The following is a 72,089-nucleotide window of genomic DNA, read 5'->3' as shown; positions in this document are numbered from 1 at the left end:
ACTTCATTTCATTAATATCAAATACTGAAATATGCTTACAAACATAATGGAAATAAGACTAGCTCGGGCGATGGTAGCTTATCTCTGAGAAGAGATGTGGCGGCTACATGCCTCAGAACTCTGTTACAATGAAGCTCAAAGACCAATTTAGTATTGAGAAATAGTGGAAAACCCTAAACATCCAAAAACCTAACCCTAGGAGATGAAGTACCAAAACTGTGGGCCCCGTTTAGGTAAATTGGTACATCAACTTCCCGAGGTCATAACTTTGGCATACGATCTCCATTTGGCTATCATAATACCTTGTTTCGAAGATCTCGAAGAGAGGAGCAAAAGAAAATGAGCAAGCCAATTTGGTACATTCCCAGTCTCTCCGTTTTTCCTAAAAATGCCATTTAGAGCCTCAACGTGGCTTTGGAAGTTCAAGTACCAAAAAACTGCCAAAAACAGTAAACTGTGCTACAATTAAGGAAACCGAAAAACTAAAAGAGATAGTGTTGGGGGTCCAGGTGGAATAGGCAGGTGGCCACCAATATCCACCTGCATCACTCCTCCCCCCTTAGGAAGTAATGGTCCCCATTGCGTTGAGTTCCTCCATGGGATGAGGATACTTCTGCTGAACTTGGTAACTGGTGAGCCACTTGCCCTAGTGAAGGAGTTGGCCTGCTTTGACAACTCGATATAGTTGGATCCTTTGTTGTCAGGTGTTCTTGGTTTGCGTGTCCATGATCCAATCAGTTGTGGCTTGTTCCATGCAATCTGGATTTAACTCTGTAGGTGTGAGTTGTTCTGCAATGTCTAATGTGTCTAGAAATGGTGGGAAGTATGGTCGAAGGCAGTCCACATTAAAAACTCGGTGCAGGCCAAGGAATGGGGCAATGCTGAGCTCAAATGCATTGTCTCCCACCGCCTTGGTAATGGTGTAAGGACCATATCGAAGTGGCCTGGGTTTATGATAAGCTCCAGTAAGGCGTTCCTTTGACTTTGTCGCCCACCTGAAACTTGTGTGGCACTCGATGTTGATCATGTCGCTGCTTGTACTTGGCATTTGATTTCTCCAGAATGTCGTGGACCTGTTGGCGGATATGTTGGATGTTCTCAATGAATTTGTTTGTGTTATCTGTTTCGGACTGGACATGAGTCGAATCTGCATGAGTAGTTGCAAATGGCATGGCCACGTCAATGGGACACAGTGGCTGGAATCCCAAGCCTACCTGAAAAGGGTTGTGGCTAGTCGAGCTGTGGAGAGCTCGATTATAGCTGTGTTGGACATAGGAGAGGCTCTCATCCCATGTGCATGGATGCTTTGAGTTGTACATCTGCATAATGTGTACGCTCATCCTATTGATAACCTCTGTCTGGCCATCAATTTGGGGATGGAAATTTGTGCACTTAGTGAGATTGGTGTCCAACATCAACCAGAGACTGGACCAAAATGTACTAAGGAACCTGCTATCTTGATCTAAGATGATAGATTGTGGGATCCCAAAGTGTAACCACACTCATTCAAAGAAGAGTTTAGCAATGCCTTCCGCAGTGATATTCTTCTTGCAGGCCGGCATAATCGCCATCTTTGAGAATCTATCGATGACTACAAAAACATAGTCGTTTCCATGCTTAGTAGAAGGAAGGCCCGAAATGTAATCCATGGAGATGAATTCACAAGGTCGACTAGGGGTAGGCAACATAATATAGAGGCATTTCTTCTTGATGGTCGGTTTGGCAATGGCGCAGGCAGTGCAGGGTATGATGTACTTCTCGACATCCTGTCGAAGATTTGGCCAATAGAAATACTTTTGTAGTACTGCCACCGTTTTCTCGACCCGAAATGTCCAGCAGCCTGACTATAGTGTGCTTCCCAAATCATCTTGGAATGCTCTCTTGAAGGAACATAAAGGTGTCCTAGGTGGCATAATAGGGCATCCTGGAGGTCAAAATCTGGAATTTGCTGACCCTTTAAGAGCATCTCGTATGTGTGGCTGAATTTTGGGTCGCTTTTGTAGGGAAGTAGCCAATCAGAAGTCTAGTGCCCACAATAGCTGAGCACGGTGGTTAACATCATGATCGGTGGTCGGCTAAGTCAGTCTGCAATATTATTGGTGTTTCCCTCCTTATACTTGATATTAAAATGGAACTGTTGTAGGTATGTGGACCACTTTTGATGGCGATCATTCTGCAACTGCCCTTGTGTCTGTATGAACTGCAGGGGCCAGTGGTCTGTGTGGATGACCGTTTCCTTCCCCAAAATGTAATGCTTCTATTGTCGGCAGGCCTGCACAATGGAATACATCTATTTGTCATAAGTTGGATACTTTCGGACTGTGTCTGAAAGTGTCTCACTATGATATGCCACTGGATGCCCCTGTTGAGTAAGGACTGCCCCAATAGCATAGTCAGAGGCATCTGTCTCGATCTCAAATGGCTGTTGCAAGTCTAATGATGTGAGCACTGGTGCAAAGCAGAGGTAATGTTTCAACTTTGTGAATGCCTTCTATTGAGATTCAGACCAAAAGAATTTTTCTTTTGCTCCTCCCTTGGTGACTTGAATCAAGGGCCACGTGATATGAGAGAATCCCAACACGAACTTGCAGTAGAAATTGGCAAGACCCATAAAGTTGCGGAGCTCTGTCAAAGTGGTTGGAGCTGGCCAATCCCAGATGACTTGGATCTTCGCTGGATCCACATGCACCCCCCGTTCATCAATAATGTAGCCTAGATACTTAACATGGGTCATGCCAAAAGTGCATTTCTCCAAATTGGCACATAGCTTATGTTGCCGTAGTGTTTGGAGAACCTTTCGGATGTGGTGGAGGTGCTCTTCCCAACTCTGGCTGAAGATCAGGATGTCATCCAAGTATACCACTACAAATGAGTTGGTGAATGGCCGCAAGATGTCATCCATCAGCCTCATGAAGGTTGCAGGAGCATTCGTCAACCCGAAAGGAATAACCAACCATTCAAAAAGGCCCTCCTTGGCTTTGAAGGTAGTCTTCCACACATCAGAGGGTTCGATTGATACCTGGTGATATCCTGACTTCAAGTCGATCTTGCTGAAATATTGTGCCCCCTTAAGTTGGTCCAAAGGTCATCAATCCATGGGATTGGGTACCTATTCCAGACAATGATCTTGTTCAGCGCCCGATAGTCAATACAGAGTCTCCGAGTCCCATCCTTCTTCTGTACCAACACGATCGGGCTCCCACAGGGTGATGAACTTGGTTGGATGTGACATTTCTGCAGCAACTCATGAATCTACCTCTTGATTTTGTCGTTCTCCATAATGGAGTGCCGATAGATTGGTCCATTGGGCAGCGACACACCTGGGGTTAGATCGATGGTGTGCTTGACATGACAGTTCAGAGGCACCCCTGTGGGGAGGTGAAGATGGCCTCATACTCCTCCATGACCTTCCCCATCTGTTGTTGTCGTGCATAGGGGCCCTGTCTGGAGCTCATGGCCACCATCTTCTTCTTTCCCTGAGGGCGTATCATTAGGAAAACAAATTTCCTGGTTTTGAAAATGAGCTTACTACATTGTTTTGAAGTAACCAAAGATATGGCGGTAGGTGGTGCTACCTCCAATATCTTGTACAACTTATTTCCCAAAGTAACAATAACAACATGAGGCCTTGACTCATACACAACATGTCACTTCCATAAGTATGGTTGGCCTAATAATACATCACAAACATCAAGGGGAGTAATGTCACATAATACCTCATCCGTGAAGGGCTTGATGTTGTATGGAAGGCGGCACTACTGACTCACACAAAGATCCCATCCTTGGTGAAGCCACCCGATGGTGTACGGTTGTGGATGTGTTGTGGTTGGTAAGCCCAATCACTTCACGACCTCTGCCGAAATGAGGTTCTTTTGGTGCCCGCTGTCGACAATGAACTGTAGTAGGGAACCCTTTACCCACATATAGGAGTGGAAGAGGTGCTCCTCCTCCTCTAGATCTTCGTGGTGGCAATAGTGGCATTGGGATCTGCATCAATCTGCTTCTCTTTGTCATTCCCCTTGCCAAGCTTTGACTCAGAGTCGGAACATGCATCTGATTCCAAAGCCTTTAGCTCGGCCACCAGTGACTGCTTGGCATGACACTCACTTGTGTTGTGAGTGGAGCTCTTATGGAACTCACACCACTTTCCCATGTCCTTCTTCGACTTTGCGGTGTTTTTCTTTGATTGCGGCTTTGGCAGGTTTTCTTGGGCTGCCTCGCCTTGGATTTGTCCTTTGTTCTGCGGTTTGGGGGTACCTTTCCCTTGCTTTGGATTGGCAGATCCAAATTCTCGCTTCTTCTATTTAAACTTTTGCTAAATCTTGATGGCATATCAGTATGTTGTGCCAAGCGAGGAGATGTTCAGGAACTTCATCTCGTCCTGGATATACCTGTGTAGGCAGCTGCAGTATTTGAGAACCAAATGGTTCTCAAAATCCTTGATACCCAACTTCGTGCAAAGGCTATGAAAAACATTGGTAAACTCTGGTACATCTTGATCACTTCCCTGTCACAACGTTGTCCACCTTATGTATTTATCCTCATAGCTCTCGAAAGGGTAGTACTGCTCCTTGATGGCATCCCAGAACGAGTTCCAAGTGGGTGTGGCTGAAAACAATGAGTTTGTACTTTCATCCTTCTGCTCACAGTAGGTTTCCCACTAGTCCTTGACGTGGGGGGCTGCTTTGAGAAGTGAAAAAGTGATATTTTCCCAACTGGAAAAATCATGAACGGAAAAATATCCTTCTAGCAGATTTAACCATTTATCTACAATGTCTGCATCTATTTGACCCTCAAATATGGGAATGTCAAAGTTAACTTGTACCTTAAAGGGTGTCGTGCTTCCAGAGTATTTGTCGGAAGTAGATGCATCTCCCTTGTAGTCATTGATCTAGGTGGATATTGGTGGCCACCCACCAAGTCCACTTGGACCCGCACCATTGTTTCTTTCAGCTTTTCAGTTTCCTTAATTGTAGCACATTTTACTATTTTTAGCAATGTTTCGGGTCTTGAACTTTCGAAGCCATTTTGAGGCCATAAACAACGTTTTTTGGGAAAACTGGGAGCAACATGGGTCCATGGACCAATGTTTCTTGTCCCAAAGTTGTAGTTCTCGGATAGATCTTTCTAACGAGATATTGTGCATCAAACAGAGATCATATGCCAAAGTTACAACCCCAGGAAGTTGATGTACCAATTTATCCAAACGGGGCCCACAGTTTGGCGTTTCATTTTCTATGGTTAGGTTTTTGGATGTTTATGGTTTTCCATTGTTTATCAACAATAAATAGGCTTTCGAGCCTCATTGTAACATAGTTTAGAGGCATGTAGCCACCAAATCTCTTCTCAGAGATAAGCTACCATTTCCCTAGCTCGTTTATTTCCATTTCTATCTGTAAGCATATTTCAGTATTTTACATTAATGAAATGAAGTATTATCTCTGTTCCATATCTGTGTTTATGGTTATCTCTGTAATTTTTTGCATTCCTGTTTAAATCTGGATCAGTGGTTTTAGAGCGGTCTGCTTTTTCTCTATTTTTCTTTGCATGTCCCCAACGAGGTCAGGATATAAGGAGTTAGGGCTTGAACTGGTCGAACCTTTGCAAGACCAGCCTCGTAAATCCTGACGGCCTCCCATGGTAGATGAAAATAAGACAAGGGGACAGGAGATCCTATCAAAATCTTGCTCGAAAAATCCCTCGAGCGACAAAGGAACGCGATGATGGACAACTTTGCCTAGATCCTTCAGCGGCTACCCAGGGGTGACGCATCGGCTTCCAACAGCTACTCTGGAAACACCACACCATTTAAGGTACAAGTTAATTTTGAAATCCCCATATTTGAGGGTTAGATAGATATAGATGTCATTGATAAATGGTTAAATCTGCTAGAGGGTTATTTTTTTGTTCATGATTTTTCCACTCGAGAAAAGATTATTTTCGCTCTTCTCAAAGCAGCCCCTGACATCAAGGACTGGTGGGAAACCTATTTCGAGCAGACGGATGAAAGTACAGGCTCACTATTTTCAGCCACACCCACTTGGAGTTCATTTCAGGATGCCATCAAGGAGCAGTACTACCCTATCGAAAGCTATGAGGATCAATACATAAAGTGGACCACGCTGCGGCAGGGAAGGGACCAAGACGTGCCGGAGTTTACCAATGTTTTCCATACCCTTCACACAAAGTTGGGTATCAAGGATTCATAGCAACATTTGATACTCAAATACCACGACTGCCTGCACAAGTACATCCAAGAAGAAATAGAATTCTTGAATATCTCCTCGCTCGGTACGGCATACCGATATGCCATCAAGGTTGAGCAAAAGTTTAAACAGAAGAAGCGAGAATTTGGATATGTGAATCCGAAGCAAGGGAAGGGTGCCCCCAAACCGCAGAACAAAGGACAAAGCCAAGGCAGGGTGGCCCAAGACAACCTGCCAAATATGCAAGCAAAGAATAGCACTGCGAAGCCGAAAAAGGACACGGGAAAGTGGTGTGAGTTCCATAAGAGCTCCACTCACAACACAAGTGAGTGTAGGCCCAAGCAGTCATTGGTGGCCAAGCTAAAGGTTGTAGAATCAGATGCATGTTCCGACTCTGAGTCAGAACCCGACAAGGGGAATGACAAAGGGAAGTAGATTATCAATGCGATCCCAACGCCACCGTTGCCACCATGAAGATCTAGAAGGAGGAACCCAAAGATCCAAAGGAGGAGGAGCGTCTCTTCCACTCCAAAATGTGGGTAAAAGGCTCCCTGCTACAGTTCATTGTCGATAGAGAGAGAAAAAATAACATCATTTCGGCAAAGGTTATGAAGTGGCTGGGCTTCCCGACCCAACACATCCACAACCGTACACCATCTGGTGGCTTCACCAAGGACAGGATCTTCGCGTGAACCAGTAGTGTTGCCTTCCATACAAAATCAAGCCCTTCACGGATGAGGTATTGTGTGACATTGCTCCCCTTGAAGTTTGTGATGTATTATTACCACTGTTGATAATATCGGCGATATATCGGCGATATTCGGAAATATCGCGATATTTTCGGCAAAACGATATATCGCCGAGAAAATATCGCGATATTTTCTGTTTTGAAAATATCGGCAAATATCGGAAAATATCGGCAAAATATCGCGATATTTTGAAAATATCGGCAAAATATCGGCTATATTTAAAAATTTGAAAAAATTATTTTTTATGCTTGCCAATATTTGCCGATATTTTGCCGATATTTTTGCCGATATTGCCGATAAGATATTTTCTGGACCCTCGCCGATATTTTCCCGATACCGATATTATCAACACTGATTATTACGACAACCATACTTGTGGAAGTGGCATGTTGTGTATGAATCAAGGCCCCGTGCTGTTATTGTTACTTTGGGAAATAAGTTGTACAAGATACCGGAGGTAGCACTGCCTACCGCCATTTCTTTGGTTACTGCAAAAAAATGCAGTAAGCTCATTTCCAAAACTAGGAAATTTGTTTTCCTGATGATACGCCCTCAAGGAAAGAAGAAGATGGTGGCCACGACCTCCAAACAAGGCCCCTTCGCACGACAACTACAGATGGACAAGGTCATGGAGGAGTACAAGGACATCTTGACCTCCCCCGCAGGGGTTCCTCTGCACTGTCAGGTCAAGCACTCCATTGATCTGACCCCAGGTGTGCCATTGCCCAATGGACCAATCTATTGACACTATGTTCTAGAGAATGATGAAATCAAGAGGCAGATTCAGGAGCTACTGCAAAAAGGTCACATCCGTCTGAGCTCATCGCCTTGTGGGAGCCCGAATGTGTTGGTACATAAGAAGGATGGGACTTGGAGACTCTGTATTGACTATCGGGCGCCGAACAAGATCACTGTTCGTAATAGGTACCCAATCCCACAGATTAATGACCTCCTGGACCAACTAAAGGGGGAAAAATATTTTAGTAAGATCGATTTGGAGTTAGGATATCACGAGGTACCAATTGAACCCTCTGATGTGTGGAAGACTGCCTTCAAAGCCAAGGAGGGTCATTTCGAATGGTTGGTTATGCCTTTCGGATTGACAAATGCTCCTGCGACCTTCATGAGGCTAATGGATGACATATTGTGGCCATTCACCAACTCATTTGTAGTGATATACTTGGATGACATCCTAATCTTCAGCCAGAGTTGGGAAGAGAACCTCCACCACATCCGATAGGTTCTCCAAACACTGCGGCAACACAAGTTATGTGCCAATTTGGAGAAATGCACTTTTGGCATGACCCAGGTTCAGTATCTGGGATACATTATTGATGAACAGGGGGTGCATGTGGACCCAGCCAAGATCCAAGTCATTCGGGATTGGCCATCTCCTACCACTCTGACTGGGCTTCACAACTTTCTAGGTCTTGCCAACTTCTACCGTAGGTTCGTATTGGGATTTTATCATATCACTTGGCTCTTGATTCAAGTCACCAAGGCAGGAGTGAAAGCAAAGTTCTTTTGGTTTGAATCTCAACAAAAGGCATTCACAGAGTTGAAAGATCGCCTATGCTCAGCACCAGTGCTGGCATTACCAGACTTGCAACAACCATTTGAGGTCGAGGCAGATGCCTCTGAATATGCTATTGGGGCAGTCCTTACTCAACACAGGCATCCAGTGGCATATCACAGTGAGACACTTTTAGACACAGTCTGGAAGTATCCCACTTATGACAAAGAGATGTATTCCATTGTGCAGGCCTGCCAACAATGGAAGCATTAGATTTTGGGGAAGGAAAAGGTCATCCACACAAACCACCGACCCCTGCAGTTCATACAGACCCAAGGGAAATTGCAGAATGATCGCCATCAAAAGTGGTCCACATACCTGCAACAGTTCCATTTCAATATCAAGTATTATAAGCAGGGCAACACCAATAATGTTGCAGATTGCCTTAGTCGACTGCCGATCATGGCGTTAACCACCATGCTCAACTCTTGTGGGCACGAGACTTCTAACTGGCCACTTCTCTATAAAAGTGACCCAGAATTCGGCCACACATAACAGACACTCTTGGAGGGTCAGCATGTTCCAGATTTTCACCTCCAGGATGCCCTGTTATGCCACTTGGGTCACGTTTGTGTTCCTTAAAGTGAGTGTGCCAAGATGATTTGGGAAGCACACTATAGTCGTGTTGTTGGGATTTTCGGGGTTAAGAAAACGGTGGCAGTACTACATAAGTATTTCTATTGGCCAAATCTTCGACAAGATGTCGGGAAGTACATTAGATCATGCACTGCCTGAGCCATTTCCAAACTGACCATCAAGAAGCAAGGCCTCTATACCCTGCTGCCTACCCCTAGTTGACCTTGGGAATCCATCTCCATGGATTACATTTCAAGCCTTCCTTCCACTAAGCATGGAAACGACCGTGTTTTTGTGCTCGTCGACAAGTTCTCGAAGATGGCCATTATGGCAGCCCAAAAGAAGAATATCACAGCAGAAGCCACTGCTAAACTCTTCTTTGAACGAGTGCAGGTACACTTTGGGATCCCACAGGCTATCATCTCAGATCAGGACAACAGGTTCCTCAGTACATTTTGGTCCAGTCTCTAGTCGATGCTGGACACCAAACTCACTAAGTCCACAACCTTCTATCCTCAAACTAATGGCCAAACAGAGGTTGTCAATAGGATGATCGTACACATTCTACGCATGTACAACTCAAAGCATCCACACACATGGGATGAGAGCCTCCCTTATGTTTAGCACAGCTGCAACCGAGCTTTCCATAGGTCGACTGGCCATAGCCATTTTCAGGTGGGCTTGGGATTCTAGCCATTATGTCCCATTGATGTGGCCATGCCATTTGCAGCTACTCACACAAATTCGGCTCATGTCCAGTGCGAAACAGATAAGGCAAACAACTTCATTGAGCACATCCAACATATTCGCTAGCAGGTCCATTACATTATGGAGAAATGAAATGCCAAGTACAAGCAGTGACATGATCAACATAGGGTGCCACACAAGTTTCAGGTGGGTGACAAAGTTTGGCTGCATTTGCAAAAGGAACGCCTTACCGAAGCCTATCGGAAACTCATACCACTCTGATATGGTCCTTACACCATTACCAAGGCTGTGGGAGATAGTGCATTTGAGCTCAGCATTCCCCCATTCCTTGGTCTGCACCTAATGTTCAATGTGGACCGCCTTCGGCCATACTTTCCACCATCACTAGACACATCCGACATTGCAGATCAACTCACACCCACAGAGTTAAATCCATATTGCATGGAACAAGCTGCAACTGATCGAATCATGGACACATAGATCAAGCACAATTACCAGCAGAATATCCAATTGTATTGAGTTGTCAAAGCAGGCCAACTCCTTCACCAAGGCAAGTGGCTCACCAGGGACCAAGTTCAACAAAAGTTTCCTCATCTCATGGAGGAACTCAACGCAATGGGAACCATTGCTTCCTAAGGCGGGAGGAATGATCCAGGTGGATATTGGTGGCCACCCGCAAAGTCCACTTGGACCCCCACCATTGTTTCTTTTAGCTTTTCAGTTTCCTTAATTGTAGCACAATTTATTATTTTTAGCAGGTTTTTGGGTCCTGAACTTCCGGAGCTGTTTTGAGGTCCTAAATGATGTTTTTTGGGAAAACTAGGAGCAACATGGGTCAACCCATGGACCCGTGTTACTCTTCCCAAAGTTGAAGTTCTCGGATAGATCTTTCTAACGAGATATTGTGCGCGTCAAACAGAGATCGTATGCCAAAGTTACGACCTCGGGAAGTTGATGTACTAATTTACCTAAACGGGGCCCACAGTTTGGCGTTTCATCTTCTAAGGCTAGGTTTTTGGATGTTTAGGGTTTTCCAATTTTTTTCAACAATAAATAGGCCTTCGAGCCTCATTGTAACACAGTTTAGAGGCATGTAGCCACCACATCTCTTCTCAGAGATAAGCTACCATTGCCCTAGCTAGTTTATTTCCATTTCTGTTTGTAAGCATATTTCAGTATTTTACATTAATGAAATGAAGTATTATTTCCGTTGCATCTCTATGTTTATGGTTATCTCTATAATTTGTTGCGTTCCTATTTAAATCCGGATCAGTGGTTGAAAGATCTGGACAAAGTTGTCCATCGTCGCGTTCCTTTGTCGCTCGAGGGCTTCTTCGAACAAGATTTTGATAGGATCTCCTACCCCCTCATCTTTATTTTCATCAGCTATGGGAGACCATCTGGATTTGCGAGGCTGATATTGCAAAGGTTCAACTAGTTCAAGCCCTAACTCCTTATATCCCGACCTCGTTGGGGACATGCAAAGAAAAACAGAGAAAGAGCAGACCGCTCTGATACCACTGATCTGGATTTAAACAGGAACGCAACAAATTATAGATATAACCATAAATACAAATATGCAGTAGAAATAAAACTTCATTTCATTAATATCAAATACTGAAATATGCTTACAAACAGAATGGAAATAAGACTAGCTCGGGGGATGGTAGCTTATCTCTGAGAAGAGATGTGGCAACTACATGCCTCAGAACTACGTTACAATGAGGCTCAAGGGCCTATTTATTATTGAGAAACAATGGAAAACCCTAAACATTAAAAAACCTAACCCTAGGCGATGAAGCACCAAAACTGTGGGCGCCCTTTGGGTAAATTGGTACATCAACTTCTTGGGGTCGTAACTTTGGCATATGATCTCCGTTTGGCTATCATATTACCTAGTTTCGAAGATCTCAAAGAGAAGGTTAAAAGAAAATATGCAAACCAATTTGGGATGTTTCCAATCTCTCCGTTTTCCCTAAAAATTTCGTTTAGGGCCTCAAAATGACTCTGGAAGTCCAGGACCCGAAAAATGCCAAAAATAGTAAACTGTGCTACAATTAAGGAAACCGAAAAACTGAAAGACACAGTGTTGGGGGTCCAAGTGGAATAGGTAGGTGGCCACTAATATCCACCTGGATCATTAAAAGGCATAACAATGAACTTGTTGCTTATACCTCTTTTGTACCTTTGAACCAAGTGAAATTTTTTACAAGTATCCATCCAATGAAAGTGCATGGATCACTGCAAGTTAATCTTTACACCATGGAAATCTTGTGAATGAAATAAGATGGTGAAGTTTCTGGCATAAACTTGAAACTCAAATGAACCTTTCAAGTTTGAAAGAGCATAAAAAATAATGAACTGATCTTTTGGTTTGAAGCAACACATGCCTCTTGCTATTTTCCTCTCCACTGGAAGACTTCGCACACACATGACAATGCATGCCAAGGAGCTTCGAAAGAAGAAATGTCAACAACAAATTTCCTCCAACATTGGGATGCTCCCAACAAACCTCTTATCAAAATGAGGATCTTGGGCATTGACCAATCAACAATGGCATACGACTTGGAGAGGCTTGCCTTCAACTTACCTCCTCCAACAACATGGCCCAAATGCATCAAAGAATTGAAACCCAACTTGTACTTTGATATCTTCAAAACATCAAACAATTTTCCTTCATAGATGACATGTGCATAAGAAAACTTTCTAAACATGTTTTTCAACCAAGTGGACAATTTTTTCAAGAAAGGACTCTTTTTTTCCATAATTCAAATACATGTATGTAGTAGAAGTGCTACAAAGAACATACAACATTAAAATCCATACAAACCATTCTTGTTCGATGTTATGTATATTCTTGCACTGACCTCTTCTTACAACTTTGCTTTGCGAAAACTACTCCTTTTGTCCTCTTTCTTGAAATCCTTACCATTCCTCTTTGGAACCATAACCATCGGTGCACAACATGGCGTAAGGGATGATTGAGTGAGCCCATTGTTCAACAAACTTTTGCATTGCATTGGTGTCTCTACACTTTTCAATTTTTTCAACCCTTGCATGCTAACATCACAAAGAGAAACCTCTTGCTGCCAAGATATTTCATGCGAAGTTTCTTTCTCCTTAAAGGATGATTCTTTCACAATCTGAAATACTTCATCACTCTAATGAACTGAACCAACCAAATCAGAATTGAAACTTGCATTACATGCAACAAAATTTTCATAAATAATATCATCATTTGGATTGAACATGAGAAGTATTAAAATTTTACTTGAATTCACTAGTCTTTTTTCCTCCCCTGCATTAACAACTGATATGTTTAACTTTTTGCGATGGGCTCTCACTATATACTCCAAACCATCCTTAAACAAGCGATACTTGTTTTCGTGGTGATAAAAGACTGCTTTATGGTCATACAAATATGGACTACCCAACACCACACCTAAAATATCAAGCGGTACCACATCTAACTCTACTTCGTCAACAAAAATTGCAGTGATTGCAAACTTAAACAAACATTTTCTTGTAACCTGTAAACTAGTGTCTCTTGTTATCCATCCCAAAGGGTATGGTTTATGGTGAGGTACAATTTCAAGATTCAATCTGTTGACTAAGTCTTCAGAGATTAGATTCGCTTGCAACCCACTATCGAAGAGTGTGTCAATATTGGCATGTTTAGATATGACCCTAACATTAAATAACTCAATTCGTCTCTTTTCATTTGGAGTAGTAGTAGTGTTACAGTGTTGTGAACTAGTGCTTGCAATATCTTGTTTTCCTTTGATTCCCATGACGGTGATTTTGTTTTCATCACCTGATTCAGAACCTAAATCTTCTTTAGTGATAGTAGTGGTTTTCTATTTCCCTTTATTGTTGAACTTATTTGGTCTCATTTCTGGATGGAGTTTCCAACAATGATCCTCATTATGTCCCTCTTTTGAACAGTGTTTACAGATAACTTTCTCCCCTTCTTTCTTCACACTTGCATTTTTATTCCCTTTCCATTTTCCACCCTTTTCTTTCTCCTTACCCTTAGGTGGTTTTTTATTACTACTCTCTTCATAAGTGTTCTTTCCTCTAGATTCAAGATGCGTGGCTTTCACACATACTTCATCTAAATTGTTTGGATTGAACACAAGAATAGTGTGTTTAAGATAGGAATGTAAACCCCCAATATATTTCAGCAGTGTATCTTGAGAATTCAAATTCACTCCTAATAACAAATCCCTTCTCCTAAACTCTTGTGTATAATCTTGGACTGTTTAAGCTGCCTAAAATTCTGCCAACTCATAATGGATTTTTGCATATAGGCTAAATGATAAAATTGTATTTTAGTTGCAGAAACAAATTCAACCCAAGTAATGGATATCTTACCATGGATTCACATTTCCTCTTCAGTCTTTGCTTCCCACCAAACTAGTGCAACTCCTTCTAGCCTCAGTGAAGCCAAATAGATCTTTATGTCATCTTCTTGAAGGTTCTGAATTCTGTAGTATACCTCCAACTTTCGAATGCAATTTCCCAACTTTTCTGCATTCACTTCTCCATTGTACATGGGAAGTTTGAATTTTAAGTCCAATTTCAATAATGGAGTTTTTTCTTTTGGGGTTTTGGAATGAGTAGGGGCAGTTTCAGTGGTGGTAGTGGAAGATGATGCTCTGTGAGATGATGGAGATGATGAGGAAGATGATGAGTATGGTGGAGATGGAGGTGGCTTTCCACCATTCCCTTTGGAATCCTTCTTCTCATCTTTTTTGTTCTCTGAGCTTCCTTCTCCATGTGGAGGTTTAGAAGTCTCTCCAACCATTCTGGTGTTACTCTCTTCATAGAGGACTTTAACCATCTCAGTCAAAGTGTAGAAATATTTCTTGAATTCTTCCTCTTTTGAAGAGGGACCTTCAGGCTCTCTTTCTCCAGACATAATGGCTATGGATTTAGGCTCAAAATTTGTACTGATTGTACCTCTTCAATCTCAGTTGAAGACAAAAGATGAGGAGTTTCAAGTGCAGCTGGAATTGGAACTTTGGGTGGTTGAGATTGTGGCCTTGCAGTTCTCCTTCTTCTAGGAATTACCTCAAGAGTCGCAACCAATAGCTTCTCATCTCCTTTCTTCAAATTTAACCTTGTAAGCATCACAATTTTGTAACAATTAAAACCCAACTAATTGCACAAACTCAAGCAATCAAGCAATTCGACCTTGGGCACTGATATCAACTTAATATTTTTTTGTATGATTAGTTTTGTTGCACTAATAACAATTACAGATTTATAAACATGTGTTTTTTTTGTGTGTGTGTGTGTATGCTGAGGTTTCCTTAGTTGTTGGTGCTTACAAATAGATAATTTTCCTTAAGTTAAAAAAACACATTCATGCGAAAAATAGCTTCAGAAAGAAATACTGAGCAGAAAACATGTACAATGCAACAAACCATCAAGGAGACACATTGACACAATGTTTTGATGAAGGAGTTCACCCCTCCTAGGCTACATCTCCTTGGTCTAGCTTCCATGGCTTAGGGCTCTGTTTAGCTCAATGTGGAAACAATTATGTTTAAAAAGCTCTATGGCTCCTAATACCTGTACCATTGTGTTCAAAATGTCCAAATTAATAAAAAATGACTATTGGATATCTAAAAATTGACTCTAGCTACTGTGGGTATGACCCCCTTCTCTGGTGGCTCTAGGCTTCCCTGAACTTCCTTGTGGAAAAATCACCTATAGATGTATTCTCCTGCCTTTGAAATCTATACCAATGTCTTTAGAAGGGCGAAATCATCCAAAATTGACTATTAATTTTCAAAAAATGGTCAAAAATTGAGCAAATTATGGCTCAAATAGTGTTTCTTAGAAAAGCTCCTCTAATTCTGGAATAACTCCAGTTAGCCCTGCCATTTTTGGAGTTCCCGCCGAATTGGGAGGTCCACCAAACTAACCGCCACTCTTAATTGCACAATTAATTAGATTAACCACAGATTAATTACATGTTAATATTGTTTTAGCGCACTAAGTGCGTTTTATAGGCGCGGTTAGGTTGCTGACTGCTGGCGGTCTTCATATGCGTTTAAATATAAAAACGCAGCAATGGTAATCAAGGTTTCCATTGGTGGTCCAATGGTAAGGCATAGGTTTTGGGTGGGGGAGGTCACGGGTTCAAACTTGCCTCTGCCCATCCCATAAACTTTTACCATGTAATATATGTGCCATATAAATTTCAGACTTTGACCATGCTATACGAGTGTTTAAAATGCACCATAATATATATATATATATATATATATATATATATATATATATATATATATGCGGATTTGAATAGTTTAGAATTCAATATTAAATATACAGGCACACACACATATATATAGTTAAAAACCATATAATATAAAATAAAATTATATATATAATAATATTTAAATAACTAAAAAAATTCAAATTCCACCTTAGGATAATTAGGCAATTTCACCTTCACATAACCAAACTGGAAAATCCGGAGGTGACACTTGTCACAACTCCATTGGGTGAAAATTGAAGAAGATGACTGGACTACTGACTGGACTGCCATGTCATCATTCTGTCCTATTTTGCAATTTTTCGCTGTTTATGAAAACGAACAATAGGCCGTTTCTCCTTCATCTGGACTCTATTTTTAGTAAAACAAATTGCGTTGCAATCCTCTTGATGAGACAGATGCAACCATATAGTTTTCGATCCAATTTGAGAGCTTTTATTTTTGAGCTAAATATCGACCACCTGATCAGTAACAGTGAACATGAACATACATTACAGGTTCAGGGGGAGTTGTGGCTATAAAACATCATAAATTTACTTTATGTATGTGGATCCCATGAAGGACCGTCGTGTGTATACACAAGTTTTGATCTAGATAGTCGCCTATGTTTCTTAGAGATGAATAAACAATGACACAGATTCAGGGGGATATTTTGATATGCTTCCATCAATTCATTATTGACATTTTGGTTCTAATTTTTATTTATTGCAAACTGTTGGTGATTCTCTTATGCTACTTAGGGTATTGGGTTAAGATGAGTTTATAAGTAGTTGTTGCAAATCTTATATTGTTGCTGATGAAATGGTTCTTTGGTGAATTTGCTGATTGATGAGATGCATATAATGTGATCATATTTGATGATAAGAGATTGGCACATGTTTAGGGGGAGCATCTACTATGCTTATAATAAGTTAATTGTTGGCATTATGGTTTCTTGAGCACTTCTTGATGCATGATCATGTTTATGATGAGTACATATCATTACTGATATATGGTTGTTACTTCTATTACTACTAAAGATACATATGTTATTGTCATGGGTTATCAATGATGCATAAGTTATAAATTATGCCTATATGTTGCTTGAGTTGCATTTGGAAAAGTTGTTAATGAAGTCCTATCCTTGCTAAAATCTTGAATATGTGTATATGATGTTGGTTAATGATGTTGTTGATCAGATTTATGATGAATGAAGATTCTCTCTATTTGCACATATGTTATTGATGCATGTACATGCTATCTATGGTGTTTTATATTGCTGCTTATGTGGAGAGAGTGTGTTGACATTGATGACATAAGGTCAAAGGGATAGGTTGGTGATAGAGCTTTATTGCAATATATTATACCACAATTGCTCGATGATGCTCGGAAGCATTGCATATTTGGTCACATGTTGATGATATTAGAAAGTTTGAAGCTATATTCAATTACCTTACCGTACATGTTGATGATGAGGATGTTCTATATGACATCTATGCTACTGCTATCAAATGATTATGTTGCATACTCCCATATGGTGCATGGTGGTTGCTCATAGCTATCATGGTCTTGCTACCTCACTATTGTAATCCCTATTTTTGATTATAAGTTTCATATATGTATCTTGATGTAAAGGTCATGAAAATACCCATGTTGTAATCATTGTAAAATTCATTCATACATGGGCTACTGGGATAAAGTCATGTCATGTATGTAACCCCATTAGTTTGGGACATTGATGCAAATTTTGGGTCCAAAAAATGTCAACCCAATATGTTGGGTGATTGATGTAATCATAGAGTCATTGGTGATAGGAAAGGTCATTTTTTTTTAGTCTTGTACTCTACTGAATATCTTCAGAATGTTCAACATATTCTCAGAGGAAGCATGGTCAGTATGCAGATTTAATATTCAGCAGATCAAAATTTCAACAAAATAAGTACTTCATTCAGCCTGGTTCAGCCCCTTGCCCTTGATGTCAAAGGGGGAGAGAAGCTTGGTGTTTGGAAAAAGGTGTATGGAGAGAAGTCTTGGTATTTTCAAGTAGTGACCAAACACCAAAATGGTTGCCATTAAGTCCAAGGGGGAGATTGTTGGCATTATGGCTAATGTGTTGTCCTTGATAGAAACATTCTTAATAAAGATGCACTTGATGTCAACATTGATAACTCTAGAAATCATGTAGATTGGTACAGATGCTACATAGGATATAGACAGATAAATGGTTGTTATATTATAGATTGATGATAAACATGAAGTTTGAGAAAGTATATGCGGATCCTATGAAGAAGGGTCACGTACATATGTAGGTCTTGTGAGTAAAATTCGCATACAAAATACGAACCATGGTAACATAGATATTGGGGGTCATTACCATGGTATTGGCCCATAGTAATGGTTGTGGCAACATTTATCTGATTCCATCAACGAATACTAACGTCATTACCGAAGGATTTACCTAAGGTATCGGCTAAGGAAAAAGTTATATAAGGAGATGGAGATCAAGATGTTAGGTTTGCAAATGAATGAGTTGTTCATATGAGATTCGATCTAAAACATGTGTGCACCAGGGAGTAAGAAGAAGAGTCAAATCTGAAAGATCCAAAGACATGATGAAATATATGATTGATTGATTCGCTCATTAAGTAGCTAACAATGATAGATCTATGGCTATAGTTATGTTGTGATATGAATATATGACAATGAAGTTTGCAGAATGTAAATTATGTTTGCAGCAAAAGGTTTCAAATCTATATGTAGGTTTGCGTCACGATAATCGCATACATACGCAGATCTGTTTCTACTAAGTCACATATATATTCTGATATTTTTTTATTCAGTATGTTGAAATTTGTATGCAGGTGTTATGCATGGTAGTCACGTACATACATTGATATGTTTTGTGGATGTCACATATACAAACTAAGGTTTCAGTGGTTGTTTGATGTTGACAATTGATGATGTTTGTTCTATTTGTTGTCATCTGTCGATGATGTATTAATCATGATGATCTCTGTTTGGCAGTGTTGATTGATTTAACTTAGTTGTGAATTGAAATATTGATCAATTTTAATGATGCATAAGTGTGACTGGGTATGGTTCAATGACATGTGAATGGTTCAGTAGTTGATTCAGTGGTTGATCTAGTGTTATAGTGATTAAGTTGGCTAAATGATTCACTATTTAGAAATATGAGATCTGTACATAGGTTGTATGCAGAGGAAGCACGTATATGTGTAGGTTCTCTTCAGAACAATAGTGTATACATTCTGAAGTAAATTTGAATAAGGTTTGCAGTGACAACACTTTGTTAAAAATGTATGGCTTGGTATATTTATGAGTGGTTGTGCATTGGTATGATCTGGTTATGATGATATGGGTTGGTTTGATATGGTTGCAATAGTTGGTTGAGATTTTAAGATTCAATTGGTTCTGTGATTATATTTCATATTTAGTATTTAGTTTGGTATTGAGCATAATGTTGGGTGTGGGTCTAGTTTGAAAATATGATGAAAGGTGGCCTATAGGTTTTGATGTTTTGAGTTAGGTGGATCTAGTATGAAATATTATGAAACATGGTCCATGAGAGGTGTTGAGGGTTGGAGCCTTCAGTGAGGGAGTTAAAGCTTCCTTCCAGTGGTAACTGTTAAATTTATTCACGAGGTTCTCCCTTCTAGTAGGAGCTGGTAAACGAGATCAAGGGGTTACAGCTCCCGTCCAATGGGTGTTGGAGAACAAGCGGAGGTTGTAGCCTCCTGCAAGTGGGTGCCTGCATGCTGATAAGAGTCTGCACTAGTACAAGATGTAATGAATATTTTCTTTATATAATAAAAAAGAAGACAAAGACGATGACAATGGTGGTTTTCTCTGACATGAGGTTTCCACCTAAATTCTTGGTGTTCTATGTGTGTTGCTTATGTGCTATGATTTATTTGTTATTTGCTACATATTGTATGGTGAATGAATTAATAATGCAATGGTTAAGCTAACTCACTGCTGGAAGTTATGATAAATGAAATAATCTAGGTATACGTCGTTTGCATTCACTGAAGTCACATACATATGTTGGTTACACAAAGAACAATAACATGCAAAATTTAGAATATGAAATGAAAAATTAAAGTGAGTTAAAAATGTTGATTCACCCCATCCACTCTCAATATTTTACCTAACAATAGATTACAAGACCATATCATGACCTATATTCTTTTAATTTAAGAAAGGTTAAAATGCATTGACTTAATCAAATATATGGTTGTTTCTTTAACAAAAATTCTTTCAAAAGTATGCTTGTGGATGTGGTGGTGGTATATATTCCAGGCAAATTTGGGATGCTTCTTTCTAAGTCATGAAGTGTTAAATTAGGTGGTTTCCTTCAACTAGATATGACCTATGAAATAGTTCCAGTTTTTGGAGGAGAACGTATGAAGTTGTACAGAGAAGCCAAGTTCGTTTTTAATGTTAGTGATAGCAAGCATCCTAATAAATTCCTTGTATATTAAGTTGACCAAGATCTAGGTTGCTATATTTTATCTGTAAACACTAAGTTTAATACTTCAATTTTTGTAAATAGATTTGTTAATACAACAAAATCCTTAGTAGACAAAGTGTGGAAATTATATTTTGACGGGTCTTCTTCAAAAGAAGAGTTAGGAGGTCAAGTTTTATCATTTTCACCTACAAAAGAAGTCATCACTCTATCCTACAAGCTAGAGTTCAAAGTTACCAACAATGTAGTAGAATATGAAGCCCTCATTTTGGGACTTGAAGATGCTAGGAAGCTTAAAATTTCCAATCTTCAACCTTTGGTGATTTAGAATTGGTAATCAAGCAATTGAGAAACCTTTGTCACACCAAGCATCCAAGTCTCCTATATTACAAAAATGAGGTGTGGAATATTGTAAAAAAAAACTAAGCCTTTAATATAAATACTATTCTAATAGAGGAAAATCATCTAGCAGATTCTTTGGCAGTGTTAGTCAGTCTCTTCAGAATACTAGCTACTCCTCAATTGCAATATTAAGTAGAGTTTAGACACAGACCATCCATACTTTATAATGTCAGGTTTTAGAAAAGTTTGGAGGACGATCAATAGATTAAGAGGTTTATGGAGATCAAAGATGAGTTTTCTACTAGCATTGACCAAGAGTCAGATCAAGAGAATGAAATCCAAGTCCTAGATCCAAAATCAAAATGGCAGGATACTATTGTTGATCATAAAATTGGTACCATGGGAAGTAGTTTTCGATTAGAATGATATTCCCATCAATTCATTTGTAAATCAACAAGCATAAGAGGTAGAATATTATAATACTAGAACAATAGAGGAGCCCAGGTTTATCAAAATTGCAAAGTTATTATTATCAAAGGTAAAAGAAATGTACATAGAATTGTTTAAACAATACATATATGTATTCACCTGAAAGTACGAAGATCTAACAATCTATGATACAATCTATCATTCAACACAAGATTCCATTAAGACCTAGATATAATCCTTTCAAGCATAAATTTAGGCAAATCAATCCTATTTTGCTGCCAACAATAGAGAAGGAAGTGAAGAAACTGTTGGATGTCAAAATTATAGTCACACTAAAATATTCTATGTGGGTAGCTACTTTGGTTCATGTTAGAGAGAAGAGTGGTGCGATCAAGCTGTGTGTTGACTTTAGAAATTTAAACAGGGAGTCACTGTTATGAAACCAACTCAAGAAAAGATAGAAAAGATAGATCAACGCCTTAGAATTCAGCCTCTTCGAGGGGGCAACCTCCTTTACATAACATAAATTAACAATTCTTGGATGATACAAATGAAAATACCTCCTTTCTATATATAGGAGTCTAATTGGTCCCAATACAATCAAAGCCTACATAATAATAATATTGTAGGGCACAACAATAACAATAGTGGGCTTCTATGTGGCACAATAGTAACAATATGGGCACTACATGGGTAAATCAATATAATAAGTGGGTTGTACTAATAACAATAAGGGGTTACACTAGTAGTATAGGGGCCTAACATGCCCCTCTCCTTCAAAAAGCGTTGTCCTCAATGCTTGAGTAGTTATTGATGCATCTATATAAAATTCTTGTCCTCCCATGTGGAATCTTCAGCGGGTAAGTTCTTCCACTTGATGAGATACTCTGAAATTGATCGATTTCGTAGCTGTTGGGTTCTTGTTTCTATGACTGCTCCAAGTTCCAATATGATTTTTCCTCCTTCTTCAATTTCTGGCAATATTGTTTGAATTGGGATCTTTTGCAACTTTTGAATAAATGGCCATACTTCTTCGTCCTTCTTCCGTTCATCCCTTGCTTTGTTTATCCAATCTGGTTGGATAATATAAATAGCACAAAACAATGCTTCCACATCCTCATCCTTGAAGAGTCTTCCCATTCGGTAAGGTCGCCATTTTTTAAGTGCATGTAGTATTGCCAACATTTCCTTCTCATAAATATCTTGCTTGAGATGTATCAGTAAAAATACCCAATCACCTACATCAAAACATTTTTCACTACGATGTTTATCTACCTGTTGTTTCGTTTGATTTTGCACCGAAGTGGCATTATCCTTTAAAAGTTGGAGAACTTGTTGTTGATGCTCGATGTGATATTTCACTGCTTGAACCTTTTTCTTCTTGATATGTCCTTCTATCTCTAGAGTTTGAGGAGTGGTAATTTCTTCCAATCCTTTACAAGATATGGTCGGATTCATTTCTTGATGCTCGATGTGATCTTTCACTTCTTGAACATTTTTCTTCTTGATATGTCCTTCTATCTTGATAGTTTGAGGAGTGGTAATTTCGAACAATGAATTACAAGATATGGTTGGATTCATTTCTTCTTTCTCGATGTGATATTTCACTTCTTGCACATTTTTCTTCTTGATATGTCCTTCTATCTTGAGAGTTTGAGGAGTGGTAATTCTTGCCAATGCTTTACAAGATATGGTCTGATTCATTTGTTCTTCATCTAGGCTTTGTTCCTGAAGTATATCTTCTTCTTTTGACCTTTCTTGCTCCTTTTCTTCTTCCTCTTCACAATATATGTAGAATAATTTCTTCTCAGCACACTTATGACCTTTAGTGTATTTGCTATCACAACTGTAACAAAGCCCTTTTGCTCTTTTTTCTTCCAATTGTTGTGGTGTCAACCTTATAGGTTGTGGAAGACTAGGGGCAACAACACTTCCGTCTTTATAGTTGTGAGTGGTATGCTTCCTGGTTGTCATAATTTTTCTTTCCATTTTTCTTGCTAACCTGAATGCCTTCTCTAATGAATCAGGTTCCCAAAGGCGAACATCATGTTGGATATTATCCTTTAAAGACCCTATGAACACATCAATCCTATGCTCCTCTGGAATATCTTTTACCCTTATGTTCAATTTTTGGAACTCCTCAATGTGCTCCATTACTGAACCCTTTTGTTTGAGACTTATCAATTGGCTAAAAAAAGTGTTGCTTTTTGTATCTTCATAATGTGCTATCAATTCTTCCGTAAAAATTGCCCAAGTGATAAATTGTTTACGAGAGCAAAGCCATTGATACCATACAAACTGATTTGGTTCCAAATATACAGTTTCCATACGTACCTTCTTACGAAATTTCAATCCGATCCCCAGAGAGAAAGTTATGACGATTTTCCCCAGGTCACCTGTTTTGAATGTAATTCAGGAGTCTGCAAAAAGACCAACTTCCTCAGATCATATCTCCGCAAATGTCGTGCGAAAAGCTCTGAAATTTGGACCCAAGGTTCAGTGCGATTTCTTCTCTAATGGGTTTTTTTTTGCGACTTCTGAAACGTCACAAAAAAAAAGTTATAGCGAAAATGCCACGATGACCTGTTTGGAGCAGCGAAACCCTAGAATCCAAAGCTCTGATACCAAATGTTATGAAACTAGCTCAAGAAAAGATAGAAAAGATAGATCAACGCCTTAGAATTCAGCCTCTTCGAGGGGGCAACCTCCTTTACATTACATAAATTAACAATTCTTGGATTATACAAATGAAAATACCTCCTTTCTATATATAGGAGTCTAAGTGGTCCCAATACAATCAAAGCCTACATAATAATAATATTGTAGGGCACAACAATAACAATAGTGGGCTTCTATGTGGCACAATAGTAACAATATGGGCACTACATGGGTACACCAATATAATAAGTGGGTTGTACTAATAACAATAAGGGGTTACACTAGTAGTATAGGGGCCTAACAGTCACCATGGACAACTATCAATTTCCAAAGATGGATTATCTTCTATAGAAGGCTATTAGTGCAGCTAGGATTTCTGTGATTGATGGCTTTTCAGGTTACAATCAAATAGTTGTTCAAAAAGAGGATAAGTGTAAGACAACATTCACTACACCCTGGGGAACCTTTATGTATGAAAAGATGCCCTTCTGTCTAATGAATGTAGACACAACTTTTCAAAGAGGTATAGTCTTTGCCTTTATTGGTGAGAAAAACAAATTCATTGTGATATATCTAGATGATATTACTACTTTTTCCAAATCAGATTTTGAACATTTGAAACATCAACAAACATTCCAAAAATGCATAAAATTTGGAATTTACCTTAATCCCAAGAAGTCCATATTTTCCATGAAAGAAGGAAAGCTTTTAAGCCATATTGTTGCTAAGAAGGAGTCAAAATATATCATCAAAGGGTGTCAACAATAAAGGTTATCATTTCGCCTAGGAACAAAAGTGAGATACAATCATTTTTGGGCAAAATCAATTTCCTGAGAAGATTTGTTCCAAACTATGGAGAAATAGTTAAGGGCATAATGAATATAGCCAAGGACCATGAAGTCAAGTGGACACTATAAGCAAGGACAATTTTCTCTAGATCAAAAAAACACTCATTGAAGCCTCAATTCTAGCTAGTTTAGAATATGGTAAGGGCTTTAATATATTTTCTTTTGTTTCTGATTCAACCATTACAATAGTGTTATTGTAGAAAATGAAGAAACTTTCGAACAACCAACAACATTTTAAAGTAAGAATATGAGGGATGTAGAATTGAAATATGACATCATGGAGAAGCAAGCATATGTACTAGTTAAATCTCTTAAGTCTTTCAGGACTTATGTCCTACTTTTAGAAAAACTTCATATGTGCCAAATAGTACAATAAATATAGTTTTGAATCCATCTGATAGTGATGGTAAGAAAAATAAGTGGATTGTCAAGTTTGATTTAGAAATCAAACCAATCAAGTTGATCAAGTGATAGGGACTGGCCAAGATGTTAGCAGAGTCCAATTGCAGAGCGTTGGGAATCAATTCAGTTATTCAACTTATAGATTCTCCCTCAGAGAAGAATTCACAAGAACCTTCTTTGAAGGTAAAGGAAATTTTTTCCTCTTCAAGTTGGTACAAAGAAATTGTCTTTTATTTACAAATTTTTCAATGTCCACCAAAACTCAACAAAAGTAAGGAAATATCTTTGAAGTTTCAGACAATCAAACCTTGCATCTTGAATGAAAATTTGTATTGGAAAGATCCCATGGGTATGTTTTTACTATGCCTAATTGAATATGAAACAGATGGGGCCATTGATGATTTCCACAAAGGAGCATGTAGAGGGAATTATGCCTAGAGGGTTGCATTGCATAAAAATTTAAGAGCAAGTTTTACTGGCCCAAGCCATTTTCCTAGGCATGTGCCAAAGTTGAAGTTGTGTTCAGTGTCAAATCTTTGCAAGGAAGCAAATCATACCATCACTACCATTAATTCCAGTCATGGTGGAAGCACCCTTTGTTCAATGAGGCCTTGAATTCAGTGGATAAATTCACCCACTGTCAAGCAATTCACATAGATGGATCTTAATTGCTACAAATTACTTCATTAAGTGGGTAAAAGTGATTCCAACCAGGGTTGCAGCTAATATAATAGTGATTAGGTTCTTGGAGGAGAATATATTATTAAGGTTTGGTTTCCCCAAGGAAATCGTTGCACAAAATGCTCAAGCTATTAAGTTAGTAAAATGATATAATTTCTATAAAAAACATAACATTCCCCTTAATCATTTCACTACTTATGATCCATAGGGAAAAGGCTTAATTGAGTCTTCTAATAAAATTTAAAATGATTAAGAAGGTGTCAGAAGATCAAAAAAATAATTTGGATGCTCACTTAAAATTTTCGCTTTGGGCCAACAAGATTTCTAAAAAAAAGATCAACATGAAAATCACCCTTCCAGCTAGTATATGGGGCTAAAGTTGTTTTTCCCGCTCAACTAGAATTTCCTATTATGGAAATTATGCAGAGCTCCTATGGAGACCCAGACAATTTTACAAGGCGTATACATAAGTTGATAGAACTTGAACAAGAAAGAGAATAGGTACACGCTAAGTTGCAACAATACTGGGACAAGATGAAGAAATTTATTTACAAGAAAGTCAAACAAAGAATTCAATCAAGGAGATATGATGCGGAGGTGGGATGCTAGAAGATAGGAAAAAGGAAAACATGGAAATTTTGACAACTTATGGTTGGGACCTTTGAAAATTGCCGAGGCGAAAGGAAATAACACATTGATTTGCAAAATATGGATGGTGAAGTCCTATCACTTATCATGAATGGGCAATATTTGAAACATTTCATATAATTTTGAAGAACTTAAGGGTTTTTTATTTCATTTTTATTTGTAAATACTGATGTGATTTTATTTTTGAGTGCATGGTTTGATTTGACTCCATTGCCCGAGGTGAAGGCACTTGTTGTGGTTCTCATTAACCCACAAGGAGATGTGGTCCCTAAATGGAGTCGATGTTGTAAAAAAATGGTTTTTGAGTGCAGTGCAAAGCTTTATAATTTATTTATTTAGTTGAAAAATAAATTTTATTCAAAAGGGTACATTTTTCCACCCTTGCGCAACTTTGGGAGCTCATTGTCAAGACCATTTTGATCAACTACAAAAATTTAAATATCAGGGCCCCTTGAGTGTTTAATAGTTAGCAAAGAGGGGGGGGGGGGGGGGGGGGTGGTGTGAGGGTATGAAGTCATGCTCGAGCAATTTGCTTTCAGAACACGTGTTAGTTAAAGAACAACATCACCCCACCCCTCCCCCATGGCAATATGACTTGTGGGACCCTTGCTAGACAACAAAGCATGACATTAACCAATGGCAGAGGTGAAGTGGCGGACAAGCAATATAATAAGTGCTCCAGGTGGCATTTAGGTGGTGCAAAAGGGGTTGACCAAGTGACATAAACGTGGGAATGACATTAACATAGTAAATAAGCAGGGGTTCACTCATAGTTTTCAGAATAAGAGGTCTTTGTCCAATGAAATTATGTCACATGTTTCTCAATGGCTAGAATAACTGTTAAAAGGTAAAAGGAGCCTCTTTGTCTCATCATGCTCGATGCACATCATGCTGTTTGTTTGTGGAAAATCACTGGGAAAACCGCATAATCCTACCTTCTTTCCTTTTCAGTAAAACTGAAGGTTAAAAGTAAAAAAGGCCCAAACTTTAGATTCTTCATGTCCCAATAACTTTGAATACCTACCATAATATATAAGGAAGCAAATTTGCATGAAACCCATTGTGAATTTGACCTCTATATGCTTAGGGAGTGGGATTTCCAACATTTTCAAGATCAACAAGATATTTCCTTGGCATGGGAGTCTTATTTGGCTCACTTATCATTCCCCAAAAAATCCTTACCAAGAATTCATTTCCTGGCATGTTGAACATTACCTTGCCAGTAAAAAAGTTATTATGTTTAAAAGTAGAGTAATCATGATTTATATTAACCCCATAGACATTAAATAAATGCTAAATATAATAATTCCAAATCAAACACAACCTCTGAATGAAGATTTCCTGAGTCAATCTTACAATGAGTTAACCTTTAAAGAAAAAATCCATTGTACTAAAGTCATTCTTGCCTTTCAATTTTGAATTATCAGATAATGCCCCTCCTTATCCTTCAAGCATATTCCGTGAAATGCCAAAATAAATGATATCAATAGTTTGTTGTTTATGAGGATACAATGACTAATTTGTAGATGATACTGTATTAGGGTTTCTAACTTCCATTTCACTAGTCAAAAAATATTTTGTCGGGTTCCACTTTAGTCAAGTATTTGTCCAATGTCATCAATGTTCAATTAGCCCATTATGATCTCACAAAATATTTTAGGTATTAGTCAGTCCTTGTATATTTTTATTTTTTTATTTTTAAGTGGATAAGATTTCAAATCTCCATCTTCATACTCAAGATCAAAATGGAAATGTTATCTCAATAATTCATTGGACTCTAATGATGAGAAAAATCCCTATAATTTGGCTTTTGTTGACTTTATCAATCAATTTTTATTAGTGGCATACAATTTACTATTTGATGAGTTTCCTCCTAGAATGTTTCCAGAAACTAGAAAGATTCTACAACTCATCCCAGATACCAAGGTAGGTGATTTTCATTTGTTTAAGGAAGTTACATAGATCAGAATTTATGGTCGTGAACTACCTCCCTATAGGCTTCAAGTTTTCTTGAGAACATTTGCATTAGATTATATCAGGAAAAACCTCAACTTAGATCATATTCATTTTGTGTCAAAGAAGCATCAAGTTATGTTCAAACTAAAGAAAGAGGCTTGACCTTTCTTAATTAAGACCAGAGCAACATTTTAGGAGGTTGAGGAGATGCTAAAATAAATGAAATTTCCCCAAGGATAGTTCTAGAAATATGATCCTCAGAAGATCATATCAAAAGGAGAGTGAAGCAAGGATAGACTCCTAATTAATATATGCCAAAACTAGATATTGAATAGTTTTCAAACATAGATGTTTGAGAGCAAGATCCAATATAGACTACTCAGACTAACTAGGAAGCATGTCAATCTTCACCACTAGTTATTTTGGATACTCCACAACCAAAGGAAAAAGAGCTCAAGAGAGGATTTGAAGAAACACAACAGTCCTTAGTTTTTGGTAATAGAGGATGAGGAGCAGAGGTTGCAAAAAATACCAGGAGTTGAAGAAGACGAGATCCCAATTTCAACTCCAAGCATAGAGAAAGCTACATCAAGTGAGCCTGCATTCAATTGGGAACTCTTGCCAACAACTTATGTGGTTCAAGAGACATAATATTCTTGCATGTCATTGTCAACAACAGACAAGCAAGACGACATTTATTCACAATTTATGGAGATCATAAACAAGAATGTGAAGACAAAATAAGATGTCTATACAAAGTTATGGAAGCAAGGTTTGGGTTCTTCACAAACAAGGTTACTATCTACCTTGGATTATGAGAAGGTTTAGCTGAAAATGGAAATTTTGGAACCTAAAGCTCAAACAATCAAAACTAAAAAGGGTTAGAAGGCAACAAAGTTCACTATTGGTTTGAAAAAAATACATCTAGTGGCCCATATGAACATACATAGATAGACTGGAGAAACGATGTTCATAACTTCCACAAATATTGTTGTCAATGGTTCAAAGTTGGAAATTATGCTCACATAAGTTACCACTCAATTGAAGTAGGAGAAAATTGTAACAAGAACTAAACAAATGAAATTGATGACTTAAAGTAGTGTGTATTTAGAGTAGGAATAGACCCAAAGGACTCTTCTGCTATATAAACTTTAATCAAATATAGGGACAAAAAAATTCAAGTGCTTAGAAGAAACCTTAAAATGCTAACCATTGAACATGTTTTAAACACTTGGATTAGAGATTGTCCAAAAAGAGAGAACAATTATTATCCATAATAATTTAGTAGAATAAGTAGATTGAAAATTATATGTAGCAAATTGACATCCTTACAAAAGAAACAACCAAACATGTATGTGCATCGACTTCTTCAGCACCATCAACAATAGAGCTGAGAAGATCGATAAAACGATGTCAACTTTGAGTATTAAAGATCTTGAAATTGAAAGTATAAAAAAAATACTCATAATAAAGAATTATGAAATAAGCAATCTCAAGGATGTGGAGATCTATCAAAATTATTGGAGATGAATCAAATATGGTCTACACAAATGAGCAAGCCATTGATAGAATCTAGGAAAAGTTTGGAGATAAGCCCCAAGCTGCAACCAAAATAGTAAAATTCCTCAACACCAAGAATCAAGAAAAACTGAGAAATGTAGGTGTGGAAGACATAACATACGTTATCATGGAAGTCAATAAAGTTTCAGCTAAGAGAAACTTTGTACAATAGGCACAAAATAAATGCAAGCTTGCTAAAAAAGAAGTAGATTTATTTAATTCCATATTTAATGTTTTATTGGAGATGGGTGTGCCCTATTTTTGGGATCAGAGTGATAGGTTGATGTTTCTAGAGGCATAAATAGAAGCTTTATTAAGAACCAAGGAGAATTCTAGCAAGTTTTCAAACATGAGCAAAGCATTGAAGGGGCCCACAATAGTGGATAAATTGATGGATGCTTTTTACATTCACTGTAAGGTGAACATGATATTTTCAAGTACTCCAACATATTATAAATATACAAATTTGGATATTTCCTATAAGAAAATGATGTCATACAACTATCTAGTTGATTCAAATTGTGAGTGGTTGTCTAAATTTTCCCCATAAATCTTTTTAATTTCAACAATAGAATTCAGCTAGAAAAAGGGATGGTGGACTAAGACTATTAGATTCTTGTAAATTTTTTCTATTTTTATTAGTTTGTTCCTGGAAAGTTTCTTTTGCAACATAATATGTTGAGATATTTTTATATAAACATTTAAAGAGAACTCAAAGAAAGGGTTCAGATTCTGAGAGCGATTGTATTATTGTAACTGAGCACAATATTACTGCATTTTTTAATCAAGAGATTCTTGTTTCAGTTATTGGCAATGTATTATCTTCTGTGTTAGTTTTATTTGTACTTTATATTTTCATCTGTGTAATTATTTGAAATTATATGAGATATATCTATGAGGTTAAATTAAAAATAAATTTTCCTATCTTCTAGCAATGTTATGTTATACATAGAGGTTTATGATAAAATCTATTTTCTTTTATCACACCTTCGAATGAATGGTTAAATTATTATCCATATTTCATAATTCAAATTTTTGCAATGTGTGTTTTCTATAGTAATATCTCAAAATATTCGGTGAACACTATAAATTTTGTTATACCCTTGCCTCTTTCCTTCTACCACCACAATCAACCCAATTAGTTATATGTCTTAGTTGGAAGCTAGCCTATGGATTAAAAGGTATTGTCCTGTAGTTCACAAGACGAGCTAAATTCTTTAAAACAATATTGCTGCCTTGGCATAGTTTTCTAGCCAAAAACTATCTCAAAGATACATCAAAAGGATTCCTATTTTTTGTTTTACAAAGAGCAAACTTAAATAGATGATTATTGCTGTTTGTCCATTCAAGAACTTATGGATATTGGGAATTATACCAATATGTGGTTCATGAGGCAACATGAAGGATCACTGTGGATGTAGCTGAACATGGATGTTTGTCGAATAATTGGGGGTTTAGGGAAGTGGAATTTGAAAACTTGAGAATTTGACTTGGGACGTACACCTTTACAAGAGTTGCAAGGAAGCTTTGTAGATATTTACCAAGTTTAAGAACTGTTTTCAAAGAAGCAACTTTTGAAGGATTTTTGGTTCTACTTTCATTTAATCTCTTTCTTTTTAGTGTTACAATTCTTAGGAAGGGGTGTTAGAATATAAAGCTTACCTTTGTAACAAAGTCACCATAGTGACTTGAGCTAGAAGACATTCCTTCCCAATTCTTATTAGTGTTTAGGGTTTTGGACAAATAAGACCTCCCAAACTCTATATTAGAGAGGCAAATCTACTACAATATCTCTTTAATATCATAGTGTTATTGTATAATCTCTCTCATATGTTCAACTATGTAACCGTATCTAGGGTTTGTTCTAGCTCTTTTGACACTTTCCTCTTGCACGCATGTGTTCTTTTCTTCCAAGTAGTGTACTTGTGTTTTAATTTAGCTTCCAACTTTGTTATGCATTCTAAGGCAAGTGAGGGTAACCAAGGGGAGCCATTGATACCCTGCATTAAAAAGACAATAATTTTTGAAACCCTTAAACAAAAGATAAGAGACTTTATATATGTAGATTCGGCGAAGTGGGTGTAATGAGGCACACTTCAAATTAAATTCCATTTAGAGCCCCATTGCATACATGTTTTCCATTGGAACAATTATTTGATGCATCTCAATGAATTTTTGTCACTTTGTACCATTATATGCAAAATAAATAAACAAATTTTGTATATATACATCTCAATAAAGATCTCAATAATTATCAAGTATGCATCTCAACAAAGCTTTGTCACCCTGTACCATTATATGCAATATAAATAAAAAAAACTTTGCACACTTGACATCTAATAGTTTGGTTTTATGGATGTGCATGTGATCCGGATATAATTTTTTTTTGTTAGAATTTGAATTTTTTATGTTTTTTTTTTTTTCATTTGACTTATTCATTTGTTTGCTTGATAGCAGATTTTGATCCTATTTTGAAATGAGATGTAATTTTGGGGTAAAACAATTTGTTGACTTGATAGCAAATTTTGATCCTATTTTGAGCTGAGATGAAATTTTGGGGTAAAACAATTTGATATAATTCAATGTATGATAACATTGATGATAAGGTTAAGGATGAATGGCTTAAGTAAAAATTTAAGATACATATATCTAAAATAACAAAGACAAATCACTAATTACCCTACATCATTCCCTCCCACTAATTATAATTGATTGAGGTAGAAGTATTTGTCTTTTGATGTGTAGTGTCTTCTCTAGTAAACATTTCTCTTTTGGTGTCCACCAAAGATCACATTTATTGTCTATATAGAACAATGCATGCATGGGCACCCACACATTATTATATTTTGTTTCTAATAAAACTATATGTAGAACTCTTCATTTAGGAAACCCATGTTCCAAGCCATAATTTAAATTTTTGAGGGAGACGAGATTCAAGTTACTACACAAAAACATATGACCTACACAAAAAGCCATGTTACTATAGTGGATGTCTTCATTCTATAACATGAAATCTGCTAGGAGAGAACATGGATGACACAATCATCTACTAGAAGCTTTTTTGATGATTGGGCCGAGACACTCTCCAACTTAGTATGGAAGAGATGTTGAAGGTTATGTTATGTAAACATTTTGACTTGCCAAATTAAATAACGATAAAAATAAAAATAAAATACAATTAAAAAAATAAATAAAATATTAAAATAAAATTATTAATTATACTTATTAATTAAAATAGTTTAATTATATCAAATAAAAAGTAAAAATAAATAAAAATAAAAATAATAATTATAATTATCAATTATTAATAATTAAACCAGCGTAGAGTCATCTAGACTCTAGATCTCTACCAAGAGGGATCAATCTCTTGAGGTGCAGAACTCTTTTAGAGTGAAAAGAGATTTGATCTGTCCCGACGCTTAGTAAATAGTTAAGATGAGTCTAAGTTGATCATATAAAAGTAGAACTTACTTGACAAAATTTAAATTATAAATGATGATTATTATTCGACTCTACATATCCAAGGTCTCATCCAAGGTCTCAGCTGCTTACCCCGCAAGCCTTTCCTAATTAAAAATAAAGGTGCTTTAGGCACCTAACTTAGCAATCTCCATATGTTAGTTATCTTTCTGTGCCATTCGTTCCTTTTTGTCATATGTAGACATGAATATAATTAATAATTTTGCAACAAAATGGTATCCTCCCAGTTTTGATACTGATTGTTGCAAAAAAACAAATTAAAGAAATCAAATTTGATTTAACGTCAGTCATATGAATATAGGTAATCAATGGGCAGGCAATGACATCTAAAATAGCTTACAAGCTTCATTTTAGCACTCGTTAAGTTGCTTATGAGAAACAATTTAATTCCTTTTAACTTAACATCCAAAACCTCCCTCTTCAGAGGAGTAGCTATTGGATAGACATGTAATCCAGATACTTAATTGTAGCCAGATTGTAGCAGTCTGCGGCAAATATTTATCACTGTAGCACTGCTCTAAGTCATTTTATTCACCACGGTTGAACAGTTGTAGATGTCTGCACTGGCCCAGAAGACGTGCACTGATTTTTATTAGAGATCCTCTTAGAACTTATGATTGAAGCTGGTATTGTCCAGTAAGCCGGAAATGGAATGCTCGTTAACTCACCACCTGAGAATCTTAGAAATGTATGCACATGAAGTCACAGAGCCTTGGACATGCTTTCGAATGTTTAATGAAAAGAGGTAATCCAGGCTTAAGTTTGATCAGTTCCTTCCCTTGCATGGCTGATTTTGTGGAAAACTTGTTGCAGTGTTGGTTGGCTTACAACGTAATCCTGGATTCCAAAGGTATGGCGCTTCACTTCTAATTCATGCAAAAGCATGGCCAATTCAGACAAGCTTCTGATAGGGATTTGAAATCTTCTTTGTACCCACTTCCCTATTACTGGACTGCCGTCTTTGTAAATTGTTTCATCAGGTGAATGAGGAAATAAAGTTGAGACAAACTTATCAATTGATTCAATTTTATCCATTTCGGCCATGACTAGCAGAGAATATGCAGACCCATAACGCCGTTTTAGTTCTTGTGGTGCAGCAAGGCATTTGAGTTGGCCATTGACAAGTATACCGACCCTTTTCCTGCATCTTGAAAGAATATTCATTTATACCATGAGGAATATCAAGCAGATGAAGTGTTCAAATACGGTTCATTTGTGATCTAAATAAAATAAATTGGAGAACCGATACAATCAACCCTTTCTACATCCATATTTTAGATTCTTACCCAAGTGCTTCAGCTTCTTCAAAGGACTGAGTACAAATCAAAGTTGCTTTTGTAGTAGCACGAGCTGCAATTTGTGTCCATACCTTCTGCCTGCTGACCATGTCAAGTCCTATAGAAAGTGCAATCAATTAGAGAAACTCCAAAACACTGGACAAATTCAGTATGAAATTTGAGAAAATGGTCTTCAACTTCACCAAAATAATAGCATAACGCTAGGAGCTGAGAAGATCAAGTATATTCAAGACATATGCACCAAGTTCCCAATATATATCTATCTATTCTATCTACCTATATATAGGAAAGAAAGCAGTTAAATATGTAGTGAAAGTCTACTTGTCTTACCATAAGTTGGTTCATCCAGTAACAAAACAGTTGGGTCACCAAGCATGGCTGTAGCCACAGCTAGTTTACGATGTGTGGATGTCTTACAATGTCTTAACTTTGTGTCAGCATCCGCTGGTTTCAATTATATCATCCATGAAGATTCAGGAAATATTATCAATTCGTTAGAAAAAAGTCCATTTACATGTGTGGGTAATTCTTAAACTACAGCAAGAGAATTGAAACTGCAACTTGATACTAGACAGTGGTCTTGACATATGGTTTGACAGTACGACTCAAAGTGTTAAACAACCTATAAAATATAAAATATTTTGTCAGTTACATAATCTATAAAGTAGCAGTTGCAGTTTTCAAATCTTGTGCTCCTAGCTGTCAAGTTCCTTTACCTGTTAGATGCAATGCACTGATGATTGCTTCCACTGGTAGATTAGAATTTGCTAACCCCTTCAATGAGGCGAACAGTTTCAGGTGTTCTCTCAATGTTAACGATTGGTACATCCACTGCATGAAGCCAGCAAAAGAAATCAAACATTTTCTAAGAGATATTTATCTGTCATATTCGAAGAGAAAAATTACTAACTGTTTTAGTTGTTATGAATTACATGAAAAGGTTAAAATGATAAATTTAGTCAACAATGAACAGTACTCTATTTTTGAAGGGGAAAATGTAAGAACACACTGCTCATATTTTATAAAAATAGAATATACATCAAAGTACCGACCTCAAACTGAGGGCAGAAGCCAATAATATTTTGTTGCATCCAGAAGTTATAGCGAACACTGTTTCCACAAATGATGGCATCACCAGAAGTTATTGTACATTGTCTTCCAAGACAATGCAGCAGGGTGCTTTTTCCAGCCTTTTCTCCGCCAACTAGAACTATGATCTAAAATGCAGAAATCCAATTAATCAATTTTGCTGACTTCCTGCAAATTTGGTTGATAAGAATTACACTTTAAACACAATCTAAAATGTTCTAGCATCTTACCTCTCCCTGCTGAACTGCCAACCAAATATTTTTCACTGCCCATGTTTCTGTTGACGTACTAAATTTCTGCACAGGGTCAAGAGTTTCTGGATGAGTCAACGAACATCATCTAGCAAATGAAAAATAAACATTCAATGAATGGAATTTTCGTCACATTATGCGGTTACTATTAACAAATGAAATAATTCATCAACTTTCAGGTAGATTCCATTCCTGGTAAGAAAATAAAATTATTCAGTCCATCAGGCAGAAAATCAAACCAAAAGTCAGAGGTGGACTAATATTATGAGAGCTTACAGTGTATTGACAACACTATAGGCTAAAAATGATGAAGCTACATCCCAATACAAATGGGAAAGTAATAAGGGCTTCCAGAATAATAACTTTAACAAACAATTGATAATGGAGACATTCATAAGACATGGACTGGGCTACAAAACAAAACTAATATGATATTTTTTTTACCCTTGGAAATTGCACAAATAAAATTACATATACTAATTTTTCAATAGTAAGTAGTATATACTATCCTATGGCACTAGCATTAACATGTGTTTAATGTGCAAATTGTAATCTCTGACAACTTTGAACAGCCTAACATTTACATGAGCCTAGGACCTGCAGTTCTGATTAATACATGTATTATCAAACAACGATGAAGTTCTGATGGTACCTTGCCAAGGTCAAATGCAAAAGAGATTTATCTAACATATTGCCTTATTTCAGATTAGACCGGAAATTTCTAAAAGCAAAAATAAATGTCGTGAGACGCCCATAAGAACAATTTAAAAGGATGTTTATTATTTTCCACAAGCACGTTTGAAATACTGCAGAATTAGAGGACAAGGGAAACTGCAACGTATACAGGAAAGAATAAAAAGGAAACTATATTAATCGCCGCGATTGATAAAAAGTGTCCAATGGAATTGTTGAGTACAACAACAATGAGAGATTAGAATACGTAACGAAATTTAAATATGCACACACAGAGAGACACTCGTACATTAATAAAGGGTTAGGGAAGTCCACGGCAATTCCTTGGAAAATTCACAAAATTACAAATAAGTACATTCTATTGTACTATGAATATTGATATTTCAAAAAAATACATAAGAATTAGAAATCATGACGATGATGAATCGTGAGTCATGTAAAACGGATGATCTATGAAATGGAGTGAAGCTTCATCTTCGTGACCTTAGCATGAAAATGAACATTGTCAATAATAGCAAGGGTATCTTTGGTTCAAATACTGAGGCCTGATAATGTCAATATAACAATGGAAATTTCCTTCAAATTGAAAAACATAAATAATACTTTGCTTCAAGTTGGAGAAAGCTAATTTTGTTATGAACCAAATTGTTGTTACACGAAGCCATCATAAATAAAAGGACACGTAGCACGTATAATCCACAAGGATAAAAATATATATACATAAATTGATATTGACGAATGATGATTACAGGTGAACACTGTGATCACTTTATGTTAGTGCCGAAAAGATTGGTCATGCTGAATGGTCGTAATTAATAATAATTATGAATTATATATATTACATAGGTAGGATTCATTACATGTCACCCTTCCTTGAAATGCTTCATCCTCGAGCAATTGAAGAAAGGAGGTGAAGAGATCTTCTGAGTTTTAAACAATTTTGTTGCATTGTAGAAGGACCAATCCATCCTTGGTCGATTTTGTCTAGGATTCTCTTTTGATAAGACTCTTGAATGAAACTTCTTTCATTACGAATCTAAGTATGTTTTTGATTTTGACTCCACGTTATATTGAAATTTTGATTCTTCAGATTGTAAATAGAGGGTCATATTTTGTCAGATAAATGTCAACGCTGATATATTCATTGGTTATTGGGACTGCTTCTGTGATAAGGACAATGATAAAGTGCCTTTATGGATTGTTGCTTCTTGATATCCACTTCAGGTTATTCTCGAATCCCTTTTTGGTATTTAAGTTTCTGTTAGATACTCACATTATCTGTTGATTGATAAAATTTTTCAATAATTCCAAAATGATTTTTAATTTGAATTGATTACGTTTCTTGTGATCAATAAAGTTTCTGTCCACAACTTGCAATTAAATTTTTGAAAACATATTTAACTTAGTTTGGTTGGCAGATGTCTCTTGGTAGACAACTTGAACTTCGACTTTTGGAAGTAACATTTCCTTTCAGTTTAGTAGTTTGACTTTGGTAAGCAAGGTTTGCCTTTGATGTATTGGATGAGTAATTTCCTTGTCTTTTATAATAAAAATTTATTGATATTTCCCCATTTGTTTTCATGAACCACTTATTTTTGCTTATCTTCTTGTTGTGATTCCTATCCATATTGGAGCGTCACATCTTCTAGAATTGGTGTTTGATCCTTGAATTGGAAATTATAAAACATTGCCTTGATCCTCATGATTGTATTTTGAATCTAATTAATTTGAATTTATCATGAGTTGTAGTTACATTCTTTGCTGGTAATATTGAATAGACATTGAACATGCCTTAAGGAATTAGTTATTGCTGTAGAAAATTATGCTCTGCTGTAGCCTAAGCCAGTTTTCAAGTTTTGCATGGTTTAATGCCCAAACCTATCACAAAAAGGGCTACTCTACCATTTTACTTTTCAACAACTGATACAAGAGAAAAATTGTTGTTTTTGGTCCAATGGCTTTGGAAAAACCCAAAAGGGTAAAACCAGTCTTCAGGGAGGATTTTATTTGCTTCTTTAGAAAATTCCTACTACAAAAATACCAACTTATCTCTTCCCTTGAAGAAGCACCTCAGAGGTCCTCTTTCAGGTAAGTTCTTAACTGATATTTTAACACAGTTAGCTCTCCTTTAGCAGAAATGTTGGCCTCATTTGACAGCTCCTTCTTTGGAAATGATCTCTGTGTAGAAATTCCGTAAAATTCTGCAACTGCTTATATGAACAATCTGAAATCTAACTTCTTCTCATAAAGACACATAATTTCTCTACTAATTGCAACGGAATAGGAACAGATAACACAGTCACACAATATAAAAAACACAAATTTTCTAGGGAACCCAACTAGGAAAACCCTCTGTTTGATTGAGAATATTACTGATAGAAGAATGAGCAATAGATCCCTTACAAAAACAATCTTGTTTCAATAGAAACCAATCTGATTTTCTCTGCTTGTACTAAGCTGAAACACCTGCAAGACTCTGATCCATGCTTCCCTATTTCCTTGCGCAAATCCCAAGTAAATTCTCCTATAAATCTGTGCACAAGCTTCTCTTGGTACACTGATCTAGGGCTGCAGGGGAGCACCCTCCCCAAATCCTGTGCTCCTTGAAAAAAATTGCGCTCCTTGGTTTGACGGGAGTGATCGGGGAGCGATTGCTCCCGCATCACTCCCATTCGCTCCCGAAGCCCTCACTCTAGTGCCAAAATAAGTGCTCCTACGGCAAAGAAAATCGCGCAGATTTTCTTGGGAGGGAAGGGGCCAAAAGAAAAAAATGGCTCCTCCCCACCCATAATGCATCATTTGCATGATTGAGAGAGCAAGAGAGGGATTTTGGAGCTTGCGTTGAAGAGGTGAGTGAGAGGAAAATTGAGAGGGTTTGATCTTGAGGAGCTTGCAAGGGAGATTGAAGACTACCATTTGAGAGAGCTTGGGATTGAAGGCACCACCATTGGAGAGCCAAAGAGGTAGGGTCTAATCCCATTCTTTTTATTTTTCCATGTAGCATTTGTGTTTTTTATATGTTCATTTTTGAATGAAAGATGTTCTCTTCTCTCTTTCCCATTTCCATTCCTCCTCATTTTATTGCAGGAAAGAAACTATAACTCCACCAAACATCATGGCTATATGGCTTGGGATTCTCTTGATGTTGATTCCTTTTTTTGTAATGATGGTGTTGGGGAGCAGCAGAAGGAGTGATGAAGAGGATGAAGTGGGTAGTGGTGGCTTTGGAAACCCTAGAGATGAGTACTAAGGGGAAGAGGCGGAGGACGATGATGAGAGTGGAGATGATGAGTGCAAAAAAACCAAAGTAGACCAAACACCCTTGTGGAAATATGTTACTAGGATTTCAGGAGGGAAAGGGGGTGGAACCTGTTAATTTCTCTTAGGGCTAAAATGTTCTTTGCTTTAGATAATTCCATTCACTTATTTTCACATATTGTATTCACCCCATATCATCATAATGTCATAACAACAACATCAATTATATTGAAAGAACAATAACATCAATACTGCAGTGGAACATAAAGGAACAACAAAAGAAAAGCAAGCACAAAGGAGACACTGAGATTTGGTCACAGACCAGAGCAAACCCCCACAAGGGGGAAAACCCTGAATTCAATTCTTCTTCTTCTATTCAATTTCATCAATAGTTTAGCGGAGATACAAAGTCCATCATCATGAGACATCATAAATCATACATATCAGGCCTCCTTGGGTTAAACCCAAGTCAGTTCACTATTTCATTTGTGAACTAAATGAAACAAATACAAGAGAGCTATTATCATAACATCACACCTCTGATCTGTGTATCAATGTCAAATGCAGAGATGCCATACCAATACTATGTACCAATTATAGAGGAGAGGTGCCATACCAATCCTGTGTACCAATAGAGATGCCATACCAATACTGTGTACCAATTATAGAGAAGAGATGCCATACCAATACTGTGAACCAATTATAGAACAAAGATGCCATACCAATACTGTGAACCAATTATAGAGCAGAGATGCCATATGATGTGAATATATTGTCATGTGAGATCACATACAAGAACTTGAGATCATATACTAATGCGAGACCATAGTGATGCGATTTTATATCCATTACAAAGATACCATAAGAGCGAAGTCGTATGCCATGGCAGTGAGCGAGATCATATGCAAGACCATTACAATGAGGGAGATAATATGTAATCATGAGAGAGATCATGTTATAGTCATACGTCATCACAGTAAGACTAGAGCGATGAGATCATTGTAACCAGTGTTACTTGGGAGCGGGAGCGGGAGCGGGGAGCGGGAGCGGAAGCGGGAGCGGGGAGCGGGAGCGGAAGCGGGAGCGGGAGCGACCATTTTCAGAAGCTCCCGGTTTGGGAGCGAATCCCGGAGCGATTTTTTAAAAATATATATATTTTTTATATTTTTTAATTTTTGATACATATATGTCAACAAAAACATGTAGAATGATGAAATAGACATAAAAAACATAAAAAAACATAAATTGATCATTGAACCATATCACATCAATCATCTAGAAATTATAATCGTCATCAACCTTAGTAAAATAATAAATTAAAATAACATTCAATTCAATAACATTTATCATCATTGATCACCAAAGTAACAAGTTGTACTTGTAAGCCAAGTTTAACCATTACAAGAAGTAATATCGAAGATATTTCTAAGTCCTAACTTCTAACTGTTAACATGATATGAAATGTTAAAAATTTATAAAATGAAACATGAATAATGAGATGAAATGAAACAACTTTAGTCTTTCACAAAGCATCATATTCATAATTCACAATCATTACCAATGAGTTATAATTGCCAAGGCCCAACTTCAAACTTCAAATTTTCATTGTCACAGTGATATAATGTTTACGAAAAATATCATAATGTCATAATGATATGAAAGAGTCAAGAGTCAAGAGTCAAGGACTCAAAACTCAACACTGAACAGTTATGAAAACTAAAGTGACAAGTCTAATAGAAACTAAAAAAGACAAGTAAACTGTAAATCTACAAGTGGCCCTTGCCACGAGAGTCTCCAGGAGTATAAGTAGGTCTTGGCGGTCTTCTAGGAGTCTCCCGCCCAGACCGACGACCAGAACTAGAGCCTCCACGCGAGGGTGTCGATGGAGGTGGCGACAGCAATGGAACAAGACTCGGGCCCCGAGAACTGCTACTGGATGGTGGAGGTGGAGGTGGCATGGCTGCTGCAGCTGCTTTAGCTTCATCCCGTACAAGCTCATCTTCTAGTTCTTCCATATGTACAATGCCATCCTCCAAATTGTCGTCCTCAGGGTGATTGTCCCAAATTTTATATGTGGGATCTTCATTAGCCCGATCACAGTAATGGCTCAACAACCTCAAATTGTAGTGCACATAAACCAAGCTTTCTGCTCAGTTTTCGTTGAGCCTGTTTCTTTTCACATTATGTATATAACTGTAGGTGCTCCAACACCTCTCTGCAGAAGAAGAATTTACAACCTGTGCAAGAACTTTCAATGCCAATTTTCGCAAAAGTCCGTCGCCGCCATATGTTTCCCACCATGTGAGAGAATCAAATTTATCTTTGCCGTCCATTGCATGGAAGTTACCATACAAACCACTGCCAGTGAAGTATCTGCCTATTTCAAGGCGCACAGCTGCACATTCCTCCCTGTCAGGCACCAACTTTTCTAATGCATCCAGATATCCTTTAGTTACCTCTCGATCTAAATGGGGTTTGGTCTTAACACCACCCCCTGCTGCAGGTTTGCCCAACCAAGAATCTGAGTAGTATTTTGGCGTAAGGATATACGCCAAGCAATGTAGTGGAAGGTTAAGCCTTTTCCACCGTTCACACACACAATCGTGAATCAGATTGTACAAGTCGGGATCTCTGTTATTAACAATGTCTTTTATTTCCCCCAACATGGTATCCATTTGCTCATACACCTCGCCAATCACTGGTTTGTCTGTATCTGCAAACCGAATCATGTTATAAATTGGCTTGGTGAAATCCAATACCTGTCTCACAGTTGTCCAAAACTGCCCATCAAGAGCGGCCTCCTCCACCGTTTCAAAACCTGCAATGTGAGCTACATTTGTAGCCCTTTCCTTTAACACCTGCCAATTTGGACTTGATACCATGCTAGCTAAACCCTCTCTTACCTTCAAAAGGCGCCTGAAGGTGAGGTAATAGCTACCAAATCTAGTCCTCGCAATCTTCAGCAACTCCAATCTCGAGTGACTGCGGAAAAGGCCATGGGTATTGCTATGATTTGTAATAAATTTTATCATTTTTTTTCCTCTCTTGTACAAATCACCAATCCATTGGTATTGTTCATTTTTGTTTTTGACAATATCATGCAACAGAAGGTTCAATGTGTGAACCAAACATCCAGACCAAAATATGTTCGGGTATCTATCCTCAATAATTGCTCCCGCTGCCTTACAATTAGGAGCATTATCAGTGATGACTTGGATGACATTGTATGGGCCAATACGCTCAATTGTTTCAAGCAATGCTTCTGCAATGTTGATAGCAGTCTTGAACTTGTCTGAGTAATCATGTGCAGCTAGAAAAATGGGACCACTTCGGGACACAGCAAGAACACTTATCAATGGCTTGCCTTTTACATTTGTCCATCCATCAGATACAATGGACACCCCATTGTCAGTCCAAGAACTTGTCATTTTATTCAAAGATTGTGATATTTTTGCTTTTTCATGATCAAGGCCAACAGTTCTTGCCTTGTCATACCCAGGGCTCTTGTATCCTTTAGGGGCATCATTTATGGCAGAAACCATTTCGTGCCAATAAGGTGAGCGTAGAACATTGAATGGTATCCCATTTGCATAGAGGAACCTGTAAATTTTTGAATCCACATCATTCCTACACCCCTCATCAAGGAAATCTGATATGGTTCTACGGCGTAAAGATGATGACCCTGAGCCTCCATGTCCATATCCACTGCCTTGGGAGGATGCTGAAGGAGTTCTTTGTGAGCTTTCAAAGAAACCCTTGATCTTTTTGCTTTGTATTGGGCGTCCTCCTCTTCCTTTATGTATTTGGCTCTATCTGCTGTTGACACCGCGTCGCAAGTTCTGATTCCTATTTGTTTCTCTCCATCCCATGCCCTTTTCCCGCAAAGGTGTCTTCTCAAACGGGTGTATGAGCCTGTGAAATCATTGTTGCAATGGGGGCAATGAAATTTAGTGGTTCCACCCCCTCTCCCTGTTTCAGGCCTCTGAACATATTTCCACAATGGAGTTTGGTCTTGTTTAGTTTTTTGACCCTCATGTTCACCCTCCACATCCTCCTCACTGGGGTTTTCACCTATTTGACTTCCTCCGGCTTCTTCATCCACCTCTTCAGTTTCAGGCCCCCTCCGTTTCCTACTCTCCACCACCATAATAACCAGAAAAGAGACCAGGAAGAGGAAAATGCCAATAAAAATCCCCAGGTCCATCGTGTTTGATGTTTGTAGGGTTTGAGTCTTGAATCTGCAAATTAATTTAGTTTATTGGGATTAATTCATTTAATTTATTAATTTAATTTAAATTAATGATCTTTAAACTCAAACAGGTAAATTAAACTAAACAAACTAACTACCTAACCAACTAAACTAACTAAATGATTAAGTTACTTACCTCTGCAAGCTTGCTCCTCGCTCCTTGGCACTTGCTCCTCGCTCCTCAGCTCTGGCTCCTTGCTCCTCAGCTCTTGCTCCTTGCTCCTTTGCTCTCAAACTCAAGCTCAATCTCATTGAAATGATTTTGTTTTGGCCCATTGGGCTTATAAACCCAAAAAAATTAGTTAAATTTTTTGTTTTTTTCGGGTCCGCGGAATTTTTTTCCGCCGAACCGCTCCCGGTTCACTAAAATTCGCTCCCGGAGCGTTTTTTAATGCCCGGGAGCGATCAGGGAGCGATCGCTCCCCGATCGCTCCCGGGCATTAAAAAGCGCTCCGGGAGCGCGGGAGCGATCGCTCCCTGAAGCGCTCCCTCACAGACCAGGGAGCGCAAATTTTTTTACGGGAGCGCGCTCCCGAAAATCGCTCCCGTCCGGGAGCGATTTGGGGAGCGCGCTCCCGACCCGCTCCCGCCCGGAGCGCGCTTCGGGAGCGGGTTCGAAGGGGGGGGGGGGCGCTCCCCCGCATCACTCATTGTAACCATGCGAGAGTACTGTGGAATATGCGAGAGACCTGCGACTTATGCGAGAGAGATTATGTGCCATACAAACTGAAAGTCCTATGACTAGAATACAAATCCTGTAGCTATAATGCGAGAGTCCTATAGTGTGCGAGAATCTTGTAGATGATCAAAAGAGAGCCATAGCTATACATGCGAGTGTCTTGTAGTGATTACAGTGACCAAGAGTGGAAGACCTATACCATATCAAGAGAAAAAGGAGAAGACTTGTGCAACCTCAGACTTGTTCGAAAATCTCAAATCAATCTAAGCCATCTGAGCTGTGCAACAGACCATTCAAACTATGGAAAAGAATAAGAATAAGAGCCATCGAAACCTCAATAGAAACCTCAGTCACATATGCCATCGAATTGCTGTAAAATGTAACTAGGTTCGGTCTTCATAATGACATGTAAATGTGACTTTTGTAAATGATGTAATGAAGAAAAATAAAATTATTATTGAAAGCCTTGCTACATGGGTTTCATGAGAAAGTGATTTTATTTTAGATGGCTCCCATTGAGAGCCTTAGGATTGGTCATTAAAATTCAAAGAGTCTATGTCATGTATGAAGAGCCCTTCTTGGGCATGTAACAAATGTATTTGAGTTAATAGGACTGTCTAGAAGCTCTCCAACGACAAGCACTAGCTCTCTTCCTCATGTCGGCTTCAAGTTAAAGTAAAGATCATGTTGGCCTCATCTTATGGAGTCACAACGATTCACATGGCTCATGTCGGCTCATTTATGTAGACCAACCACTATATATACAAGGTAAAGGCACTTCACATAAATACAGTACAGAACTCAGATACCTCTGAGATTTCAGTGATAGTTGCAGTCAATGTTGATAATATCGGTATTGGGAAAATATCGGTGAGGGTCCGAAAAATATCTTATCAGCAATATCGGCGAAAATATCGGCAAAATATCGGAAAATATCGGCAAGCATAAAAAATGCATAATATATTCATTTTTTTCAGATTTCTAAACATATAAAGCAATAACAACATGAACTAAACACATTGGCACATAAATATGAAGAAGGCATTAATATATATGATGTCAAATAGAAATGATACATCAAACTTCAAAGGCGATACCGAATCCTGCTGATCCCTGATAATTGTCCAATCAAGGACTCAAACAAAATAACATCACATATCCTACTGATCCCTGATAGTGATAAATTGATAATTGTCCAATCAAGGACTCAAACAAAATAACATCACATATCCTGCTGATCCCTGATAGTGATAATTGTCCAATCAAGGACTCAAACAAAACAACATCACATATATAAAACTTTAAAAGTATTTCATCATCATGAGTTATAAACTTATATGTAGCAAAAGTTGCAAAACAAATAAAACTAGCAGCTATCTATCTGAGACTACTGGCCTCTCCCTAGCATCTTTCTTTCTGTCTTGTTCAGCAATTGCTTCACGAGCTTTTTGTATAACCTCTGCACTAGAAACCATACAAGGCATCACATCTGCATCATATGTAGAGAGTTTAGCCAGATGGTATTTCAATCGTGTAATCCCTCCTGACATCTTGGTCCCACACAAGTTGCATGATATATATGCCTGATTTGCCCCACCAACAGCCTCCCCATACTCCCAAAATGGGTCCAAGGCTTTTGGCATATTTGACATTTGTAGTGAACTAATTCAAACCTAGGGCACAAAAAAAACAAAAAATTGGCATTAAACCCCCCAACACAAAATGAAAAAATAATAAGTAATAACAACCTCATTCAAAAAAAATTACTACATTATTTGCATTTTGCAATGTGAATGAAAAATGGCAATAAGAGGGTGCATAAGAAAGTTGAAAAAAAAAAATGAAGCTTGCTGTCCAAATATGGAGAAAACCCTTGCATTGGTTCATGGGCATGAAAATCATAGCAAATGGAAAAAAACAAAGAAACAAAATGTTGGTAGGCAAAGAGGCAAGCAAGCATAACCCTAAATCTATGAAAAAATCATTAACATAGGGGTTTTTAAGAACATACCTGCTAATGGAAGAAATGAAGTTTGTCTCACTATTCTTCAATCTTTGATCCACAAAAAAATCTTAATTGGTGGTGATAATCGTCGTTTGATCTTCAAACCCTCCTTGACAAGCACCACAAAACTCTTTCCCTTTCTTCTCCAACACTCAGAAACAGAAATGAAGAAAAAAAAAACCAATTTTCGTTTTTTGTAGCCGCGGAAAAACACGCCCGGCGATATTTTAGATCGTCGCGCGATATTTTCGAAAATATCGCCGATATTTCGGAAATCGCGCGATATTTTCGGGACCCGAAAATATCGCGATATTTTCGGGGCGATATATCGGCTCGTCGAAAATATCGCGATATTTCCGATATTCGGCGATATATCGCCGATATTATCAACAGTGGTTGCAGTCAACAAGTTTGGATATTTTTGTGCAGTGATGAATTCAGACTCCTAGCACAGTCACACAACAGTTCGGATCTCTGTGTTGATGGACAGTTTCGGGTGTCATATCACAGTACACAGTTCGGACAAAAGAGAAGAGACAACAAAGGTTTGTCTAGGATACAGTTTGGATCTCCATAGTAAAGAAGCTCGAATATATCTCTCTGTAATCTCGGGTAAACAGTGATAGTATGAAGTTCAAATCTTTGGGTAAAAGGTCTCATTGCTACAACAAAAAGATAGAGTGCGAATAAGGGTAAGAGTGCGAATAAGGGTATCTATACCACATCTAGATGAAGTATAGAAGCCACGGTTTGGTAATGTGAAGGAGTTGCCATTAAGAGAAGTATTACAGTGTCTTGCTAATGCTGCAATAAGGACAGTTTGGTGACAAAACAATGATATGGTACAATGCCATCTCAAGTGTGTCAACTGTTCATTGCTATCATATTATTCTCAGAAAGGATATGATCTCAATACGTAAGAGGAACCGAAAGGAGGAAGGAGAAGACAATCAAGAGAGCTAGTGTCTTGATCTTGGAAGCAATTAATAGGTCAAGGGTCTCGGTCTTGGTATTCGTCAATTGGAATCTCTATAAGAAGAATTTGTGCAGGTTTTCCTCTCAAAGAGTGAGAAGTTTTGGCCCTAGCTCATAGCCTACATGTTGTGTCTCTTGTCTATTTATGTTCATGCATTGGTTATTGTTTGATGAAGAAGAATACTAATAATCTAACATGAAGAAGATCCCAATCTAGACAAGTAAAAAGCATTCACAAACAATCAGTAATTGAGAGAAATCGCCTAATGCTAATGCCCTAGATTTCTCAACATGAACCATAGAAAGGTGCCTTTTTGGATATCCACCAATTGAGAATATATATAGAGGTTTTCCAATCGAATGGGTGCCTTTTAAATTAGTTGACATAGATAATTTGGAGGGAAGATTTCAAATTTAACTCAAATATAAATATATATAATCCCTTTTTGATATTTTCATGCCCAATTAATATTGTTCTCATTTTAATAATGTTTTCCATTGGGGCAATAGGGATTGCTATTTGGGACTTATGGGTTCTATGCGAAATTTGTCCCATAGTTGCCCAAAATTCAACACTCCCTCTGAGATAGGAAGGAATTTCCATCAGCATCATAAGCCTCATCGAGGATATCTCATCATAGCTTGATCATGATGTATTTCGAGAGAACATCTCTCAATCATAATAAAGTGTAAAGGCAAACAATTGTAACAAGGTCCATCTCATATCGTCTCATAAAAGAAGAGTAATCCATAACCAATCGTAGTGGAGATCAACCCTCCAAACCCTACTCATCTCCGGTTCAAATCATAGGACTTCTATTTCAGCTACATCCACAAAACATCCATCTCATCTCAATTTCCTTTGATCATCAGTTGAACAATCTTGATCTAATAGAAGAAGAATCATCATAGGGGAGCTTTGGCTACCACCCTAGTGTTAGAAAATCAGAAAGGAAGAAAGATTTTCTTATGTTGATAATTACTTGTGATATTCTCAAGTTCTTATTAACTTTCTTATTTTTTTCTTTTATCCTCGTTTCATCAAGCAATTATTAAAAACAAAACATGAAGATCAGTGACACCAGATGTGGGTGAACAACCAAGGCTAAAACCCCTATATAGGGGATAACCCAGTCAACGAACTCTTCCTTCAGTAGATTCAAAACCAAGATGAGATAGACTAAGACTCTAGACCTACAGAGCTTCCTCCTCCACCAATTCATCCCTTCCTTGTAAATATTCTTTTCTTAGCCTTCCAAATGTCAGCCTTTCAAAGAGCACAACTACAATTCAAAATTTCGATCCAACAACAGAATTTTCAGCCCAACTACTCCAAAATTTCGGCTTCCCCAGCAACTGTAGAATTTCGTCCTTCCAGCGAAACTCCAGAACTTCGTACGTGTGATATGAGAGAGAAAAATTGAATTCTTGACCTTGAAAGAGACCTTCTTCTTTGCCCTTAGACTTGTCCTCTTCTTCCTTGGAATTTCACACTTTTCCAACTGTAATTCACTGCAAATCGAACTTGCTTGACATCCACTGCAAATGAGGCTGACTTGCTCCAATATATAGGCTTCTTGTGAGGTCGAATTACCCTATTTGAGGCCGATTTGTCCTTCCTTGAGGCCGACTTGGTGGAGGAGACCTAGAAGACTTATTTTAATATAATTTTTTTTTTCTTGACAAATAATTCCCAAGAAGGGTTTCTTACAATATTGCATGGATAAGGACACTTGACATAAGCCCTAGAAGCCTACAATGGAGGCTTTGATCTAAAAACAATTGACACAGGCATGAAACAAATGCTTTAATAAGTCAATTTTATTAATAATAAAATTTATTTTTCTTTCCTTTGATAAACATATTACATCATGAATCAAGTACAATTATGAAGACTGACACTAGGGTTTTGATTAGACAGATGAATATGTACCTAGGCTTTCATCCCTAGAATCTTACTATGACTATTCAAAGGTTTAGCTTATAAACCCTACTTTACCAAACCCTAAAGTTCATAACTTAGACATTGAAAACAAACCCTAAAGGGCTAGGGTTTCCATCATAACAATATCAAAATTCTAAACATCAAGAGAATCATATTTCTAGACTTCATCAACAACCCTAAGTAAACTAGGTTTTCATAAATATAGACATACCCTTAGGTTAGGGTTTTATACTGAACCCTTTTAGGGTTCCACAAGAATAATAATATAATGAGGGTAGATTCAATCTAATTATTAATCACCCTAACAAGAATCTCTTACGATTCAAAACCCTAGACATAACAATGTTAGTAATGTAAAGCAAATTTTAAAAGAAGAATGAACATACCTTTTATATGAAGAGAACTTTATAACAAAACTTATAGTTATGCCATACCTTGATTTGTTTCTTAACCAACCTTGTAGGACATCAAAAGAAAGACGTTCTAACAAGACATGTTAGACCTATAAAAAACAAAAGCTACAGGGAAACTTTTAAGATAGAAGGATATGTGAGGAATAGTATTCCCTAAGAGTCCTTGGCAAATGGATCTTTGAGCTCAGATTCTTTAGTCTTGTTCTACTTTGGTGGACCTTCATCAACAACATTTGCATATTCTCTTTCTTTCTTCTTATTTCTTGGACTCACTGGACAACGAATTTTGTAGTGTCCCATCTTGTGGCAATTGTAACATTCGACCTTGGATAGGCCCATTTTCTTCTTTGGTCCTTTGAACTTCTTGAAGGTTCCATTCTTCTTGCGATGAGCAGAATAGGCATTCGACGTGTTTTCTTCTTCATCCTCCTTCTTGTTGTCTACTAACAATATTCTGGCTACTTCTTGACTACATGCATTCCACATTTGTTCAAATGTTGGAGTATCCTTCCAACTATTAAGTCCTGATGCAAAGGCACTCCAAGATTTTGGTAGTCCTAGAAGGGCAGTAATTATGAGCTCCTTTTCAAGGACAACTTCATCTATTTCTTGGGGTTCATCTCTGATTCTAGATATCCTTATAAAATATGACTAAACAATATCATCATTTGTGATTTTAACAGTTCTTAGTTCATTCCTGAGGCTTGCTATCTGACCAATGTTCTTGATTGTTAATAACTTGGAGAGAGCCTCATACATTTCTTGACCGGAATTTATGTTGGATATGTATGGAATTAGGTTGTCCTTAACTCCATCCACTATGGGGTTTAAAGCCAAGATTTTAATTTCTCTAAACTTTGATTTCTCTGCTTCACTTGATTCATATGTAGGCTTATTTTTCCTTGAACGAGATCCAAACTGTGTTCTTTTCAAGAATGAGGTCTATTCTCTTTTTCCAGGCCCTGTAGTTGGAGGCACCTTCTAGTTTGTTTTCTCCCTTCATTGAGTTTGTCGTAGTTCTTGTAGATAGTAGGCTTGTCTCTTTATATGATCCTTTTAATCTTAATGACATTCCTTTGATCTCCTTTTCCTTAATAGATCTTCGACCTTCCTTTTTCCTTCTTCTTCACCTTAGCTCTGATACCATGTTAGAAAACTAGAAAGGTAGAAATATTTTCTTATGTTGATAATTACTTGTGATATTCTTAAGTTCTTATTAACTTTCTTATGTTCTTCTTTTATCTTTGTTTCATCAAAGCAATTATTAAAAACAAAACATGAAGATCAGGGACACCAGATGTAGGCGAACAACCAAGGATAAAACCCTTATATAGGGGAAAACCCAGTCAATGAACTCTTCTTTTAGTAGATTCAAATTCAAGATGAGATAGACCAAGACTCTAGACCTACAGACCTTCTACCTCCACCAAGTTATCCCTTCCTTGTAAATATCCTTTTCTTAGCCTTCCAGATGTCAACCTTTCAAAGTGCAGCTACAATTCATAATTTCGATCTAGCAGCAGAATTTTCAGCCCAACTACTCCAGAATTTCGGCTTCCCCAGCAACTACAGAATTTCGGCCTTCCAGCAAAACTCCAGAACTTCGCATGTGTGAGATGAGAGAGAAAAATCGAATTCTTGACCTTGAAAGAGACCTTTTTCTTTGCCCTTAGACTTGTCCTCCTCTTCCTTGGAATTTCACACTTTTCCAGCTACAATTCACTGCAAATCGAACTTGCTTGACATCCACTGCAAATGAGGTCGAGTTGCTCCAATATATAGGCTTCTTGTGAGGTCAAATTACCCTGTTTGAGGCCGACTTGGTGGAGAGACCTAGAAGACTTATTTTAATATAAAATAAATTTCTTTCTTGACAGATAATTCCCAAGAAGGGTTTCTTACAATATGATATAGGTAAGGACATTTGACATAAACCCTAGAAGCCTACAATGGAGGCTTTGAACTAAATACGATTGACCCAAGCATGAAACCCATGCTTTAATAAGTCAATTTTATTAATAATAAAATATATTTTTCTTTCTTTTGATAAATATATTACATCATGACTCAAGTACAATTATGACGACCATCACTAGTTACATTCTTCAACACCTAGATCAACTCAATCATCATCATAGGGAGCATCCAATTTCCACCCTATATTCAATAATCAATTCGGTCATCTGAAGTAAAATCATCATCGTCATCAAGTCATATCTTGTCTCGGCTGATTTTTGCCCATCTCTAGCTGTTGAACAATCTCGAGTCTAAAGAGGAAGAATAATTTAACATCATAGGGGAGCTCAAGCTACTACCCTCTATTCAATGACCATAGGCGAGATCCATTTACTAGACAAGGATCACATCCATCTTGTTGTTAGATCAACAAGTGAGACCAAACTTCCCATAAAAGGTAATGATCACATCCATCCTATCATCCAGTGACAATGAGTGAGATCCATCTGCTAGCAAGGATCACATCCATCCTGTTGTCTAGTCAACATGAGAGACCAAACTTTCCATATAGGGTAGTGATCACGACCATCCCAATGTATGTCGATCTTCTCACGTTGACCCTCAAGTGTCAAGTGGTCGAACACCTGCATCCTCTATACTTGAGCGAGATACCACTTGCTATGCAAGGATCACACCATCTCAAGTCATCTCAACCCATTGGCCAGATGGGGAGGCAATCCCAACAAGCCCCGCTTGTGGGTAGGATGCATACTGGGGTATACTTTGTCTAATTATGATAAGGGGAGATACCTGACTTGTCATAATGACAAGGATCACGCACACCCTATGGTGACAATAGGCGAGATACTACTTACTGCAAAGGGTAAGGATCACAACCATCCTATTGTCTAGAGATCCCTCAACCCCAGGAGCCCTCAATGCTCCATTCCCTCCTTGGGAGCTCAAACAAGGGGGAAGAGCTATGCTCAATGTTCTCGATCAACCGGGACCCTTACCCGGGAGGGTCACATCCATCAATCCAAACTGCTCTCTAAAGATGATGGAGCATCACTGCTTCTCTCTGCAACATATCAAATTGCTCATATCTGGCATCGACTCAAACAACTCACTGAAGAGTTCAACTGCACTGCCTTATGCAGTACTTTAGAGAAATAGTCCTCTGTTTTTTGTTCATACAGAACATCAAATCAAATATTATGTTAAAGCAAATAATTTATGTTAGAGAAAATACATATCATAAAGAAAAGAATATCATATTCATCCTTTCTCCCTCTCACGCAAGGAGGCAAAAACCACAAGCCTAGGCTTGTCTCATACAACAACATTCTCTCAATCAATGAGGATGTATCTGACCTAGCTATGTATGTCCGGACTTTATCTAGCTCGGGGTGCATGCAATACAAGGATCCATTGCTCAATACCGGATCCACCAAATCTAGCGACAATAATGCATCAATGCAATCCAACATGTCATGTTTCTGACAATAAAGTTCCTCTAACAAGGAAGTCCTCTACTACACTTCTACACGAGATGTGGATGTTGAAGCTGCTTGGGTAAACCAGTCCTGTCATCAATGAACTATTAGCATATAAAAATTAATAAACAAAGACATACCTTCAACAACATTAGATGTTCATCAATTTTAGGTCTAGAAGGCTTGCTTCAATCTACAATCATGGATCTTCTATTCACCTCAAAGTGTCTAAGGTAGTCCCAAGTTTACAATCATTATGCAAATAATAATAGGTGTCCGGATCTCATCACAGGTCTCTCCCTCTGAATGGAAAGATTCTCTAGTCATCATCAATGCATCAAGATCATAGTTTTCTTTAGGTCATAGTCATATTAGTTCATACAAGATTGTCATATATCAAATCATAGATTCAAATGATATCAAGTTCTCATATATATATCACTATCATGACAAGTCATGATCTACTTATTCAATGTATTAGTCATCAACCATTCATTAAGGGTTAATGTCATACATTATCAAATCATTATACAATCATCAAATTCTAACACGATCAAGTCAGAGCATCCATTTTGTCACATTATGAAATTTACTATGTTATTAAGCCATCATAACAACTATGCCTTATAAAGATCAATCAAAGAGATAGTCAGTTGATCTTGAGTATCAATCTTAGAACTACACTATTGCCATCAGGGTTACCATACTCATTACAGGCATTGATAACAGTATCAAGTTACCATATCTCAAAGTAAATGTTTTTGGCTATGCTTTATCTTTAGACAAAATCAGGAATCCAAATATCAATGAGATTTAAACTATAATGTACATTAGAGTATCACATGTATTGGGAATCAAACTTACATATGTATATGACTAGCATGCATTACTCAAGAGTACTATATGCATCAAGACTTTTCTGAAGGTAATATTCTTGTCATACCTTGGGGCTTTACTTGCCATCCCAATTTTGCAGCTAAATACATACCTCGTAATATTCGGACACCTTAGAAACTTCTCACATATGACTATAATACTTTTCACTTGCTCCCTTGCATCAAGTTCCTTTTCCTACTCTAGCTTCCTCTTTCCTGTACCAACTTTCTTCCTGTACTACTTTTCTTTTCTGGTACCATTTAGCATCCAAATGATCCTCAAGAAGGATATGCTAATCACATCTTCATCAGGAAGTTAGAAATACTCAAATATTCATGCAAGAAGGATAAGCAACAATCAAAACAATAAATCTAAACAAGAGCAGTGTCATAAAGAAACTACATAAGTCTAGAAGGTACTTATCTTTAACAAGGATTGAAGGAAGTGATCAACTCCCTCTTAATCAAGCTTCCAAGAGTCACGGTTGTCCATCATCCATATGTCAATGTTGCTTTCAAAATAAATACACTAATAGAATCTCTATCCCAGGTCCTTTCCTTCTTCATCATGAGGTACCACAGGTCATCAACCATATATCACGGTTATCATCAAAAGAGGAGATGCCTCAACAACCAATAGTCAATTTTAACAACCAAGTCCAATGATTAGCACAACATACTATCTCCTGGAGTGAATCCAGGGTTACAATGAATCTGTCACAGTTACTGATCATCCTTGTAAAGGTTTCAAGACTTGTAAAGCTCAAGCCTTTAGCATATCCAAGTCCTTTCAACCACACTTCAGGGGTTTCTTCCAACCCCTAAACTCATATCATCCACCAAACCCTAACTTCTTTTACTAGAACAAGTTTGCCTAGGGTTTCCTTCAAACCCTAGCATTCTTTTAGGTCTCCAACATCTTCATGTCTTTCCTTTGCTTGATTCAGAAATCCATCAGGTTGTCTTCATGAGGGTGATCTTAATGACTTTTCCTCCAACCCAACTCTGATTCCATGTTAGTTTCACTTAGGGCTAAATTGTTCTTTTCTTTAGGTAATTCCATTCACTTATTTTCACAAATTGTATTCACCCCATACATCATAATGTCATAACAAAAACAACAATTATATAGAAAGAACAATAACATCAATACTGTAGCGGAACATGTGAAAATTTCACCACTGAAATCCTATTGCAGCAGCTAGAAATAATTTTTCTAATTGTTAATTAATTTAACAATTTATTTGCTAAGACAAATACCATATAATTCACACTGCAACCTTCACAAATAAAATTGTAGAAAAATAGTGTTGGAAACTGAGAAAATAGTACGCACACATAAAATTAACACAATTATTTTTGGACAAATGTCCCCGGAAAAACCCAACTTGGGAAAACCAGTGCAATAGCTGAGGGTTTTTATTATTATGCGACAGTCAAATTCTGAGTACAATCTATGGATGCCCAATTGCAATCTAAACAACAAGAAATCTGGCCAAAATTATCAATGGGAATTTCCCTTCCTCCACATGAAACCCTAGAACAACTTCACTTTAGAAACCATCCTCTTGGACCCTCTGCGCGAACTCTTGGACGTCTAACCCTGAACTACCTCTGATCAAGTTGTTTTGCATGTCTCTGTTGAGGAAAATTATTCTCCGACCTTCTGGAAGACTTTCCAAAATCCAGGCCTCTAGAAGTTGAATCAATTTCCCTCCCAACTAAACTAAATTTCCCTCTGAAGCTAACTGCACAGTCCTTTTCGCTGCCTCACTAGGAATAACTCAGCGTCTTGTTGCTGCCTCTCCAGATCTAGAAAACTTCCTCTAGATCACTATCCCTGCCCCTCTTTGTCTCTGCTTCCTTACTGAAGTTCGAACTCTTACAACATTGCTTGCTCTCTGGAAAATCGAACTCTTTGTGGTTCTCACAAGTGTGTTCTCCATCTACCCATCGAATTCTTCTTATAATCCTCCGTTGGACCTCCAACGACCAAGATTAAAACTTAATCAAGGGCCTAGATTAATTCCCCGTCAATCCGTGTGAGCTTCTAGATGATTCATATCTTATCTCAATTAATATTGATTAATTAACCATATTTCCTAAGTTTAGACTTAGGAAACATTAAAAAATAGGTTAATAATCTAATTGAGGCACTCCATGTGGAATTTCCATAAATGATTTTGGGGTTATGGAGAACTCATGTGTTTTAGCCTCTCCACAAAGTTTTGAGACTAGAACACCTCCGATTATTCTTCATTAAACCCTAATGTCAATGCTTGTAGGGTGAAGCAAGCATCTCTCAAGGTAATCTTTGAGTTCACCTTGGCGACTCCCATAGCATATATATTTAAGAATCAATGTTTATCAAAAAGCTTCATGAGTGGTTCCCTACTTTAGATATCACATGGATCCCTGGATACCCAAATGGCTTGGATAGAAGACTTATGCAAAATGTGCCACAATTTGATGGCAATCCAAGTTCAACAGTTGATCACATAGCAAAATTCATTAGGCATGCTTCCGATGTGAATGTGATTCACCTAGATAACTTCATCGAGTTATTTATTATATCTATGGGATATGAACATCGAGGTTGGCTTGATTCATGTGAGCCTAAAAGCATTTCATCTTTCATTGAGTTGATCAACAAATTCTTGAAGTATAAGGGGCCAAAATTCCAATCTAATGAAGTTGCTTGTCAAAGCCTAGAAGTAGCCCTCCAAAGGGAAGGTCTCACTAGTCAAGATGAAGAGGTTGGAGAAGACCTTGGGAATCTAGATGATGAGCAGGAAGATGGGTCCTCCCTAGGTCCACATGATGAAAAAGGTGATAAAGATGATTTTGAGAACACGTGTGATGGGGAGGATGAGTATATGGAAAGTGAAGTTGAGGCTAACCTTACTTTTCCCAAAGATATTATTTCTGATGATCCTCTTTTTGAGGGGAAATGGAAATTGTTGGTCCTCATTTTGATAGTGTTCCTATTTAACAGTGATAAGGAGGACAAATTTGTGATTGGTCTTCCCTTTGTCTCGGGCATTACTTATGATGACATATCCATCGATAACCTTGGGGAGGAGGATCATTATTTTCCCTTGCATGAAAGAGGGAAGTTAGAAGCAATTGACTCTCCTTTTAGGAAAGACCCTATTTTTGATACTAATGATGATGATATCGATAGGGCCCTTGTTTCTCCCTACCATCCTTGTGATTCTGAGAGTATATTCAAGTCACTTGTGGACTCTTCCCTCAATACTGATGAGCCTTTAGAATATAATCTCAAGGAAAGGGAGCATGTTAAATATGATACTTCACCTCCCCCGCCTCCTTTCTTTCTCGCTCATCATTTTGAGCTACCCCTAAGTCATTCCCTCATCCCTTTTCATATGATCTCAAATGACCATGAGCCTCCTCCCTATTCTAAGAAAGGTCTTGAGGAAAAGCTACTCATTAGATATATCCCTTCTTCCCAGTCATACCCTCAAGATTATCAACACACAACTGTTACCCCTTTTTCATGTGACCATTACATCAAGCAACTTGTTTGTTGTGCCCCTCCATCTCCTCAATCCCCTTTCCCTTCCCATCATGACCTTGTGGCATCCACAAAGCATAACAATGATTGGGATAGGGAATTTTTGAGTTTGATCATTCATTCTTCCATCCTATGCTTAGAAGAAAGGATCTGTGCTTCTAAATTGATTTCTTTTCCCTCATCTAGGACTCCTTTCAGCTTCATGTGGATATCATATTTTCCCGCTTTCCACCCATATCATCCTCCATGTAATTTCTTATTTGTTGGCTTGTGGGTCTATTGCATGATTAATCATATAGGAAGGCATGTCTAAATTGATCTAGTGATATGTTGGTTACATTGGCTTTATGATTACACTTAAAAATGGTTTGATGTGATATGTATGTTAGGGTAGGATGCATTGAATGCTAATTTTCGCATTAAAACTAACATCATATTCCTTTTATCACGCTAAAGCAGTTGCACTTAAGGTGGAATTGCATTTAGACTTCAATTTTTTTTTCCTATTGACTTTTATGGCCTAACATAAGCATGGGCGATGATAAGACACCGCAAAAACATGCTGCCCCATGTGCTTGGTCTTTGATGTGCGGGTAATAAGTCTACTGTCCCAAGAGATTGTTGGTGTTCTCATGACCTCCCTATTCGAGTATGTTTGCGCACTCTATTGAGAGATCATGTCCTAGTTGGAGCCAAATGTTACCCACCACCTCTGGGTGACACCCATTGGAGAATTTTTTCTCCTAGAATGTCTTCAGTTGACTACCAGCAGCCCCTTGTGGCCCTTAGATAGCTCGATGTGCCACTATCTTTGTCACCTGAGCCAGCCATTATGCACCCTTGCTCATCTGTCATGATCGTATGTTTGAAGGTATTTTTACTTGCTTATCATGGACACTTTTGGGCATGGATTAGTGGGGGGATTCAAAGGAAAGAATGGACTTGGTTTGTACTCCGATCCCCTTGTCCAACTTGGTCGTTAATCTTGTATCCTAGTCCTGTGGGATCTCCTTTATTGGCTATTAGCTTTGAGAGTGGCACTACATGGGAGAACTTGATTTTGGCTGTGTGGTCCCGCTTCTCGACACCACATACATCACTCCCCTCCACTCATTATAGCCCCTTTCCACCTATTTCCCATCCTGGTCCACATTTGTCCATTGGGTCCGCAAGGAGTTAGTCTCCCCCTCCCCTTGTCCACACTTTGGGTCGGGCTTGGAATGATATCCCAGAGGTTGATGCAACTAAAAGGAAAGTAAAAAGAATAATTTGGCCACTCTCAACAGGAAATGTACCATAAAATGCAAAAGATGACCAGGACATACAAATTTAGCACGTGGGAAAAAGCCAACATAAGCTCTACCCCTATAATCATATTGGCCCCCAACATGAGCTCTACCTCATATTGGCCCCTTGCATCATTAAAGAACCCATGATTGTCTCAACCCCTGGTGGGCGATGAACTGCCCAACCCAAAGGGAGTAATCACTCCTATATCTTGCACATGCTCTCATTCCCTAGAGCCCTGAGCAATTATAGAGGAAAAAATCAATAAACGACAAATGACATATGAAGAAGGGTGGAAAAACCAGGGTCGAGGTAACTCGTACCACGATTGCTCCCTCCTAGATCTATACACCCAAATGTGGGCCTGTCTCATCATAGCTACCCTTGTACCATGGCATGTGGTTTGCAGCATTCCCTTGATGCCCCACTTCGTTCCATCATTATATCACATGACACCAGCTATATGACAGATGTACCATGGACCTGTCACTCCCTTAGAGGTTGAAACCACTTAATAGGGTCCTTGATTAACTTCCTTCTTGAACTTGGAGACACTTGTACATTCTAAAGTCCATTATGGAAGGGCATGCCACTATGAAGTGCCCACTTGGATCCATGATTTGTAAGTTCATTTGCTCAATCGCGCTAATGAATTATTGTACTAGAAGGCGAGGAGCATTGGATCTTATACAAAATTGCAGGTAGGTCTTCATCTTGGGGTTTGGTCTCCTTATACGGAGTCCAAGCCCTCCAGAGGGTCATATTGGTGTTAAAAATATGAAATTTCTATGCAAAAATCCAAAAAATCTTTGCTGAAACTTGAAATATCTATGCAGAAAACTAAATGTACTTTGTTGGGACTTGAAAGTACTTTGCAGAAAACTAAATGTTCTTTGCCGCTACAATCACTTAGAATGTAGATTTCTTCTTTAAAACTTTTCAGATCAACAATTGTAGATAGAACATAAACATAAGGATCATATGAAGACAACCAAGCACAAATATGAGACACTGAGATTTAGGTCCAATGACCAGGGAAAAACCCCTCAAGGGGGAAAACCCAAATGATTCTTCTTCTATTAGATTTCTTCAATTGTTCAGCAAAGTACAGAGAGAGAGAATGAGAATGAATAAAGTCACCAATGTCTGATCAACTTGCAGCTGAAGTGCTCTTGCTCTTTGCTTGAAGATATCCTCTTTCCCTTGACCAAATCTTTTCCTTCACACTTGTTCCAGCTCTTCCCTTTCTCTTGCTCTCACACTTCTCTTGCACATACTCAACATTTTCTCTCCTTCTTCACAATGAACATACTACTCTCAACTCTCACTTGCTCTTGCTTAAAATAGATGAGAAAGGAGAGGAGTTACAAAAATGAATTCATGCCTGGAGCCAACAATAGGAGAATTGAATTCCATGAGGGAGGAGTTACTTGAGGAGAAGCGTAACTCATCCCAAGAATAGAGAGAGAGGTACACTTGTCTTGAGGAGTTACAATATAGAATAGGGAGAGAGAGAGCGAGTTACACTTACACATGAGAGAATATTTAGTGAGTTACAAATTGAATTGAGTTTGGGAGTTACAAGTGCATTTAATGAGGAGTTACACTTTTGCCATACATCGAATTAGTGAGGGAGAGTTACATTATCTTAAGTGTAGAGTTACTATTTTATTCCAAGAGAGAGGTTTGATTTACCAAGTAAGAGATTCTCAATTTAAATGGCTTATTCCATGAGACTGTTGAGAATTCATTTTTTTTATTAATCCATTAAAGGTAATGACTTTAGACTATTTTATAAGTAATAGTATCATAATAAGAATAATACTAGTAAGGATAAAATACTAATTCTTGACTTGTATAATCATGATTGATTTGATTTTAAAGTGGATTCGATATGTCAAGATCATCCTTGACCATTTAGACATGACTTTCTATTTTTGGAAAGTCACTTCCAAATTGAGATGTGACTTACTATTTTTGGAAAGTCATATTAGAATAGTCAGAAATGAAATTTTATTATAGGTGGGCCAGACAAAACTGAAAGATATGATTTCTTCTAGGAGAAATTCATCCCTGAGTTGCTAAATTTTAACAATTGGCATTTGTAGGGTGTGCATTGAGAGCCATGGGCCTCCACTATAGCAGAGAGTAGATAGCCATGCCATGGGATCCTTGGCACCACTCATTGCTCACACATATTCCATTTATTTGATGATAATGAGGCACATTTTTGACATCATTTGGCTTTCCAACGACCCTCCTAGATATTGAAGAATGTAACTAGGTTCGGTCTTCATATCTATATTTGAGTCAAAGAAATTTTTGTTATTATTATTATGACTTATTAAAGCATGGGTTTCATGCTTGGGTCATCATTTTATAGGTCAAAGTCCCCACGGGGGACTTCAAGTTTTATGCTAAGTCATTAGAGTCATTGTCCATTTAATGAGACCCTTCTTGGGCTTTTGAATCATGTAAAAAGAATTATTATTGAGTCAAAAATGTAATTTGTCACCTCCACACCAAGTCGGCCCTTGCCTGATGAAGTCAGCCTACAAGAGGACAATTCGACCCACAGAAGAGGCTATATATACAAGAGTAGTTTGATCTATTTGGACATCAACTCAACAAGTTTGATACACATCAAGGAAGTGCAGAAAAAGTGCGAAGTTCAAGGAGAAGAAGGAATAATTGCAAGTCGAAGTTTCTGGGCTATCTCTCTCTCTCTTTTATACAATATTTACTAGGCTATTTGCTGGATCGAAGTTTTGTTGTTGGGAAGGTCGAAATTCTGAATGTGTTGGGTCGAAGTTCTGCTGTTGGAAAGGTCGAAATTCTAGATTTGTTGGGTCGAAGTGTTGCTGCTGCAAGGTCGAAGATCTAGATCGAAGTTGCTGGAAGGAAGGGTTGCCCCCCTCCCCTCGATCCCGCTCCCAATCCACGCTCCGGGCGGGAGCGACTCGGGAGCGGGTCGAGAGCGAGCTCCCGAAATCGCTTCCTTTTGGAGCGCGCTCCCTAAAAAAATTTTAGCTCCCTCCGTTTTCGGGAGCATTTTGCCTGTTTTGCAATTTTTTTTTTAGCGATGTTCGAAATGCAATTTTTTTGAAAGAAACAAACAATTTTTGAGTGGGGCAGCAATGATCAAGTCTAGGCCCTAGTATTGATATGCTATTAATGGTAATGTTAAATTCTTAAAGTAAAAGTGACATTCTCCTTAATCTTCATTTTTATCCTTTTACTTAAATTTTTAACATTACCATGAAATGACTCAGGATGTTTGAGAGTGGTTCCGGCCTCATTGGATTTCATATGGAAAAAGTAGAATTTTAGATTTCATTCAAAATCCAGCAGACTTATCAGTGTTTTAGGATTTCCGGATTGGGGGATTGTAATGTTTCCATTGAATTTTGTCATGTATTAGGGTATGAAACTCGTATTTAATCAAGAGCACCAATCCCTCTATGTACCTTGATGTTAGTGACAATGGTTGTCGAACTCCTCTATCATGACCCTCCTAAAAATGTACGCATCACTCAAACAAAAACTTGACTTAACATGCTATGCTTTTTCTATCTTATGTTAATGCTTAGAGGGTGATATTAATGACAAAGATCCCTATACAAATATAGAGGTAATGACAAAGATACCTTTGGATATTAATGCTTGGAGGGTGATATTAATGACAAAGATCCTGATTTTCCAACAAGACTAAAAAATTAGACATTTCTCATGGTGGCAAGAGGCCCAAGCATAAGAAATAGATAATACATTTACTTCTCTTTTCTAGTTTCTAGTAGCTTTTATAATTATTGACTCTTTCATATTTATTATGATATTTTTTTAAACAATATATGACAAGTTTGAAGTTGGCAATTATAACTCATTAGTAATGAATTATGAATATGATGCTTCATGAAAGTTGAATGTTGTTTCATTTTATAACATTTTCATTTCATGTTAGATATTATTTGTTGTAATGGTTACACTTAGCTTACAAGTACAACTTTGATGATCAATGATGATAAATGTTATATATTGAATTTTGAAAGCTTGAAACTTTAAGATTGATGAATCATGAGACTCAATATGTTGTATGTTACTATGTTACTAACTTGTGGACGTGGTTGATGAAGATTATAACTTCTAGATGATTGTTGTTATATGGTGCAATCTATGTTTTTTTATGTTTTTTATATCTAATTCATTATTTTACATGTTTTTGTTGACATATATGTATCAAAATATAAAAAATATATATATTATATAAAAAACGCTCCGAGATTTGCTCCCAAACCAGGAGCTTCTGAAAATGTCGCTCCCGCTCCCAAGTAACACTGTTCTGCTTCTTGACTCAGGCTAGAAAGGCTTCATCTGATCCAATATCATCCTTGACCTTAATCCTTTATTCTTCCAATATGCATTGGGCCCACAACTCATCAAAGGGAGTTGAATCTTTCTTGGAGTAGATGCTTGTTGCAAAGCTACTCCATTTGGTGGTAATGCATTTAGTACATGGATGGTCAATTCCGAATCAGAATTTGATTCCCTACGTCCTTGTAGATTGTCTCTTAGTTGAGAGACTCTCATGAGAAAGGATGCCACATCCTCATCCTTTGATTTCTTCATTCTATGTAACTTATTCCGCAAAGACATATTTTGTCCTATTGTACTTACAGAGTACAAATTCACTAGCTTGTCATACATAGCCTTCGAAGTCTTCCAGTTTGCACCAAATGGAACAAGAGAATCCTTGATTCAAATATGATCCTTTGAGCTCTTACATCCCCTTTCTTGAACTTTGCTAGTTCTTGTGTCTTGTCTTTGCTTGGTTCAGTGATTTCCCCAATAACATATTCCATCACTTCTTGTTCCATGAGTATCAAGTCAATTATTTTCATCCATGCTAGATAGTTTGATGCCCCAACGAGCTTATTTCTCTCCTTGCAAAAAGACCCTGTATGACTTGAAGATTCAGACGTGATGTAATAATATGATACTTACTTGAGACCAAGATAATCCTTGATGATGTCTTCAATCTTCTTGATGCCTTCAAGATCTTTGAAGAAACTTCCTTGAAAGGTGTTCCCTAAGAATCTTCCACCAACAACTTCCAAGATTGATGCCTTCTAAATAGCCTTCCTTTTGCGAGATCAACACCCTTCTTGTGAGATTGATGTAGTCCTTGGTCTTCCTAGATCAATAGATCTTCCACCAATAAGTCTTTAACTACATTCCTTTAAGAGACACTCCTTGAGAGTTTCCTTTTTCCTTCCCCTTGAAAGGCAAATCCTTCTAGTGTCCTTCCAACTGCCTTCCTTGTTCACTTTAGCTCTCAAACCATGTTGGGAAATGTAAAGTGGCAACATATTTATATCTTATTTTTCTTAACCTTAATATTTGCTTGTGAACTTAGTTATTCTTCTTGTGTTCTTTAGTTATATCCTATGAAACCGGATTCGTTGATTTTTGCCCAAGTGTCCGAATCCTACGAATCGGATTCGATTCGACCTAATTCGAATCCGATTTTCGGGACACAACGTGTCCTAACGGGATACGATCGAATCCGGATTGTGTCCCGAAAATCGGATTCGAATCCGGCGAAAAGGAACCCGCGGGCCATTAAAAAGGGCGCATTCCTATTTTTCTTTACCATTTTCTCTCATTCCTTTTGCAAATAGTGAGTTGTGGGTTTGCTGTTAGAAGTTTGGAGCAAGGAGCCAAGGGTTTGGAGCACTTTCAAGGAGATTCAAGCACCAGGTAAGTGCATTTCATCTCTATTTTTTTGCATTTGTATTACAACAGTTTGTATATGCATTTCTTTTACAAATTTGTGCATGTTTTGTTTATTTTTTTTACAGTATTCATGGCTCAATCAAGGGCAGCAGGTAGGGGGAAAAGGAAGGGGAAGAATGTCCCCATTGGAGATGCCCCTCCTCCCCCAATATCATCAGAGTCTGCTGCAAGTAATGTTGAGGGAAGACTTCCTCCTAAAGGTAACATTGAGAAATATCCCTTGTGGAAATATGTCACAAGAGAGGATGGGCCAAGGAGCAAGGGGAAGGTTTTGGGGAAAACCCTTGCAAATTCTTTTTCTTAGATTGTCATCAAATAATACAACAAAAGAGAGTACAATGATCCATATCTTCATCCTATGTCACAGGGTTCGCCGAATTTGAACCTTAAGGTTCGAAATTTGCTGAACCCAAAAAAAATCCAAATTCGTTCAGGGTGGCGACCCTGATAGTCGAGCCTCAAATATGAACATCAACAAATTCGAACCTCAACGAATTCGAACCTGAAGGCGAACCTTAAGACGAACCTCAAGCCAAATTTTATAAATTTTTTAAAATTTTTTTAGTGTTCAAGGATAGAGTTCAAGCTGATTTTGTCAGTTGTTTTAAGGTTTATGAGAAAAACCATGGACAACACATGTTTTTCTCTTGTTTTGCTTCCCAACAGTTAGTTTCCCGCGGTGGCCACTGGTTTGACTTTATTTACCATGGCTATCAACAGACTTTCACAAGCCAACATCAACCTGAGTGTACTCGCTCTACTGTGCTCAGTGTTGCCACTGCATGTTGCATTCTCTGCAATTTCCTGAATCCAATTTCTAGATGTTGCTTGTCCCTGTCACCTGGTGTGTGAAGTTAATAATAGTTGTGATTTGTGGCTTGTGGGTGCTCACTACTACTCATATAGCTTTATTGATTGATTTTGATTTTTTATTATTTTATGCCATATATATATATATATATATATATATATATATATGTTGAAAAATATGTATAGTCGAACTTAATGTCGAACCTCATCGGAAAATTCGAATTCGAATCAAACTTAATCATTGCCGAATTCGAATTCGAACCTGAACTGTGTGACATAGTCTTCATCTATGTAACTAACCAACAAAACAACTACAACATCCATGAAATGAACCCAACAATGTATATGCTCAAAACTTTGATTCTGAAGACTGTAATGAACTGTCACTGTCTGTAGTCAACTGTCGAACCCTATGGTCACTGAGTGAAATCTTCGGAAGACTGAGATTTCATCTTTTAGATCCTGGTCGCACGGAGGAGGAGCTGTGTGTGAGCGACTATGGCTTCCTAGTCGCACACTTAAGACTAGCAAGCGAGTGACTGGGGTCAGAACTGAACTGTAGAAACCCTAATCTCCCGGTCGCATGCATAGTGAGATGTTTGTGCGACTAGAAGGCTCCAGTAGCACGCATGCGCCTTTATGGGAGCCACTGTGGTCGAGATCCTCCTGTTTTGTGCCTGCGACTAGGGCCCAAAACCCTAAATCAGAGATGTGAGCCTCAGACCCTGCAATTTCACCTCAGAATGAACCTGATCCTTCACAGACGAGCCTCAGATCTGTGCGAGCCAAAACCAAGATAGAAGAGTGTCTCATCATTGTGTCCAAATGAGGTATAGGGAACTTTAATATATAGCCTTTCAAGGTGGTCCACTTTGCTTTAGGGCTGACCTTATCAAATATTCACAAGTGGGCTTTTCTTCATAAGTTCACTTTCCCTTATCCGATTTGAGTGATCTTTAGGTTGATTTTGGCCTCTCAAAAAGAGGAATTCAATGCAATCATTATCTCCATCAAGAGAGCTGTCCAAAGTGGAATTTTACTGCCATGGAATGAGACAATCAAGACCCAAACCCTAGACCAAGTCCTCCTCCAAGTACCAAGTCAACCCTTCAAGAAGTCCTTCCAGATAGATCAGATCAACAAGGCTCAATCTTGCTTCAACCAACTTCTAGCTTCAACTTCGACCTTGCAAATTCAACTTGCAACTTCAGCCTTGTAGCTGCTGCAGAAACCCTAATTCAGCTCTTCAAGAGATCCTCCTTTGAGCAAGATAGATCCTTCCAAGGTCAATGAGGTCAAAACAGAGTATTTTCTCTTCTAGCAACTTGATACTACAACTCAATCTCCTACAATTCAAACCTACAATTTCGACCTTGAAGCTGCAGAAACCCTAGTTTTCGCACGTGTGAGAGATAGAGCCCAAAAACAAAATTTTCTTCTTCTTCTTGATTCTCCTTGCCTTCTAGACCTTCGCTCTTCTTTTCTTGCTTCTCCCAGCTTCAGATCGAACTTCTTCTTGAGAGATCGAACTTGTGAGTGAGTGAGTGCCAAATGAGGTTGAATCTGCCTGTATTTATAGCCTTTCCAAGGGGTCGAATTCCCTCCTTTAGGCCAACTTGAAGTTGCCAGGGCCGACTTGTACTTTGGAGGTTTCCAGGACCTTCTAGACTCAAAATAAATTCTTTTACAAGTTACATCTTGCCTGAAAGGGTCTTATAATCATGATGTTGACTCTCTTGACTCATGACAATAAATCTTATGACCTAACAAACCCTAGAAGCATAAAAAACATGCTTTTACTTGAAGACCATCAATAAAGAGCATGAAACCCATGTTTTAAAATAATAACTTTTATTTTCTTCTTTTGTTTGTTACATAAGACACATATTGAAATGAGTACACTAACAATTATGAGGACTGGCGCTAGTTACATTTGCAATAAGTTTTGGTCCTGGTCTTGGTCTTGGATATCTCATTTTGATCTGAATCTTTAAGAGAAGGATTGTTGAGTTTTCCCCTTGTGGGGTTTTGCTCTAGCTTGGAGCCTAATTTTGTTGTCTCTTGTCTCTTTGCTTTTCTTCAAACACTGAACAATTGTATAATTGCTTGATGAAGAACACTTAAGAAGTACTAAGAAGACATTAAAACATTCACAAGTAATTCTCAAGTTAAGAGGAATCAAGCCTAATCTACCCTAAGCTTAGTTTCTCAACAACCCACCCACGATCTAGTAACAAAGACTATTTACGAATTAAGAATCTTCATAGTAAAGTGGGGGTAAATCTCCATGGATAAGAATTTTGTTCAATGTTTTTTCAAATGTATATAACTTATATGTTAATTCTTTTTATAGTTAATAATAAGAATAATAATTTAAAATAAAGTTATAATTTAGTTAGTTTTATGATTTTTTTTAAATTTTAATAACATGAAATGTATTATGAAGTAAGTGCTTTGATGCATATTATGGATTGATGACTATCGGCATTTATCAACAATTTACTTTATATTGCTGCATTAGTTTAAGTTATAGAAATAGATAAATACACAAGTATACATAGTTTATTAATTTATGTGATATTTTATTTTTTAATATATATATATATTTAATGGCAAACCTCATCCAAACCTTATCAAAAAAATTGAATTCGAATCAAACTTGATCATTGTCAAAATTGAACCGTGTGATATAGACTACAAGTTCTCATCAAAATGACTAATCCAATACAGTTGATTGGGAACTATGCTATATTCATGGAAGTCTGGCCATTCTTTCTTCAAAGAATACAACTCATATACGGATTTTAGTTTGATGTAGCGGTTATTGCATATGCTATTGTTTACATGCTTTAAAACTAAACCTGTTATGACTTTTAACCAGCTTTTAAGTGAGAATGTGAATCTACTCAATTTAACTTATGCGAGTGTAACCCATAACAGAATACCACAAACAAAAGTCAAAGTGATGTACCATAAGAAGCTGTAAGAAATATTTGCTACAAACTATCTTAATAGAAATGGTCAAACATTAGGGCTTTCTTAAAGTTGCAATATGATGGTATATCATCAAGACGTGACTAATTAGTAATTTCTATCCTTTCTGATTTATATACCAAAGAAAAGGATTACCTTACTAATGCCACGACAGAGAATTGGGTCCACTCCAAGCTCTTCTGCATCATGCACTGAGTGACGAGTTTCCCAGGACGCAAGGCATGATTGAACCTTTTCCTTCTCAATTTCAATATCTTCAGTCTGTTGTTCCTCTGTGGGTAATTCAGGTTCCTCTCCAAGACCATGTGATTGTGCATCTCTTGATTCTGGATTAAGCATATAAGATTCCAATTTCCAAAGACAGAGAAAGAGGAGTAAAATGGATATCACAGCACCCAGGACACTTGGCATTATAAATCTATTCCATCTGAAAAAGTAGAGAATTGTTGATGATGAGGGAAGAAATCCATTCTGCCCCGTAATATCGTCAACAGAGGAAAGCACCATATGCAAGCTTGAGATAAGAGTGTAGGGAGGATCAATGATACTGAGTAAAATGTGCCAACCAACTGAAGCTAATTTACCTGCAAGTAGGAATACCGTGGCATTAAAAACTAGACCATGCATATTTACTTCCTGAAATTACTTCAAAAAGAAACATTAAAACATTTACCTACTTAAGTAATATCAACATGGAAGATGATTACAATAATGTTCAAATTTTGTGTGGTAATCATGGTTTCGTTCACTTGGAAAATAATATCCTTGTTATCAACAGTCAATATCTACCATAGGTGATATAATCTCTGATTAATTGAATTAAATACCAATGCAATCAGCAAAATGACTATTTGGAAATAATCCCGGCTATTTCGTTTAACACTACAGGTGCACCAATACTGGCTGAAATTGCCCGATATTTCTGATTCCTGATTGTTTCCCTATCATTGCCAATTTAATCTTTTTGGGACCCTCACCAATTGATTGTCAATTATGATTACTTCTTCTATCATATGTACAACTATCCTTGAACGTTGCATATATATTTTTCACACTTTTAAACATTTTTAACTGATGACACTTATGTTTGTCAATTGTTAGGTTTCTGGCTATCAAATTTTCTTCATGTTTTGGTGCTCTTTTGTTTTCAATCTAAATAACAAAACCAACTGCTCTTTACACAACTTTACACACAATTTCTGTAAAACAGTACTACAGATTTATTAAATATAGCTGTAGTATTGCACATTTCTCCATAAACATTCCATGAAGTGCAGAACATAGTAGCTAATATAAATTATCTTGAGAATATCAGACAGCCAAAAAAATAAATCTAGAAGTGAAGGGCAAAAGAGAAATTTCAGAAATGTAGTTTCATTAAGGCCCTGATTTAAAATTTATATAGAAGCAAGAGAATTAATCTCAGATGATTTTTTTTCTTTCTGTTTTGAATATTTACGATCAGAAAATAAAAAGGAATTCCTAACCTCTTCTGAAGAGCTATTAACATAGAAATAAAGCAGAGTACTCTGTTTGATCCTAAGTTGTGAATCATATTGATTGTGTCGTGATGAATTATCTCACTACCATGCATTGTGATTTTCTGATCACAATGCGTTGTCCTTAAGTGCTGTAATGGTGTCTTTAAACACCACCCATCATAACAGAACAAGATTAGTCTTCTGTTTATTTCTTTTAGATTATGTTATTTGTTTTCTGTTCAGGTTCATTCCCCAACATGGTATCAGAATTATCAGTTTTAATCTAGCCTTGTTCTCTTCAAATTGTGCTGAGTCAGATCTTGTAGTGATTGACTCTGGGTTGATTAATTTGTTCACTAGAACCTATTTGAACTGTTCAGATCTACTAGAATTTTGAAGATGGCTTCCAAGATAATCTTGTCATTTTGAATGGACACAATTATGATATTTGGGCATTAGACATGGAAACCCTGCAAAAGAGGAAAGGGCTTTGGAAGTATACAAAGACCACCATTCCAGAGCCGAAGGATGACCAAATGAAGTTTGTCATCGATGGAAAGGATGACGAGGCTGTTGGGGTCATGACAACCTATATTGCTCAAGAAATTTGTTTTCATACAAGCGGGATTGGCTATCCTCATGAGATCTGGAAGATGTTGAAGTTTGACAAAGTTGACAAAAGTCAAGTCATGCAGCAAGAGAAAGGGTTGATCTCTCTTCATTCCCATTCCTTTGAAAGGATTGAGAGCTATTTAGCTTGTATCAAGGAGCTGCGGTTGATGTTGGAAGAATGTGGGAAGAATTTTCTGAAAAAATAAGGGCAACTCATTGAACTGATCTTAATGAATATGAGAATACCTTATGATGCATTTCATTCCTCATTCTACACCAACTAGAGATCGCATAAGGAAGATGGCAAGGACTACACGTTTGACATTTCTTTGTGATTTGTTGGTCAAGGACATGTTGACCATTGGAGTGGCACTTGATGATTATATGAAGACTCCATGCCCAAGGATGTATCAAAGGACACTTGTACCATCAAATATCATCAGATCACTAGAGTTTTTAAACTCTACTTCTACTTCTCATCATTTTCTCTTGTACCCAGATTCCACACCTGTGGGGAATTGTAATAAGTGATGCTAGCAATGATGAGTTTTGAGTCTATAACAGGGCTAGGTAGCATGGGCCCTTGCCAACAAGTGAGTATTACTATGGGAGGTTTTTTTCACTTGGTTAACTATCATCTCCATACCAGGACTTAATAATTAATCGAGTTTTTTCCTCTAAATTTACCCCAAATCCAAAGTACGGCTTGATGGTGAGGCCTTGGGTGAGTCCTAGTGTCCAGAGTTGATGTATATTACCATACTAGATAGATCACACAAAAAATTCCGTGGAATTTGGTTAGGTCTAGGTAGTCATTTTTTA

The 72,089-nt window shown here is 37.7% G+C and overlaps 1 protein-coding gene across 2 annotated transcripts; it reads right to left on the bottom strand.

The window, feature by feature from the left end:
- Positions 1–33,770: 33,770 nt before the first annotated feature.
- On the bottom strand, positions 33,771–69,783 carry LOC149149595 (ABC transporter A family member 2-like). Of its 2 annotated transcripts, none has more exons than XM_089440378.1 (7): positions 69,310–69,783; positions 36,188–36,253; positions 35,921–36,085; positions 35,585–35,699; positions 35,199–35,312; positions 34,857–34,965; positions 33,771–34,717 (listed from the first exon to the last, which is right to left on the bottom strand). In XM_089440378.1, exons 1-7 carry the CDS (start codon positions 69,679–69,681, stop codon positions 34,327–34,329), a joined length of 1,332 nt encoding a protein of 443 aa, XP_089296504.1. In that variant the 5' UTR covers positions 69,682–69,783; the 3' UTR covers positions 33,771–34,326. The 2 variants fall into 2 exon arrangements, with proteins under 2 accessions (XP_089296504.1, XP_089296505.1); XM_089440379.1 differs by having other exon boundaries at positions 33,771–34,711; positions 69,310–69,782.
- Positions 69,784–72,089: the final 2,306 nt, after the last annotated feature.

This window comes from Pinus tabuliformis, chromosome 9 (genome assembly GCF_031772625.1).
Source record: "Pinus tabuliformis cultivar Carrire ecotype Pingquan chromosome 9, CPIR1, whole genome shotgun sequence".
Taxonomy (NCBI): domain Eukaryota; kingdom Viridiplantae; phylum Streptophyta; class Pinopsida; order Pinales; family Pinaceae; genus Pinus; species Pinus tabuliformis.
The sequence above is the reverse complement of the archived record's forward strand: the minus strand, read 5'-3'. Positions and strand labels throughout refer to the sequence as shown.

Coding starts and splice junctions, on each gene's coding strand:
- LOC149149595 (XM_089440378.1), bottom strand. CDS start 69,681: ATGGTGCTTTCCTCTGTTGACGATATTACGGGGCAGAATGGATTTCTT. Junction 35,700..35,920: donor GCTTCTGCCCTCAGTTTGAG/GTCGGTACTTTG, acceptor GGCTTCATGCAG/TGGATGTACCAATCGTTAAC. Junction 34,966..35,198: donor ACTGGATGAACCAACTTATG/GTAAGACAAGTA, acceptor CACTTTCTATAG/GACTTGACATGGTCAGCAGG.